The 50,706-nt window shown below is 31.2% G+C and overlaps 1 protein-coding gene and 1 long non-coding RNA gene across 2 annotated transcripts; one reads left to right on the top strand and one right to left on the bottom strand.

Annotated features, from left to right (window-relative positions):
• The first annotated feature begins 11,725 nt into the window (after nt 1–11,725).
• Nucleotides 11,726–12,922, top strand: LOC128282345 (uncharacterized). The gene is made up of 2 exons (XR_008272598.1): nt 11,726–11,825; nt 12,705–12,922. It is a non-coding gene; the product is annotated as an uncharacterized LOC128282345 (long non-coding RNA).
• Nucleotides 12,923–24,672: 11,750 nt separating this feature from the next.
• Nucleotides 24,673–38,718, bottom strand: LOC108488239 (uncharacterized). The gene is made up of 10 exons (XM_053020535.1): nt 38,031–38,718; nt 32,688–35,198; nt 31,957–32,328; nt 31,389–31,841; nt 29,503–30,291; nt 28,846–29,334; nt 26,299–26,787; nt 25,834–26,181; nt 24,882–25,643; nt 24,673–24,786 (listed from the first exon to the last, which is right to left on the bottom strand). Exons 2-10 carry the CDS (start codon nt 35,184–35,186, stop codon nt 24,730–24,732), a joined length of 6,258 nt encoding a protein of 2,085 aa, XP_052876495.1. The 5' UTR covers nt 35,187–35,198; nt 38,031–38,718; the 3' UTR covers nt 24,673–24,729.
• Nucleotides 38,719–50,706: the final 11,988 nt, after the last annotated feature.

Here is a 50,706-nt window from a genome sequence, read left to right as displayed (position 1 = left end):
CAACACTAACAATGTACCAAATAATTTTCTAATAATATTCAAAATCAAAATTTCAAAAAAATCATAAAAATTAAAAACTAATATGAAATACACATGAATTGCTATATGCATTTCAAAATTTAAAGTTTCCATTAAATAATAATAATTTGACTCTTTTTAAAGGTTGATGATCAAATTTAACTCCTTTTAAAAGATTTAAAGCTAAATTTAACTAAATAAAAATAAAAATTAAATTAATAAAATACTTAAATATTAAAGACCGAATTTTGTATTATGCAAATAATATATGTAACTCTCTTTATTTTCATGCCCTCTTTTCTAGCTCCTCGCTCCTTAGTACTTTTGTGCCTTAATAATTCAACTTTCTTTGGAGGCATAGGGGTATGGAGGAAAAAAATAATTGTGTGACGTAGTCAATTTTCTTTCACTTCACATGGAGGTGACCAAAATGTTGATCCAAATTGCAGAGCTATACCATTTTGCATATAAAAGACTTGCTAGCTTTGAATGGGTAAAAATAATGTGAGAGTAACTTTAAATAATCATATAAAACGTACTATTTTTTATTTCAATGATTTTTTTGAAATTTTCTTATTTATGAAATTAAAAAATAAAAAAACATCTTTTGATATTGAATAAATTGGTCAATTAAAGAATTTGCAAAATTTGTGGAAGTAATAATTAAAGAATAGAGTGGCATAGCTTCCCTTATAAAGTTCTTTAGAAGACAATTATGGTTAGGACATAGACATCCATACATGCTTGTTACTTCTCAATGAATTAAAAGACATAAACTAACAAGTAATGCATAAGACGAAAACTTTTAATAATATATTTGTATTAATTTGAAGTTTGAACTTGTGGAACTAAATTACGTTAATTCGACTATATTCTTTTTTATATAAAGATGTTCATGGATTTGGGCGGCTTAAGGATATTAAGATATTTTATGTTTGCTCAAGTCTGGTCCGACTTGAAATTTGGGTCTAAAATTTTGCTCAAACACTCATATTAATTTTTTAATTTTTTAAAAAATGTTTATATTATATTATATTATTTTAATATTTAATAATTTTATACATTTTTTATTTATTGAAAATTTTTATAGTCATTTTAGCATTATTTTAATGTTTACATTAGAGTAGTATTATATATTTACTATAGGTTTATTTTTTAATATGTTCTAAATTACATAATATATAAAAATAACATAATATAAAATATTATAAACTTAAAACAAGTCGAGCCTTGAATGTTCAAGCTCAAGCTTGACCCATATTTTAAAGGGGCCTAATATTTTTGCCCAAGCCTATTTTTTGGACTTAATATTTTTATCTGAACCCTCCTAAAATTTGGGTGGACCTTCAAACCTAAGCCGGGAGCTTGACCGATGAACAGGTCTATCCTAATGCAATTTGAAAATGTTAATTATTTTTTCCGTAGAAATTTGTTTTGCAATGATGGTAGGAAAATAAATGACAAAATTTGGATTCACCTCATTCACACGTTATAATTAATAAAGAATGGGATAAATATCAAAATTATATATAAATTTTGATTTAATGTATATTGTCATATATGAACTTTTTATTTATATATGTCATATGAATTTTGATTTTATATAATTTTATACATGAAATATTGATTTGATTCAATTTTCGAAATCACTAACAATATTATTGAATTAGCACAATTTTATGTTGATATATTCCATTTAGGCCCTTTAAAATTTTAAAATTTTAAATTAGTAAAGGTAAAATTGTATTTTGCCCCTAAAGATATAAAATTTGATTTAATTATTTAAAAATTATAAAGATATAGGCTATTAAAATGGTGAAATTACATTTTACTATCATAAAAATTACAATTTAATTTCGCCCCTAAAAGAATTTTCTGGTTTAGCCTTTATATAACCCAATATGAAAATAAATGTATGTATTCATTTTTTAAACGTATACATTCATTAAATGTATATAATTGAATCAAACTCAAAGTTTCATGTGCTCATATGAATCATGATTCAAGTTTTATATGTATAATTGTACAAAATCAAAGTTTGTATCAAATTGTACATTGAATCAAAAATCATATATAAATTGATGATTACCCTTTTATAAACAATAACTTTATAAAATGGCTAGAAATAAATACAAATTATACTCGAACAAAAAGAAATACATAATTAACATTTATAAAATACTTTTACCTCTCTTTGTCAATCATTTGAGCAATATGGTTGAAAAATGAGCTGGTTATGTCAATCAATTTCAAGAAAAAGGTAAAATAGGCAATTATTCCATTTATATTGTATTAGTGAAAAATGTTAAGGCAGTGTGTAATACCTCGAAAATTTTTACAGTAAAATATTATCCGTGATATAGTAAAATAAGGAAATAAAGTAACAAAAAGGGAAATTTTGTGTTATGTCAATATTGGGAAGTATATTATGATATATTAATTCAAGAAAGGACTAAATTGTAAAAGTGAGAAAAGTTTTGGTGCACAAGAGTAAATACTCAAAATTTGAGGGGTTAAAGTGTAAATATGAAAAAGTTGAAGGACCAATAGTGTAAATATTTTAAGGGTGGAATGATCTAGAAACTAAGGAAAATGGATGAATTAGGACCAAATTGAAGAGATGAAGAACTATGAGAGACTAAATTGTAATTTTACCAAATTAAATGATGACTCAATGATGGAATTTTAAAAGATAATGAAGGACAAAATGATCAATTGGAAGAGAGAGGAATCTAGAAAGTAATAATGATGCTAGAGATATTTTGATATTTTATAATTATTTATTTAGATAAATATTATTTAATTAATATTTTAATAAAATATTTTATTAGTATTTTATTAGTATATAAAGAAAGAAAGATGAGAAATTCTCATCCATATTTCCCATGCACTAACGTGAGAGAAAGAGAGAAAGAAAGAAAATTTTACTTCCTTTACAATTTGGTCCTTTTGCCAAAAATTCACCATTTTCACCAAAAAATCAAAAGAATTTCCATAGCAACCAAGAGAGAAAAATGTTAAGGGGACTATGGGAAGTTAGAATATCAAGTTGGATTCAAGAAATGGAAGCTGAAGGAGAGAGAAAATCAAGATGAAGATTGAAATCAATAGAACAAGGTAAGAACATTATGATTTCAATATATTTTTAAGTTTGATATTATTGAAAAAGTATGGGATTAATGTTAATGTAGAGTTTCCTTACATATGGTCCTATGTTCTTGATATGTTAGTAAAGAGAAAACATGTAACGTCCCCCTACCCGAGACCGTTGCCGGAGTCAAGCAGGAGACATTACAAAACTTATCTTAGCACTTAAACAGTTATCGTAGTAAACTATCCATCTGCGTCACGGTCGCTAAAAAAATCATATCTCAAGTTACGAAACTCGAAATCCAATTCCGTAAATTTTTCCTGAAACTAGACTCATATATCTACTTACTAATTTTTTTTTCTAGAATTTTTGGTCAGGCCAATTAGTACAGTTTATTAGAAAAATTCTCCCTTGTTTCAGGGTTCGGCTACTCTGACCCTTGTGCACTACGAATCAAATTTCTTCCTGTACAGAAATCCAATGACTATGCCATTTATTTCAATTAAAAATAGACTCAATAAGGAATCCATACAAATAAAGTTTGAGTCCTAATTCTTAATACACAATTTATGGTGAATTTCTAAAATCAGAACAGGGAATCCAGAAATTGTTCTAACCCTGTTTCACCAAAACGTAAATATATCATAAAATACAACTCTTTTACCTATTTTGTTTCTTCCATATAAAAATAGATTCATTAAGATTCAATTACATATTTTATTCATCATCTAATTCACTTTATACTATTTTTGGTATATTTTCAAAGTTGGACTACTGTTACTGTCCAAATCTGTTTTAGTATAAAATGTTGATAACTAAGTTTATAACATCATCATTTCTTCTCTCTACAACATTTACCAACAATTCCTCTTATTACTCTTCACTAACATATCAAAACATACCATACTTAAGGTTTTGGTAACATTTACAAAACATACCAAAATATCACTTAATAACTTAGATACTTTCAAAATGACCAAAAGACATCCTAGGTACAATGCCATTTTCCAAAAAAATAGAAACTTCACCAATTTGAGTTTGGGGATCGGCTTATATGCTGAGTCCTTATACTTTCGTACCTAGCTGCATGACGAAACAAACTGCATAATCGAGAATACTCTCAGTGGTATTTCTATAAACAATAGCTTAATCAACTTTAAAACATGGTAATTCAAACACATTATTGCTATTATTCAATATCAATCAAGACTTTAATAACCTCTACTTTATTTACCCTTATTAACATAACTCGGACATCGGCGAATACACGGATCCAACCCACACTCCGGGATAAGCACATAGTGCTTCATCGAACAAATTCGAACTTTAACATGAGTCGACACATAGTGTCTCATCGACTCAATGTCGGAATATCCCAATACTTCCAATTCCTATGACATGTCAACTATATCCGACTAGCCCGACACTGTTAATAGGGTATTCAAAATCACATTCATTTCAATATGGTAAAAATACTTACCTTATTCACATTTTCATACAATATAAATATCAAATATAGCAATAACGATTAAGCTCGGTTTATAGGAATACAAACCACTATTTATCGAATTTAATCGATATCTTCGTTCACTTTCTCTTTTCCCTTCTTTGATGATGTATCCGGTGCTACGTTTGCTACTAACAATCATACAATTAAAAATCATCAATATACTAATTCATAAAACACATTTTCACTTTCTATCAAACTTTTACAAAAATTCCAATTTCGTCCTTTTTCCATTACTAATCTTTTTTCTTTAACTTAAGCTTCATATTCTCTTTTAATCAACCCATTAACAATTTCTAACTCATAAAATTCATTATAAAACATAAATTTTGAGCTCTATTCAACTTAATCCCTATTTAAACTTAACTTAGAATTCTTTTAATAAATCACTCAATTTTCACTTCTAACTTCAATTTCTATCAATTTAACCCATAAAACCTCAATTTATTCAACTAAATCAATATCTAAGAATTTTCTATTTTCTTCATTTTAACCTCATACATGTAGAACTTTGAATTAGGCATCCATAAACATAAAATTATAAGAAAATAAGCTAAAACATCTTACCAATCAAGCTTTAGGGCCTTAATCCTCAAATTTCCTTTTCTATTTCTTTCTTTCTTTCTTTCTCACGTTTGCTCTCTGTAACTCTTTCAATCTTTCTTTCTTTTTTTAACTTACTCATAAATCTATATTCAATATAATAATATTAATAATATAATATTATTCTAATAAAATAACTTAATCTATAAGAAAAACTACTTTAACAATTTAATATCTTTACCAACTATTACACATGTTATATCATACATTCACACACATGGCACTTAGGGTCTAATTGCTGATTAGTCCCTTTACTAATCTTTAATCTATAATTAAACTTTTATACCGTATGCAATTTAGTCCTTTAAACTAAATTCAAGCTACTTCACTTAATTAAACACTAAATAACCATTCAACTATAATTCATAAATATTTCTAATAAATATTCATGAATAAATTTCACGGAAACAGTACTCAAGACTCAATTTACGATACCGTAACTTTTGGTTCATTACAAAACAAGAGAAAGTGATGAGAAATAGGGTAGAGAAAGAAAATAAGGGTGTTATAAATATGGTAAATAATATCTTGCACTAAAACAGTTTTGGACAGCAGCAGTAGTCTAATTTTGAAAAATCACCAAAAATTGTATAAATCGAATTATAGGATAAATAAAATATTAGATTAAAACTTATTGAGTCTAGTTTTTTATAGAAGAAATTATGTAAGCAATGGAATTGTAAATCATGAGGTATAATAAATTTTGTGAGACAAGGTCAGAATGATTTTAGGTTCCCCTGTTCTGACTTTGGAAAATCATCAAAAATTGGAGAAAAATAATTATGAGCTTAAATTTATATGTTTAGAATTCTGAATGAGTCTATTTTTAATATAAATAAACAAAAGCATCATTTGAATTCGGTACGAGGAGATAATTAATTTTTAATGAAGAAGGGTCAGAACTGTCAGACAGTAGAATAGGGGTAACTTTAAAGAATAAACTGTACTTATTGGCTAAACAAAAATTCTGAAAATTTTATGGTAAGAAGATATATGAGTCTAGTTTCATGGAAAATTAGCGGATATTAATTTGAAGTTCTATAGCTCCAGATATGAATAATTTATTGACTATGACACAGATGGTCAGCTTGAATATTCATAAAAGTAAATAATAAAAAAATATAGATAATGTTACTTACAAGTGTGTTATTTACATTAAGGATGTGGAATGGAGTGTAGTAGGAGGTAAACATATATGAATATTCATTTAGCATGGCTAATTTGCATATTTTAGGCTCAGGGACTAAATTGAATAAAAGTAAAAGTTTATGGGCAATTTTGTAAAAAAATGTCAGAAATGACCAAATTGCATGAAATGGATTAATTTTATTATTTAAATTACAAAATTGAATGAAATTATTAATTTAGTTCAAGATAGGGGGAAAACATGTTTTAGGGATTAAATTGAAAAGTGTTGAAATTATGGAAAATTCTGATATTTTATAGAATTCATGGATTGTTATCAATATGTATGAGAATAATAGCTGGAAATAAGGATTAAATTGCAAGAATTTTATTTTCCTGACCCTAAGGATGAAATCGTCATTAATTAAAAGTTTAGGGGCAAAAATGGTAATTTTTCCTAGAGCATTAATTAAATGCATTAGAGTATGAAATGAATGAAAATGATGATCAAATTTATTTATAAAGATCCGAAAGACTCAAATATGAGACTTGATCGTGGAAAAGAAAAGATATCAGATTAATGAAATTATAAACACAAACAAGCAATGATGTAAGTTTGTGTAACTTGAATTGTATTTTAAATAATTGAAATATGTGGTTATGTGATGAAAATATGATTTGAATGTTTAATTCATGATAATTGATGAAATATTGCTAATACTCGATATAAATTGAAAATAAATCCTGGTTGAATGAAAGGAAAATTCGATGGATCTCTGAAAAGGAATTGACGGTAAAAAGGATCTAGCCGGACGGATGATCCTATTCGATATAGCCCTCCGAAGAATATGTGTAAAATGGATTTAGCCGGATGGGTAATCCAAGTAGGGTCTGAATTTAGCTTTGACTGTAATTGCACCAAGCTCATTAGAATAATTGTCGTTGCAGGGGATTTAGCCTGGACTGGTAATCCCACTGTAAGGACGAGGTTCGCGGGAGTGTGCTATCTGATACGAAATGTGTAAGACCATGGTTGAAAGATACCATGGCAACCTGATATGAAACGTGTAAGACCATGGTTGAAAGATACTATGGCAACATGACAGAAAATGAGTAAGACCATAGTTGAAAGACACTATGGCATCATGTCAAAGATAAATAAGACCGTGGGTGGGAGACGCGATGACATCTATTGAACAATTTATATTCAGGTAATATGTATCAGATAACGAATGGTTATATGAAATGGTTGTGTAAAATTTTTTACAAGAACTGGTCATATAAAAATATATGTACAAAATAGTTGTATGAAATAATTATGAAGATAGATAAACGAAATAAGAATAAGTACATGGAATATAATTTATGTTAAGTTTGATATAAACTTTACGGAATAAATATACATAAAATATATGGAAATGGTGGAGCATGAAATACGATATAATGAAATGATTGATATCTACTTATGAAGAAACAAGAAGAGCATGATATTTACATATATGATTATCATTGATATGTTGATACAAGGAAATTATGTAAGTTGAGACTATTATTAAACTCAAGTGTGATATGTCGAGAAAATAAATATATCAATGTTGAATTTAGATGAAATATGTGCAAGTATAATAACAATGATGTTGTTTGACGCTTAGACAAGTGCCAAGCTATTGATTGAATGGTAACATGTTTAATTATAAGGAGCATTGAAATAGTAAGTACTTAGATGAAAATAAAATTTAAGATTTTGCGAAATTTTTTTTTATGATCCTGATTTAATTTCGGTTGGTTTCTAATGTATGTTTGGGGCTTCGAGGGCCCAATAGAGAGACGTTATGATTATTCTCAAAAAAATGAATAATAAATTATTCAGAATTATCTTAAAATATTCAGTAAACTCTGGTAATGCCTCGTACCCTATTCTGACAATGGATACGGGTAGGGGGTGTTACACAGTGGCTATCAACAAATATAGCACCCTACACCAAATTAGAAAACAATAAATAAATTCAATTTTCCTTTGCTTAATTTCCATTTTTAATCCCTTTTTCCATGTGATGATGTTAGACATTCAAACCATGTATCTATTACATTTAACCATTGAAATTAACACTCTTTTTAAGTCAATATATAGTTAAACATATTAAAAATCAATTTAATTGGTAAAAACAATTAAAATTATATATTTTCATAGTTTTCAAAATTTTTAACACGGACATGAATGAAAATTTTTAATATTGGTAAAAAATCGGTTAGGTCTTAATTTAGTTGGTATTGATATTGTTTTCAATGTAGGACTCGTTCGAGCGTTCTTAACTACATTTATCTTCTTATTTAAAAGTTGAAGAGGAGTTATGACTAGTTATAAGTATTGTATAAAAAATTGATAAATTAATCAAAATAGGAGCACCATACCATTTTGCATTTTCAACATTGATAAATTATTTTAATTTTTATTTAATATAAAATATTCAACAAAAAGTGTTGAATAAATAAGTAGTTACTTAATGTAAAAAATATTAAAAATTGAAATAAATTATTTTAAAAATAAATATTCAAATTAACTATTTATCTTTCATCTAAAATTATACAAAATAATATAAAAAATTATATTAATAAGATTAAAATTTAAAATTTATTAATTTAATAAAAATCAATATTTACTTTTATCAAACAATATAATTATATTCAATATTTATATTTACTAATTTACCAAACAATTTTTGATATAAATTCAGTGCTAATAACAATAAGAATTTAGTACTTAATTTTTCAGCACTTAACTAAAAATACCGACACCACTTAAATTTTCAATTTCCAATTTACCAAACACCCCTAGATTTAATTTGTTAATTAATTATATTATTTTCTATTTAAAACATATATTCCCTCAAAAGTGCCCACATAAGAAAATTTAATATGACAAATAACATTAAATAATTATATATAATTTTGATAATTGGAAAACAGAAATGGAGTTGTTTGGGATTAAATCTAAATTCATATGCATACAATATATGTGCCTAAAGAATACAACATTGTTGCGGATCGGCTAGCCAAACTTATCCTAACATGGAAGTCGAGCTTACAAGTCTTTAATGTGACCCCAATTGAGATCCTTGAAGTCTTATAACAAGATAAAGCGAGTGGTGCTTTTAGGCAAATAAATTGATGTAATTTGTAATTGTAACACCCCGAATCTGGCGATGTCACATGGTAGTGTTTTTGAAAACGCGTTGATACCTTAAAATCGTTCCAGTTATTATCTTTTACTTAGTTCGGGAAAACATGTACTAATTGATTTGCTTTAAACCATTTCTTTTACACAGAAGCTTTCGAAACCAAATAATTTCTGAAACTGTTTTTATTTACAGAAAATCTTAGTTTGTTTTAGAAAATTGTACTTTGTTGCGTTACAGTTTATAAATCCATTAAAATAGTTCAAAAATCCCAAATTAAAATTCAGAAACCCGTAATGACCATATTTACATCAAAATCTCCCCAAATAAGAAATTAAAATCGTAACGCATAAAACCGTAAGTTGTTTATCGCGAGGTAGAAGCAGTGATCACTGTCGAGTCCTCCGCTGCACCGATCCACCTACTGCTGGGGATTACTTGAACAGATTAAACAGAAAAGGGTGAGTATTCACAAACTCAGAGTGTAATCCCCACAGATATCACATAACAGGATACATATCAGATATCATAAATAAATAGTCCGAGCCAAAGCCCTTTATAGAATCAATTAGGGCCTTAGCCTAATCAGATACAGAATACAGATCAGAAAATCAGAATCCTACCCACCAGCCTCTACACACCCTCTCCGTCCAACCCTATACACCATGTAGGGATATAATCAACCCACCCATCCTTACACACCGTACTGTACCGAATGCGGAACATGAATAAAATTGTGACAGCCCTAATGTGACCCTAGTCGGAAAGTGGTTTCGGGACCACAAAACCGAGTCATAAAAATAATTACCCGTCATATTTGATGCTTATTATATGTATATATGCATGTGTGAAAATTTCATATTTGAATTTTATTAATTGTAAGTGAATTTTATTAAATAGGACTTGTGTGAGAAAATTTAGAAATGTGCTAGGCAAATGTTAAAGTGGCCTATTGATGCATGTTAGAAAATGCTTGTCCTTGCATGTCAAATTTCCATTTATAATGAGTAGTGGCCGGCCATGGTATGGGTCATTGATGATAATATGTATTTTCTATTAGCATTATTAGTTTACAAAATAAAATAAGGAATTAAGAATAATAAAACATGTGGTAAATGGGAGGAGAAACCAAAGTTTTCATCTTTGCTCCTCATTGCCGTGACTAGGAGAGAACAAGCTTGGAAAAATTCAGCTATGGTGGTTAGCTAAATCAAGGTAAGTTCAAGGATGATTCTTGGATTTCTAGCATTTTTTGAGTTAGTCATTAAGCTCCTTGCTTAGCCCATGTCCAAATTTTGAATCTTGTTGGTAACATGAGTAATCGGTTAAGAGAAAATGTTCAAGAAATGGTTGTTGTTCATGTTATTTGGATGAAAAGAAAAAAATTGGTAGTTAGGTGAAGTAGAGTCTAACAAATGAGCACATATGTGCATTAGTTGCTAGATGGAGAAGAATCGGCTAGCAAGTTGAGTACTAAGGCGAATATGATTTTGGATATTATTGGGCAATGTATGTGTTTTGAATTGATGGAATGGAGAGGATGCTTTAATTGTGTTATGAACAATTATATGTTAAATTAAGGTTTGCTAAGCTAGCTATTAAGGTGAAGTGCAAATGTTAGTATTTGATTGCTAGTGTATATATGTGTAATAGCCGAAATGAAGATGCTTGATGTCATGAATAAATGTTGTTTATATGTTTGGGAATTGAGTAAAAATTTGATGTTTAATCACTTAAGGATTCGGCATTGTTTGAGATAATTTACTTAAAATGTGATTTTGAATGTTATGAGTATTGGGATATAAGTATATGTGTGTGCTTGGTCATAGGAGTTTGCTATGAAATTTTGTTTGGTTGAGTGATGAATGGCCGAATGAACTATAGGCTAGGGTGGATAAATTTTTGTACATAAGTAGTGTGTGTGACTATTGGTTAATGAATATTCGGCATAATGGGGTTTATGAGTAAATGGCATAATATATATATATATATATATATATATGTGTGTGTGTGTGTGTGTGTGTGAATATGTGGTAGTGCATAAAACAAGAAATCGATTAAATTGGGATGGTCACACATAGGTATATTAAACTTGTAGTTTTATAAATGTGATATGAGTATTTTGTTTGTAAATGAGTAGTAAATATGTTAAGAATGGTTCTAAAATGTATATGGATGCCGTGTGATTGTGTTTGATTGGGAAGTAAATTGTTTGATTTAGCTCAAGAGCTTAGAGGATCAAAGTTGGATAAGGGAAAGGAAAAAGTGATCGAATAGCCGTTGAAATCGTTTGACAACATCCGAGGTAAGTTTTCGAGTAATGAAACTTAGTTTATGATTTGATTAAGTCATGACATGTAAGCATAACAAATAAATGGTGATATAATGATTCTACTTGAATTGTATATTGAGGTGATTAGTTTATACCTATGACGGGTAGCCGAATGTGTATAGAGATCATGTTATAAAGCAAATCAAAATCATGCTCTTTGTATGTGGCTATTGAGCCGAAAATGGTAATGGTTGATAAGCGTCTTGTGTTTGAATTCTAGTTATGATAATGAAATATGGATGTGTCATGATTTATTGGTATATGTGCTTGATTATTCGGATGATGTCCGGGCTAAGTCCCGAAGGCATTTGTGCGAGTAGTTACTATATCCGGGCTAAGTCCCGAAGGCATTTGTGCGAGTAGTTGCTATACCCGGGCTAAGTTCCGAAGGCATTTGTCCTAGTGACTATATCCGGGCTAAGTCTCGAAGGCATTCATGCTAGTGACTATATCCGGGCTAAGCCCCGAAGGCATTTGTGCGTGTTGCTATATCCGGCTAAATCCTGAAGACACTTGGGTTTGGAAGCGAGTGATCTTGCTGTAATAATTTCAATTAATACGCTCATAAAATACAAACGATAAGGTATGTTTCATATATGCATCGGAAAGGTTGATTCCTTTCAAATAGTACTCGCTCAATTGATTAACGAGCTTAGGCCTCTAGTTAGGTTTGATACCACTGTATGAATATATTGGTTGAAGCGTGAAGAAATTATGATTTTGAGAATGTGCATATATGAAATTATTCATTTAGTTATATGAACGCTATACTTTAGTCGTAAATAATTTCGTTACTCAAAACTTACTAAGCATTAAATGCTTATTCCGTTTCTTTAATTCTCTGTTCTATAGATTTTTGTTCGTCAGCTATCGGACTCGGGATTGTTGAAGTCAAAGTCGTCCACACTATCTAAGCCCTTTTGGTACTCTTTTAGTTAAACGTTGATAATGGCATGTATAGGACTAACCTTTGTTGTTAATCAAGTACCTTTGGTAATGTGTATATATTCGGATAGCCATGCGAAAATGGCTTAAATATTTTGAGCATAGTATTAAAATCATTTTGCATATATATGGTTATTAAGAGGTGTGGAAATGCTTGGCAATTATTAGCCATTGGAATGGTTAATCACGATCATATTTGGTGCTATGTATGTCCAATGGCTAGTTGAATTATGGAAACTATGAAATAGGTGAAATTTACCTTAAAATAGATGCTGACAGCAGCAGTGATGTGAGTTTGAAAATTCACTAAAAATAGTAGGAATGTAATTAAGTAATTAATAAATTATGTAATAGAACCTTGATGAGTCTATTTTCATATGAAAGAAGCAAAACGACCATATGAGCCGTATTTTATGAGATGTTTAAGTTTTCGTGAAATAGGGCCAGAAGGGTTACTGGATCCCCTGTTCTGAATTTGGAAATTTACCATAAATTAACCAGAAATAATTAGAAGTCATGCTTTATATTTACAGATTCCTTTTTGAGTCTAGTTTCATTAGAAACAAACGTCATATGTATTGAAGCCCTGTACAGGGAGATATCTAAGTCGTAATGCATGAAGGTCAGAGTAGTCAAACCCTGAAACAGGGGAGACTTTAACTAATAAACTGTACTAATTGGCCCAACCAAAAATTATAGAAAAAAATATGTAGATGGATATATGAGTCTAGTTTCAGGGAAAATTTACGGAATCAGTTTTTGAGTTCTAGAACTTGAGATATGATTTTTAGGGTGACAGTGATGCAGTTAGCCAGCTTGTCTGAAAATTTTAAAATGAACTGTGTAAATAAATGAATTAAGTTCGTTAACACCTCGTGTTCGACTCCGGCAACGGTCTCGGGTGCGGGGCGTTACAAAAATAATGCAGCTGAGCTGCCAAATAACAGGCTTAAAGCCTTTCAGACACTTCCTCTAATATAACAAAAACCCAACCTGATGCAATGCAACATACATAAATGACATGTAAAAATGTAATTTACCAGATCATTCAAACAGTTCCGATTCACATGCTAAATATCACATGCTTAAATCATACATCACATAATCAGATCATGAAATTAGGGTCTAGGTAATGCTTACTGACCCTACGACAGGTCACAGTCGTCTTAGGCAACCTGTGCAACCTTACAAAGTTTTCCAGAAAAATGGGCCGTACGCCCATGTGGCCTGCCCGTGTGTGCCCACACGGCCCAAATTCCCACACGCCCGTGTTGTTCACCTGTGTGGGCCCACACGACCTAATTGGCTGAGCCCGTGTCTCGCACACGGCTTACCAACCATCACATGGCCATGTCCGTCGTGCTCATATCGCGTGCGCACAGCCTGGTTCGTCGATCACACGGTCGTGTATCATCACACGGTCTCCACTCGAAAAATTCATATGCCCGTATGACGTCGACAGTTTGCTTCTCGACTTCCGTCGAATCTCGTTTCCTGCGCAATCGGGGTACACACCTGGTATGTTTTCGATGCCGAAGCACTCCCGAGCACTCCAGTACCTATACTTGGCCAATATTTCATTCGGTTAAACGCTTAACCCACGGAAAAAAACCAATCCCGCAACGAGATAACAACATTCGATCAACAAACTGTTACCTTTTATCGTTAACAGGATTTCCATGCCTTTAGAACAATGATAAATGACAAACAGCCCCTCGATAAACCCCTGATCACCATATGAATCCTTATTAACACTTATCCAAAACGCAAACAACATTTAAAAACTAGACTTACTGAAAAAAACGACAATAACGTTGTGCAGAAAAGTAGTAAGGAAAGGAAAATTCAGCAGCAGCAAAAAAGGAAAAAGAGAGAGGGGAACGGCAGAGGAAATTTGTGAGAAGGGAGGGAATGCCAACAATTTGGAAAAACAATCAGAATAGGCAATATTCTGATAACTATCCCCATTATCTCCCTAAATCTCTCACCCCTATCCCACTAACAACCCACTACTCAGAATCCCCTTTCAACACAACTCTAACCTAAATTTGGTGCAAAAGCAATATCCACGCTTGTGCAGGGATTCAAACATAAGACCACCAGCATAACAACACTCCACCTAACCACCAAGCCCATTTTAATATAAACTTATCATCAATTAAAAATAAGCCTGTTACACAAGGGTAAGGCTCTATTCAGAAAAAATATCAAAATTTGCCTAAGCCACAACTTGAACTTGTAACCTCTCACATATACCCAAAACACTTAACCACTGAAGCAGATACAGATTGTGTCATAAATTCACAAAAATAACAATGTAAATTTTGGGGCGTTACAGCAATTTCCTTTTCACAAAAAAATTTGTTAGCTTAAATAATTATATTAAACTTAATTTTTTTCCTTTTTCAATGATTTTCTTCTACATAACAAATTTTCTTGCCTATTAAATCTTTAAATAAAACCCATTCTCTCTCACTTCATTTCTCTATAATTTGGCTCTTTCTTCTTCAAACCCCTCAACTTTGTTTTCTTGCTTCTTCTCATTTGATTTCAAAATGACCATTTGTGGAGGTCTTCCACAATGATCTCTATACCATTTCTCAATCTAAGATTCGTCCCTCGTGTGTATGGAGAAGAATATATATATATATATATATATAGAGAGAGAGAGAGAGAGAGAGAGAGAAAACTCCTATTTTGATTTGTTGGGACTTTTGATTTCTTCTTCATTAAAAGCAGCATTTGCAACACCCCTACCGGCATCAACTCCACTTGTAATTTTTACAAGGTTTCTCTTTAATAGCCTTTATTAGCCTATAACTATAATCTGAGTTGTAGATCCCCAATCTTTAACAGGTTTATGATACAAGACATCTGGATACGAGATGCTAATGACAAACCAATGCCCCCTTATAATTCAAGCAAAGATTGATTAATCATAACGAGGTTTTGGTTTGTCACTTAGTATCTTGTGTCGAGATGTCGTGTATCGTTAATATGTTAAGGATTGGTGTTCTACAATTTAGATTACAGCTATAAGTTGATGAAGACCATTATAATGAAAGCTTGTAAAATTTTACAAGCGGAGTTAATGTTGGAGATACTGCAACAAGGTCAAATTAGTTGTACTAAGCCATCTAATGCTATGGGTTTCTTATTCTCAGCTCTTTGTGCAGTAAATTGGAAATTGTGCACTTAATCACTAATCATATAAAATAAGTTTGTTTGCTTGTTCTAAACCTTTAATCACTTCTTTTTCATTTCTTGCATTAGTATTTTTGGTCCTATAAAAGACTATGTTGTTCCATTAAACTGTTCCTACCTCGAACGAATTTTATCAAGATTATCTTCCTCTAAATTTATAGTAAAAAATATGGGATAATAGTTAAAAATGAAATATCAAATTATTTGAATAAAAAATAAAATTAAAATATATAAAAATATCAAAAGAAAGCTTTAGTTAAGTGATGAAGTAGAAGTTTTATTAATGAGTAATGGGATGGGTGGTGGATACTGGACAGAGTTGTGTTACTGTTTTTGTAGTGAATCTTCCTCCACGAATGCAATGGAGAGGTCTTTGGAAGATATTCGAGTATCACGGCATGGTTATGGATGTCTTCACAAAAAGGAGAAAGATTTGGTTTTGTGAGATTCACAAACTTTACTGATGCAAGAAGGGCGATGCTTCGTTTGAACGGTTCCATTTATTTGAACATAGAATATGGGTCAACTTTGCACGCTTCAAAGGTTCTGGAGGTATCAAAGGATTCCCTGGATACGAGTAGAACCCTCGGAGGTGAAAAAGTTATAAACAAGAATTGTTTCATGGAGGAGGTGGCTACAGGTAAGAAAGAGATAGAGTCAATTCCTATAGATGAGTCAATTCCTATAGATGGGGTTATTGAGGAAGTAAAACTTTCTAAGCTACAATCTTGTATTATGGGATAGTGTAGAGATTTATGTACTCAAGAGAACCTTGATATGCGGTTAGAAGAGGGTGGCCTCCAAGTTGCTAATGGAGTTTAACGGTGGAGAAGGTTATAAAAGAGTTTATTGAAATTTTGATGAGGTGGTTCACAAAAGTTGAGTCATGGTCTGAAAACATTTTGGTTAACTATAGAAAAACTTTCGGGGTTCCGATCCATGCTAGTCTGATCTCTACATTTAAAAACATCGCCAATCATTGGGGAAGTTTTATTAGTGTGGACTGTGGTACTACTCATCCTAAACCTTTTGTGAATAATTCAAATCCAAATCCAAAAATTTTACTTAAAATAATATAAGTATAATGATAAATTTAGCACTCAATATTTACATCTTTTGTCAATTTAATCATTATTATTTTTAAAGTTAAATTTGACCATTAATTTTTAAAAGAGTCAAATAGTTTTTTTAATAAAAATATTGATTAAAACATTAAATTTTAATAAAGTTGACATGGTAACCAATGGGGCCGTCCACATATACTTTATGCTGACATAGCATTATTTATCTTATATGTCACGTTAATAAATAATTTAAAAATTATAAAATTATTTTAAAAAATCAAAATTTCCCTAAAAAAGTTCATAAAAATCAAATAAAAATAAGCATGAAGTACATATAGATTACTATACGGATTGCCATGTGTTGTTTCAATAGGAATTGAAGCGTGTAAATTATTGTACTAAAAATCACACAAAGTTCAATTCCGGGGAAGAGAGGTGGATCACAAGGATCTCTTAAATACCAAGTCTTTCCTTAGTCGAATATCCCTTTTATAGTAATTTAATAGCACAATTAAATACTACTATTATACCTCAAATATTGAAAGAAAAATAGGACAAGAAAGAACACAAGAGTTTTAACGAGGTTCGGTAAATTATACCTACGTCCCCGCACTAACACCGATGATAACTTTACTATCTCCAAAATATTACAAACAAATAGAATTCCTTAAGAATTCTCAAATGGGAGAAGAGAGAAAACTAAGAGAGAAAGATTGGTTGGGATGGTTGAAATGAAAAATGAAAAGGCCTATTTATAGTTGAAGTTCAGGGACTAACTTGCAAATGGCCTAAAAAATTAGGGACCAAAATTGCAATTATCCCATTCAACTTTTCAACATTCGGTGCAACTTGCTTCACCTTTTTAACAAGTTGCTTCCTACCTTTGTTGACTTTTCAACAATCTCCACCTTGAAGATTTGATTAGGATAATCGCATCTTCACACACTTCCTTCAACTCCCCAAATTCGATAAAGTTATCTTTTGTAGTGCCTCCAAATGCGCTCTCGAGCGCCATACACCTGAAGGTGCTCAAATTCTCAGGATATTAATCAAGTTCAAACAATGATTAAACTTGATTGTTGTTACCACTTTGGTCATCATATCTGCAGGATTATCTGCTGTCGGAATCTTCAAGTAGAATTTTCCTTTTCAAAGACTTCCGCACAAAGTGATATCTTACGTCGATATGCTTGGTTCTTGAATGATAGACTTGATTTTTCGCTAAATGAATAGCGCTGATTGTCACAATATAGACTAATGTGACTTTGAACAACTCCCAAGTCTTTCAACAATCCATTAAGCCAAATAGCCTCCTTAATGACTTCTCAGAATCGCCATATATTACGCCTCTGTAGTAGACACACCACTCATGAGATCGCAAGGTAGACTTCCAACTCACTGGGCTTTAGCAAGAGTAAGCAGATACCCGTAGTTGAACGACGTTTATCTAAATCACCAGAAAGTCGGAATCAACATATCCAACTACAAACCCACCAAGTGTTTCATCCTGCTCAAAAACTAAACCAACATCTACGGTTTTTTGAAGATACCGCAGAATCCATTTCACAGCTTGCCAATGTCCCTTTCCAGGATCATGCATATACCTGCTCACAACTCCAACAGCTTGTGAAATGTCAGCCGCGTACACACCATCAAGATACATCAAACTCCCAACCTGCATTAGCATATGGGACTTTTGCCATATATTCTCTTTCTTCTTGGTTTTGGAGATAATCGAGCACTAAGTTTCAAATGAGAAGCAAGTGGGGTACTTACATGTTTTGTGTTTTCATTAACACCAAAACATTGTAATACATTTTTCAGATATTGCTTCTGATTCAAACAAAGCTTGCCTCTCTGTCTATCTCTACTTATCTCCATGCCGAGAATCTTCTTGGCCTCACCTAGATCTTTCATCTCGAACTCTTGATTCAAGCGAGCCTTCACTTATCTATCTCTTTTGGCTCTTTGAAGCGATTAACATATCATCAACATACAAGAGTAGATAAATGAAAGATCCGTCATGTAGCTTTTGCAAATACACACAATTGTCATATTTGCTTCTTGTGTATACGCCTTTTCATAAAGCTATCAAATCGCTTGTACCATCGCCTCGGGATTGCTTCAATCCATATAGCGATTTGTTCACTTACAAACCCAATTTCTACCACCAGCATCTTTGTATCCTTGAATTTGAGTCATATAGATCTCCTCTTCTAACTCACCATGCAAGAAAGCCGTTTTAACATCAAGTTGAGTTAGCTTCAAATTCAACTGTGCTACCAAGGCCAACAAAATTCTAATGGAGGAATGCTTCACAACAGGGGAAAAAACATCATTGTAGTCAATTCCCTCCTTCTGAGCGTAACCTTTAGCTACTAACCTTGCCTTGTAGCGAACATCTTTCTTGCTAGGAGATCCATCTTTCTTTGCGAATACCCACTTGCATCCGATTGCCCTTTTACCTTCCGGTAATTGCACCAACTCCCAAGTATTGTTCTTCAGGAGAGATTGCATTTCTTCATCCATGGCGCTTTTCCATTTATCACTTTCTAAGCTTTGCATTGCTTCTTGATAAGTGATAGGAATATCATCATCAACAACGGGAAGGCGTGAGGCCACCATATCGAGAATCGAGCGGGTTTACAATTTCTCTCCTTGGCCTTGCAATCGCAATCGGTTCAGTGTACTTAATGGTTCTTGGGTCGAACCTCTTCAACCTCTAATTCCTCCATTGTGGCTGGAGAATTAGACTTATTAATGGCAAATCCCCATCCGCTCAAACTCCACTGTTTTGGAGTACACTCCACCTTTGTGGAGTATCGCTTGTCTGAATATCTTCATCTCGCTACCTTTTTCAATGTGGCGATTCATCAAAGGTAACATCTCTCTACAGATCATTTTCTTTGTGCTTAAGCACCAAAGACGAAATCCCTTCACTCGTAAGTGATTCCCATAAAGAGAGCTTTCTTTGCCCTCGGATCTAACTTTGACTCCTTCACATGGTAATATGCGGTGGATCCAAACACATGTAAGGAATCATAATCAGAGCGGTTTTCCAGACCATACCTCCATAGGAGTTTTTCTTTCTAATGCAGATGATGGCAAACGATTAATAAGATGGCCGCGTATGTCACAAACCTCACCAAAATTGCTTGCCCAACCCAAAGATTGGACAACATACATCAAACTTTCTCCGGCAATGTTCGATTCATACGCTCGCCACTCCATTCTCATTGGTGTATCCCTAATCGTGAAGTGTCGAACAATACCATACTCTTGGCACACATCGAAGAACGGATCACTTCTATATTCCCCTCCATTGTCCGTCCTAAGCCGCTTGATTTTCTTGCCAGTCTGGTTTTCGATCATAGTTTTCCATTTAAGAAAAACTCCAAGCACTTCATCTTTAGTTTTCATGGTATACACCCAAACTCTTCTGGAAAAGTCATCAACAAAAGTAACAAAGTAGTGTTTTCCTCCCAACGAAAGTGTTTTGGAAGGCCCCCACACATCTGAGTGAACATATTCCAAAATACCTTTTGTATTATGGATAGCAGTGCCGAATTTCACTCTCTTTTGCTTTCCCAGAACACAATGCTCGCAAAATTTTAATTTGCAAGCCTTTGCACCTTTCAACAATCCTTGCTTTGCCAGAATTTGCAAGGATTTTTCACTGGCATGTCCCAACTTCATATGCCACAACCGCATTGAGTCCAATTCTTTGTTCTGGAAGCTGCAATGATCGCTCCAATAACTGCATACTACCTTGGTAGTAATACAAGTTATTTTTCCGATGCCCTTCAATATCACAAGTCGCGCGGATGTCACTTTCAAAACCCCATCTCTCATAGTAATAACTGAACCATTGGATTCCAAGGCTCCCAATGAGATGAGATTTTTCTTCAAAGCGGGCACGCATCAACATCGTTAGAACTCGGTTGATCCATCTTGATTCTTTAATTGGATTGAACCTATCCCAACAGTTTCTGAGCATTGTCATTGCCCATATAAACAACTCCTCCATTTAGTTCTACTAAATCGAGAACCACTCCGGTTAGGGACATATGATAGGTACAACCCGAATCCAATATCCACTCATCCGAATGGAGCGACGATGATGATGCAACCATGATAATTGAGTCATTGGTATCATGCTTTGCAACACAAGCATCTACAGACTTTTCCCTTATTCTTCACTTTGGACAATTTTTCTTCCAAGTGGCCTTTCTCATGACAAAAGGCACATTCATCTTTCCCGAGTCCGGACTTTGACTTTGATCTCCCTTTTGAGTTTTCTTCCGAGTGTATGAACGACCTCGGACTACTAAAGCTTCAGATCTCGATTGAGTTTTTCTGCTTGTCCTTCTTTCTCTGCTCATAAGCGTATAAGGCCGCATGAGACTTCGCTCAGAGATATATCACTCGCCATGAAGTAGAGTAGTTTCTAGGAACTCAAACTCCTCGAGAAGTGACCCTAACAAACATCAAAGCCAAATCTTCATCTTTGAATGTCTCATCCATATTCAGCAAATCGTTGACTAACGATTAAATTTGGTGATGTGATCATTCATTGTGGTACTTGGGACGTAAGTGAAGCGAAAGCAGTCTTTTCTTCAAGTGGAGCTTATTTTGACTGTTTTTCTTCAAAATTTTTCTTCAAGTGCCACCCACAACTTATTTGCGAAGTCTCCTTTGAAAAAGCATACCTCGCTCTCGAGAAAGGCATGATCGAATTGTGCCACATGCCAACCGATTGATCGCCTTCCAATCTTTCTCCGTACATCATCTGGTTTCTCTTCATCAATGGCAATGTCTAGACCTGCTGAAAAAGGGCATCTAGAACCTCACTTTGCCACATACCAAAATGGCCCGTGCCATCAAAGATCTCCACGGCCAATCTTGCATTTGCAATTGTCGGTCTTGTCCACATGGACGATGTTGAAGCTCCTACACCAACCGCTTTTCTCCATAATCTTTCAATATACCTAAGGAAATCTTTTTCGATGTGGAAGATCGGTTTAAAGCGCAACCACAGAGCATACTACGATTAACCTTGGCTCGATACCACTTGTTGTTTCAATAGGGTCGGAAGCGTGTAAATTATTGTACTAAAAATCACACAAAGTTCAATTCCGTGGAAGAGAGGTGGATCACAAGGATCTCTTAAATACCAAGTCTTTCCTTAGTCGAATATCCCTTTATAGTAATTTAATAGCACAATTAAATACTACTATTATACCCTCAAATATTGAAAGAAAAATAGGACAAGAAAGAACACAAGAGTTTTAACGAGGTTCGGTAAATTATACCTACGTCCCCTGCACTAACACCAGATGATAACTTTACTATCTCCAAAATATTACAAACAAATAGAATTCCTTAAGAATTCTCAAATGGGAGAAGAGAGAAAACTAAGAGAGAAAGATTGGTTGGGATGGTTGAAATGAAAATGAAAAGGCCTATTTATAGTTGAAGTTCAGGACTAACTTGCAAATGGCCTAAAAATTAGGGACCAAAATTGCAATTATCCCATTCAACTTTTCAACATTCGGTGCAACTTGCTTCACCTTTTTAACAAGTTGCTTCCTACCTTTGTTGACTTTTCAACACCATGTTTCGAATCGAAATGTAACATTTTAGTTAATATTTGTATTAAAAAATAATAATTCAACTTTTTTAAAGTAAATAATCAAATTAAACTCTTTTTAAAAAATTTAGGATCAAATTTAACAATAAAAAAAACAAATTGATAAAAGATATATCTCTATTTTCATGCTCTTCTTTTTCTAGCTTCTACTCCTAGGTACTTTTGTGGCTTAATAATTCAACTTCCTTCAGAGGCATAAGTGTATGGCAGAAAAAAAGATATGATTGTGTGATATTGTCAATTTTCCTTCACATCACATGGCGGGGACTAAAATGTTAACCCAATTTGAACAGCTATACTATTTTTTACATAAAAGACTTGTCAGCTTTGAATGGAAAAATAATAATGTGAGAGTAATTTTAAATAATTATATAAAACTTTTTTATTTCAATGATTTTTAAAAATATATATCTTTTTTTAAAATATTTATTTTTAATATTTTATTATACCCCTATAAGACATTTGTTAACTCATTAATTTTGTTTCTAGAGTTTAAAAATTACACTAACAATGTATCAAATAATTTTCTAATAATATTCAAAATTCAAAATTTCAAAAAAACTTATAAAAATTAAAAAAATAATATAAAATACACGTGAATGGTTATACGCCCCTCTTTTTCTAGCTTCTCGCTCCTTAGTACTTTTGTGCCTTAATAATTCAACTTTCTTTGGAGGCATAGGGGTATGGAGGGAAAAAAATTAATTGTGTGACGTTGTCAATTTCTTTCACTTCACATAGAGGTGACCAAAATGTTGATCCAAATTGCAGAGCTATACCATTTTGTACATAAAAGACTTTCTAGCTTTGAATGGGTAAAAATAATGTATTAATGTGAGAGTAACTTTAAATAATTATATAAAACGTACTATTTTTTTCCATGATTTTCTTTTTGAAATTTTCTTACTTATGAAATTAAAAAAATAAAAAAATCTTTTAGATATCGAATAAATTAATCACTCTAAAAGAAATAGAAGAATTTAATCTTTATTAATTTTGAAAGTAAGTACCCACGAACAATTAATCCAGGGCTAATTGTTTTGTTAATAATACATAATTTTGATTAATATAAAAATAAATTTAATCCTTGATGATTATATATTTTGCGTAAATGTTGATAGAAAATATTACGGGTTAAATATGTTAAATCATGATTAAATTGACGAAATGTGTAAATGTTATGGGTTAAATTTGTTAAATCAATACCAAATTAGTAGAATGTGTAAATTTTGAGGGCTAAATTTATTATTATACCAAAAAATTATGTATAATTGATGAAAAACATTAACGTTGTGATTAATTATTCTTAATTTCTCACTTTCAAAAATGAATATGATTGAATAACTCGATATTTTTAGAGATGCCAATTTGTTCAATATCGAAATTAAAAAGATTAGAGAAACGTGTTTTAATATATTTATCGAAATTGGGGCAATTGAAATCAATTGCCATTTCTTCATTTTAATATATTTCATTATTAGTTGCTTATGTTCTTTTTTTTTTTTTTAATCTTTTATGCATGCATTGTGTTTTTTTTTTTTCAGAATCAGCCTTATTATTAAGGGATAGCTGTCTACTTTTATCCCTTATTAAGGAATAATAAATATGTTATATATATTTGTAAAGATACTTGATAGCTTGAAGCTGACATTGATATGGTAACCATCAAAAGTTGGCAAATCCTTAAAACAGGGGTCAACCTTACTTGTAAAAGTTTACATGTTTGTAGCCCAATGCCATGCATGATGCACTTGAAGTTCAATTTTGAGGGTATAATGTGAAATGGAACAGTTCAAATAGTAGTTTTACAAAAACTGAAATAACCTTTCACATTTTACCAAAAGTTGCAGCCTCGTACTTCAGTAGAGCAACTCAACCTACAATGAAAAGGGCGTCCCTGTGGTCACTTTATAAAGCATTATTTAAGCCATGATGAAAATAGAAGAGTAAATTACCATTTGTTTTGAATTCAAACGAAATTGAGCTTTTCGCATAAGCACCCAAACATATTTCCTTATTCTAGCTTGGGCAACTGATCAATAACCTCCGTCACCTCAGAATTTTGCACATTCTGTGCATGATCATAACGAACCAAGAATTGTTCAATTAACTATGTATGTATGTATGTAAAAACACATGAATTTAAATCCTTTAAATGATTTGTACCATTTCATCGAACATATGTTTTATGGTAGTGTTAAGGTCGCCTTCCCACTGCAGTTCATCTTCCTCATCTCTTGTTAAGTGCATTTGTTCCAGCCTTGGTGTGCTTAAATCTCCTTGGCAGAAATTCCTCATTTGGGGGCACTTTGTCACCACCACCATTAGCAAGACTGGGAATTCCAACGAGTGATGGGCCAAGGAAAAGCTTGCTAGACATGGCAGACAATTTAGTTTCAAATACTTCAGTTTGGGAAATACAATGCCGCCTTGTATTTCTTCAGCCTCACACGCTATGATTTCCTCTATCATCTCACAATCATCTATGCTCAATCTTTCCAGTAGCGTCAGGCACTTAGCTGTTGAGCATGCGATTAAATTGATGAATCCATGGCATCTTGAAACTTCCAGTGTTGTTAGATTTTTGAAAGACAGCAAAGATGGTTCAAAAGTCTTTAACGTCAACTCTGGAAGTTGAGACAAACTTAATTCCTTTAGCTGATAGAATGCTGATGTATGCCTTTCCTCGTCGCTGAGTCCTTCAGATTGTACTATTTGACAAATGGAAGCATTGTCTATAACAAGCTTATGAAGCATTGGTAGTGACCGAATGAAGGAATACGGAAGAGTCGTGGATGTCTGAGGAAAGAATTGGAGGTTAAGATGCTTAAGGTTTTGGAAACACTGCAATGAGAGTTGTCCATCACATATCCCCTTCACCATATCATTCGTCTTCAGTGTTAGTTCGTCTAATAAAGGGAAAGTGTCCTGGATGGCAACGAGTACATTAAACATCGATCAAAGAGTTTTCAATTAGTAAGAGCTACAAAATGAATATAATTTCCATTTTCTTTCTCATAAATTTAAAAGGAAGGTGAGAATATTAGTTATTTCAAAATGCATTTTATAGGTAATCTCAAGTAATGAACATAGAGTATGAAACTGTTAGTGAGCTCACCTCATTGACGCAAAACAAGGGTTGTTGGTTTGAGATTCCAACCTGACTCTCAGGACATTGTGGAGTAAATATCTGTACTTTGGGAAATTCAATAATGTCCATTTGTTTCAATGAAGGCCACTGGGTGGTATGCATCCTAGAGTAGAAACTTTTCAATCTCGGCACCTTATCCAATTCGAGGTTTGTTAGTTTGGGAAATACAAACTTGGTCGTCACTGTTTCAGCCATAGTAGATTGAGCAGCTGATGTTGACTGTGACTCATCAGCAATGACTCCTTGCAGCTCAATAATTTGTTCTAACGAATCACAATTCTGAATCCGCAACTTCTCCAAACTAGGGAAAACAACCTGCTAAATCATTTCATTAGGTTAATAACTGAAATATGCATGGAAAAGAAAGAACTTGAAATGAATAAGATCAATCAAAGTAACATAAATTAAAAGGAGAACCCGTAAAGAAATGACCTTTTCATTGAGGAGAGATGAGTTTTGAACCTCCAAGTTACTTGCTTGTACATGTTGGCCAATTTCAGGTTCATCTCCGGGTACACATTTAGAGTTGAATGTTTTTAGCGATGGACAATTTGTTAGTATTAAATACGCCAAAGAGTGGAATTCAAAGTAATTTTCAAAGCACAAACTTGTGAGTTTGGGAAGGTCTTTTAGCAACAGAAATTCTAGTTCAGAGAAAAACATCTGATTCCTCCCTTGATGTTCCTCAACCAATCCATCCGTGAATATTACTTGTTCCATCATATTACAGTCCAAAATTTCAAGGAGTCGGAGTTGCACAAGATCTTTTACAAAGAAAGACGGGAACAGGTATTTCAAATTGTGACACCTCTTCACTTGCAAGGAATATAGGCAACTGACAGATGGGGAAGATGGGTGGTGCCATATCTTATGAATGTTAATGGAGGACAAATCCAGTTGCTCCAAACGAGGAATGACAACCTGTTGACATAAATTTCATTATAAGATAATATCACTCTTCCTTCTGTACTTGTAAATATAATCAAAAATGAGTAGATGAGTATAAAGATTTATAAACTGATAAGTCAGGTTAATATTCAAACATCGACTCACTTGACAGTTAAAGTGATAAATATAGCTAGCAGACGTTAACCGTTTTTATTAGATGAAATTTTCAGCAGCATAAATCTAACCTAAAGCAAAATTTGTTTTTTTTTTAAATAAAAAAGCCTTTTTCTATAAAACCTCGAGCTTTCATATTTGCTATAATGATTGTTGAATGATTATTATTAATGCAATTAGACAGGGAATATGCTTGTTTTTAATTAAGTTGGACTCACATAGTTTCCATTAATAATTTACATTAATTACTTAAAATAAGTTATTTAATGAGTTAATTTAAAAATATTAAGCATAATCACTTATTTAACCCTTTAATTTTATATAAAATATTTTTATTTCTTTTATTTTTGAATTTGTATTATTTATCAAATCATTCTAAATGGATAAAAAATTAACATTTGTTAATATTACTGACATGGTATGCATTGGAATGCTACATAGATACTATGTCAACAATTTCTTTTAATTTTGAAAAATTTTAAAACGTATTAAAAATATATAAAATATTTTAATTTTTTAAAATTAATTATTTATTAACTTGGCATACAAATATATTGTTATGTCACAAAAATGAAAATTTAAGGCCCGAAAGAGGTGAAAATTTAAATAGAGAGTTTTTTTTTTTTTTTGTAAAGTTGGAGAGTCATTATGCTAAAATGTTATTGGAAGAGGGATGAGCATTACAGGTCATTGTTTGCTATGTCAAGGGAACCAAGAAACCAGAGATCATCTTTTTGCAGATTGTATGACTGCCAAAACTGTATGGGGCAGCGTTTTACGGCTTTGTAATATTCAAAGAGAAGTTGGGGGATGGAATCATGAGATCGGGTGGCTTTGCACAAGACTTAAAGGCAAAGCTCTATATTGTTTAAATTCTGAAGCTAGCATGGAATGTTTTCATTAACTTGGTCTGGCGAGAAAGAAATAGAAGACAGTTTAATGGTTTGAGTAGTAGTGAGCAGAACATTTTTAGAAGTACTAAGGATAAGTGGCGGAGCCAGGATATTAATTTTGGGGGGCCAAGCTAAAATTAGAAGTGCTATGTATCAGTCGATTTAAACATATAAATAATTAATTTTAAAGAAGCAGTATTCTAACAATTAAGACGAAATAGCTATCATTTGACTTGATTAACCATTTTTTATTCCGTTTTCACTGGAATGCTCACTGCTTATTCACAAGCTATCAGTTGACATAATTTTAAACAAAGTGACCAAGGTTTTCTTCCTCCCCTTCACTCTGGCTGAAACTTACTATAAAATATATGGAGAACTTGAAAATAAATACTAATAAATTTATTAAAACATAAATAAACACTAACGGTAGCTATTACAAATAAATATTTATAACTTTCAAATTTAGGATCTTGGGTTTAGTGGTTTAGGGTCTTAGATTTATGGTTTATAATTTTAGCATTTATTTATTATTTAATAATGTTTAGATAAATTTATTACTATTTATTTATAAACACTTCACTATTTTTGTATTATTATTTATTCATTGATGGTATATGAAATTTATGCACCAACAATACATTAATTATTCTCTCCAATTAAAATAGAAGAATACTAGTTTTTTTATTTCTTATATTATTTTTATTTCTATTATTATTTTATTATTTATTGTCTATTAGTATTTAATTTAAAATTTCTCTTAAATTCTTATTGTTTATTAGTATTTCACTTTAAGTTTTTCCTTCAATTCTTATTTTATATATTTATTTATACTTTAAATACTAATTTTTAAATATATTATCTTATTTATTAATATTTTTATGGATTTTATTATATTAAAATTTGACAACATACATGACATTAATACTAGTATATGTATATATAGACCAGACACACTTATATTGATCAAATAAAAGAAAATGTGAAATAAGTTGTGCAGATAAATATTGAATACCAAACTTACCTTATTGCTGAAAAAAGCTGCATTGTTATCATAGATGCCCCCTTCGCCAAACACGTTTTCACTTGCATCACCACTCTCTCTTGAAGTTGAGGAAGAAAATATAGTCATTTTTGGACACTCAACTATTGTGATTCTAAATAACTTTGGAAATTCAAGAGCTTGACTTCCCAAATGGAAATTTGTCAAGTTGGGACACGATTCAATTGTTATGGAGAGTAGCGCAAGAAATGTAAATTTATGTGTCATTGCTTCCTCCTCCTCCCTAACCACTTGTTCCATTGAATTGCATTCTTTTACTTCTAGCCTAAGTAGTTGATTGAGGCTCAAAAGCATAGACGGAGTAAATATGTACTTCAAGCTGCTACATTTATAATAATGCATTGAACGAAGGTTTCTGCCCAAAATTTCTTGAGGGTTCCTAATCCATATTTCTATTGACTTGGGAAATGTGTCAGAGATGTTCAAATTTTGTCCGTCGTAGAATCCATCCTAAAAAAAATATGATATTATTCCACTAGATAGTAAGCATAAATAGAAAATGCAAACAATAACAAAATAACGATAAATGCTCTTCAATGATTATTGAAGTAGTAATAAAATTAATTGTATTAGGACAGGAAGAAGCTAGCTAGTTTTATGAACTTATTAACTTTGTACCTTTTCTGTGTAGAGCTGTTGTATGGTGGTATTAAGGTCACTTGTCCAACTCCATTTCTCAGGGTAATGCGACTGTTTTATTCTCTGTAATTGTGGGGTGCTTAAAACTCCCTCTGAAAAGATCTTTAACCTAGGACACCGTTGCACAACTAATTCTTCCAAACAAGGAAAGTTGAAGGTGTAACTCCCTGGACAAAAGCATGTGAGGCTCTGTAAATTGCTTAGTTCTAAACATTTCAATTTACTCACAACTATTGTCTGATGGTAGTCTCCCTCGTTTCCCACTATTTCTGTCATTTTAGTGCACCCGCTTACCCTCATTGTAGTTAATTGCACAAAATTCTTAATTACTGAGGGTGTAACTAAGTTTGTCATCATTTTGCAAAAATACACATTCAAAGTTGTGAGATTTTGTAAAGATGATGAGGAGGCTCTAATATTTATCAAATCATCACACTCCGAAACTGTGAGTGTTTGGAGATTAGAAAGAATATGGTCAAGCTCCGAATCTTTCCTCCATATATGCTTAAGATTTATGGCACTACCCAATTCCAAATTTCTAATTTTTGAGAGAGTCCCAGCATCTCCTTTACAAGGGACTACGTATTTGAAATCAAAATCAAAAAGCTTAAAACTATCCAGGTTGCAGAATCTTCGGACGAAAGGAAATATAGAAGATCGAGTGCCACCTCTCGCTACAAAAACTTTAATATCTTGAAACAAAGCTGGTGGAAACCGGTCCATATCACCAAAATCTAATAACTCAAGCTCCTCTAATTTGGGAATCACCTTGGAAAGCAATTAAACATAAACAAGTTAGGCACAATTTTGATCTATATGCTTAAAAAGAACATAAGATCTACAATTTTGATGTTTGATTTTGATGATTAAGTCCCAACAAAATCAATGTTAAAGCAAACGAATCAAAATAGATAAATTTTTTGTTTTAAGAAAACACAATACCTTAAAAATAAAAACCGATAAAAATAAGCTGAAAGAAGAGCAGCAAATCGAACTTAAAATGGATAAACAACCACCGTTTCAGATAAAACATATATATATTTTTATGATAAAAATATATGCAGAAGAATGTAGTTAAAAACATTAAGATTTTAAAATATTTATATTGGTCTAATTTAATGGTTAAATTAATAATTTTAGTAAGAGAAAAACTTTATCGATATAATCTCAATAGTTTAAGGGTGTAATTAGAATGTTTTAAAATTTGGTAATTAATTTAAAATGAATGTTATAATTTGGGATATCTAGCATAATTAACTCTTAAAATTTTGACTTTTTATTGAATGGTTATTTTTCTTTGGAGTGAATGAAGGGTTGGGATTTATTTTCTACCCATTACTTAAATGTAGGGTAAATTGCATCAATACTCATTCAAGTAATACAATATATTTATTTTGATTACTTGAAAACAAATAAAACCTCAATTTAACCACTATTGTTAGAGAAGTTTAATATTTTACTCGCTAAGCTGCTAAGTCCCTAACAGGATGCTAAGGATGCTAATGTAGTATTTTTCTTTTCTTTTTTTGGGCATAATAACAAATTCAATCCTCTAAACTTAAAGTATCTATTAGTTTAAACTTAATTCTAAAATATCAAGATTAGCCATCAATATTTACTAGTTACGTCTATTCAGTCTCGCTTTTAAAAATTAAAAAAAAATATATGTAAGAAAAGTTTGAAAAATATCAAAAATTAAAAATACATAAAAACTTTAAAAAAAAATTTATATCAAATTGAGATGCATATCACCGTGATTTATATTATAATAATTAGAAATATATGATCGTGACATATATCAACCTGAGATACATGTGACGGGGCTTAAATCATGAAAAGAAATATAGTTGTAATGATATGCATACCTCTTCAACCAACAAATCTGGTTGCTCTTTTCCTTGGATTAATCTAAGATGTTCCGAAGCTACTATCTTTAGCAATGCAGAACTATCTGTTTTCAATTCTTTCAACACCGGCCAGACTATTGTATGTTGCCCTTCATAGAAATATTTGAGGTTTTTTAGGGACGTAACCTCAAGGGAAGACACTTGCGGAAACTCAAACCTCACAGGCTGCTCCTCCACTCCTTCCCCTTTCGATACAATCTCCTCCACTCCACAATCAGTGATGCATAAATCTTCAAGTTGTAGAAGATCTTTGGCTATTGACACTGGAAATAGATTTTTCAGACTCCTACATCTCTCAACTCTTATTTTTCGTAGATTTTGTAAGGAACCTGGTGCTAGGTCATTATGAAATATCATCTTCACATTTGTCAAGATGTCAATTTTCATCCTTTCCAACCTAGGAAATGCAGCCTATACAATATATAATTCATGCCCATACAAAAGTTAGCTCATATAATGCAGACAAAACAACGAGGACAAAATCAGCTGAAATTTTTAGAGTGTTAAGAGTAATGAAATAAATCACCTTCTCATTAAAAAGAGTATGACTGATGGACTGCGTACTAGTTTGACTAATGAATTCTCTTAATTTTGGGCAACCCTCAATCTTTAGCTTTTTCAACAATGGGAACTTGATATTATAATTTCCTGAGCAAAAGAAAATGAGGTTTCGAAGTTCCACTATATGCAGGGAGTTTAACCGAGGGAAACAAATCACATCTTTCCTTTCTTCTTCAATTTCCTCTGTAAGTATTATGTCCCTTAATCCCTCGCAATCCTCTATCTTAAAGCATTGGAGCTGCACAAGACTTCTAGCGAGAGAAGGTGATAACAGATGCTCCAACTTACCACATCCTGTGATGATCAAGCTCCTCAAATTCGTAATCCAACGACATACCTGGTTGTGCCATATTGCAAGCTTTCCAAGTGATGAAAAACAAATTGCACATATTTAAACACAATTCTTTTTATTCTTAAAAATCTAAAAGGAGAGGAAAGGGAAAGATAGAATGTAACAGGAAATATGATTTTAAAGACAATTTTAGTTGGAATTGTTGGTTCCAATTTCATTTTCAGAATTAAAAAAAAAATTGTTTTGCAATCAGTTTGGATTAGAAATTAAATTTCCATTTGTTTTGAGTTTGAAATTTATTTTTGAACCCTGAAAACCATTATACAATATTATTTATTTTTATTACTAGAAGTATTACTAATTAAAAGTTGTATAAGAAATTATGAATAAAGGCAAACAAATACCTGTTTATTGAAAAGTGGTAAGGGCTCAGAAACAGTGAAACACCTTTCGTCTTGAGAGCAAAAGCTAATGAGTTGCGGTAGATTTTCAAGTGTGATGGAGCATAATTCAGAAACCCCAATTTCATTCATTGTAATATACTGGACATGCATACCATTTTTGACGTGAAGTCTCTTTAAATGTGGAAGATCTTTCCCATTATTTAACTCCACAAGTACATTCTTGACGCCTTCAAGTCCTTCTAGGTACAAAGCTTCAGTCTTTATCAGCAACATTTTCAACCCATTGTCCAAATGAATGTTTGTACATAACTTGAGCCTCAATGTTCTCAGACATTCATGATTTTGGTACCATACAAAGCTATTATAATCACCTATACAAATAACGTATTTGTCCAATGTTTCAACGAATCGATGCTTTGGAATCATTTGGGCATCAAGGATATGAACATATAAAGTAGTTAGACAAGGCAAATTGTTTAATTCGTCAAGGCTTGCATTTTTCTTCTCTTTTGCAGCTACTCCTCCCTTTTCCCATTCAACAAAGCTTTCACCCATATATAATTCTTCTAATTTAGACAAACCTGATAAGACATTCGGTGGGATGATTTTGAGTTCTCTACACCAACTCAAATCTAACAACCTTAATTGAGTCAATTGTGCCATCTCCTTAGGTAGTTCTTTGATACCTAAGTGAGAAAGGTTGAGTACTTCTAAACTCTTGAGCTCTCCAAGGATAGTTATGTTATCAACTGCACATCCTTTTAGACACAACATGCGAAGGTCTGCAAGGTGAATAATTGATTCAGGGAGGGATGGAAACTGCATTCCGACCAAATCTAAGACTTTGAGGCCTTTGGTTTGTTTGAAAAAATTGGGAGGAATTTTAACTGTGCCGGCCATATAGAAGAAGGAAAGACCTGAACACTCCATCTCCTTAGGAAGGTTAGCTATAATCTGACGACAACTTAAGCTGATCACACTCCAGCTATTTATTTTCTCCTTATCGGACCACTCCTTTGGAACATGATCTCTCAAAACAAGCATACGATAGTCCTTCAATGCAATAGCTAAAGCAGCATCACAAACAACATCATGGATATCAAAGCGGTCATCATTATAACTATCAAGCAACAAGGCAGATGCTTTGAGATTAGCCACAACCGTCAATACTTTATTTCTAGCTTCTTCCGTAGTGTAGACACCGTCAAATAAACCCAAACCTAGAGTATATCTTACCAAGTCCTCAACGAGACCATTATGGCCCATTACACTGCAAAGCAAGAAAGTCAGCTTAACTTCCTCGCTTTCTAAATAATTAAAACTCCACTCTATTGCTGAATATGCAGCATTTATCCCCGTGAAGTTGCTTAACGAAGGCCTCTCCAGTTCTCGTAAAGCATTCTTCCATTCAAACAATCTTTTGTTTCTCAAAGCTCCGGAAACTGTCGCAATGGCTATCGGCAATCCTGCACATTTTTTGGCTACCTCCATAGCTATAGGTTTCAAATCGCAACTTTCAACATAGTCGCCAGCCATCTTCTTGAACAGGTCCCAGGCTTCCTTTTCATTTAAAACCCCGATGGGAAAATTTTTCTGAGCATCCATCCCATTTAATAAAACATTGAGTTCTCTAGAAGTTAACAGCAACTTGCATCCCTTGTGTTCATCTCCCAAAGGAATCCCAGCTTCCTCAATATCTAACTTTTCCCAAATATCATCCAACACAACCAGAATCCTCTTCTCCTTCATTCTTTCTCGTAGTCGAAATGCCTTTCCAACCATACTCTGTTCCTCAAATTTCAAGCCCAAGAAGTCTGCAATTTGGTTCTGAATCTTCTCAATATCGATGGCTTGAGTTACGGTTGCTATGACAACCGAATCAAACAACTTGCCCTTGACCTTTCTAGCGATTTCTTTGACCAGCGTTGTTTTTCCAATCCCACCCATACCATGCACCCCAATAACGCTGATGCTATCATCTTTTAGTGCCTCCATTATTCCGTTCAAAATCGACATTCTTGACTCGAATTCCTCATAACCTTTAACTGGTGCAACCACGATACCTTGCGGAGCCGCACGATAGGAAACCCTTTCAAACTTGCCATGTTCAAGTAGCTCGGCGACAGCCTTTGCCTCCTCTTCAGCTTTCAGGCTAAGCTTGTAACGAGTCCTGAAATTAGGACACAAACCAAAGAAACACTTTTTCTTTGCTTTTTCTTCATCTTGCATCACTTCCTCTACTTGTTCAAGGATCTTTTTGTCGACTGCAGACAGCCATTTGTCAACATCACCTTCGATTTCTTCACCGTTTCGTTTAGCTGTATCAACAGAATGCTGCACTCCGTCCCTTGCATCTTTCAGCCTCTTAGCTCGGTTCTTGAGGGTCTGAACATTTTGGTGATGATTGGAAAGGTATTTGACATGGTTTTTGATAGGAGAGATAGTATACTCTACAGCTTTAGCGACAACAGAGCCAACGATGGCAATAACAAACTCCATTGAGAGAGCAGACTGAATAACCACAGCGACAACAAAGACCAAAACTTGAATTATCTTACATTTTTTTAAAAAGAACTCATTTGCATAATCTTAATTAGCATTGAAGAGGTAGAAGTTTAAAATTATAAATATGAGATTAATGCTTTACTTTTATGACAATTAAAGTAATTTTGTTAATAGATAACTTTTTATTAATATAGACATATATCTAATGATATTTTCTAATAATTATCTTTTTTTAAGGAATATTTTTTCTAAGCATTGAAGGAATAAATTGTCTTGTTACACTTTGAATATTTTTACAGCCCATCTTTTAAACAATTGTTTTTAATCATTATTTAAATTTTAAATCTTTCTAATTATTTTGAAATTTAATTTTTATCATTAAATTAAATTTCTTTTAAATTAATTTAAACTAATTCAAAATTATAGCCATTTCTTATATTTTGATTAAAGCAATAAGTTATGGGTGATTATTTAGTATACTAGCAGTATATTTTTTTATTCCACAAGCCACTTTAAAAATTTATTTCTTTTCTTAAAATATTTAATTTGTTGATACTTTGTTGTACTTCTATATGACACTTGTTAATCTCTTGACCCTACTTATAGAGTCTAAAAACATTAATAATAAATTATGGGAAATAATTTAGTACACTAATAATAGAGTTTTTAGACTCTACAAGTAGAGTCAGGAGGCTGACAAATGTCTTACAAGAGTATAGTAACATATTTAAAAAAAGAAATATATGCCAATTTTTAAGGTTACTGTGAAATAAAAAAGTATATTGTGAGTGTACCCAATACTCATCCTATTTATATATTTATATTTTTGTTTTATTTATTTTTAATATTAATTCATATTTTAAATATTGTGTTATAACAAAATTAAAATTTATTAACATTAAGGAGACGAATCCACTTATACGTGTAAAAACTAAAGGAGTTTTACACACTTCTATAACTATTTATATAATTAATATTTTAATAATTCAACTGTTATATCTTATGGTCTATTCATGTAGATTATACATGTCAAATTTGATGTAAATTTAAAACTTCTAACTATTTTTTTGTAAAAAAATTTTCAACTATTGATTATATATTAGTATATAGAGTATTTTAGATCGATATGATAGAGATATCGAATTAGTTTAAAATTTACATGCATTACAAGCACAATTATATTGAGAAATTCAACAATTGAATCGTTAAAATATTAATCATATAAATAGTTACGGAAGTCTATAAAACTGTTTTAGTTTTTACACTATATAAATGAGTCCCTCCCATAATATTAATAATGTACTTTTGTTATACTAAAATTTCTACTAAAAATTTTACAATATAAGAAAATTTTGGTTTTAGCTTTAGTTTAAAGCATTTTAATTACAATTTTAATAAACTATAATTTGTTTATATAGAAATTAATCATTTAGTATTAATTTTTAATAATTTTTGAAATCGACATTTTATAATACTTTAGAAATAGGCAATAACAAAATGTTTTTCTTGAATAAATACTTTTTATAATATTTTTATTTGGAATATAAGTTCCGTAATAATTTTAAATAAACATATTTTCATATTTTAAATATTTTAAAATTTAGATTGAAAATATTAATAATATATTGCAAATTCTATTTTAAATTTATCATTTGTAAATTTTATATATGCTAATTTTTTGTTTATTAATGTTCCTTTTTTAGTTTGCTGCACATGTTTTAAATTAGTTAATTTTTAAATATTGAAATATCAGATTTTAAAATATTATAATAATTATAAAAGCAATTTTAAATAATATATAAACAAACACTTTTAAATAGGTATCTAAATATAATAAAAAAACACTTCTAAATGATTATTATTTTACAATAACTATGAAATATTGTTTAAAATGGTCAAATATCAAAAACAAATTTTGATTATTATTTAAAATATTGTAAGGTAAAAATATTTTTAAAATACAAGCTAAGATAAGAAAAAAATTTCAAATGATTTTTGTTGCCTCATATGTTTTGAAATGTTTATATAAACAACAAAATTTAAAATCATTTTAAATAGAAAATAATAAAGTATAAAAATCATTTTTAAAAAATAAAAAAATCGTTTTAAAAAATAGAAAATAATAAAACATATAAAATGTTTCAATAATGTAATAAGGTCAATATGTAACAAATTGGATTCAAACAAGTATTTTGTTAATTTTTTTAGAGGAAACTAAGATATTCACCTCTGACTAATTTTTTTCGTTACAAATTTCTAAATACTATCATAGTATTTTGTCAATTTTAATTCAAATAAATTACATATAATATATATATATATATATAATTTGATTTTTAAATGATTTTTCATATAATTTTAGTGGGCTATCAAACCATCTTTCCAACCATATATAATTTTGAATGGAAATAAAGCATTGAATATAAAAATAGGAGATCTAAGAATTTTAAAGAGCTTTTTCCACAATTTTTTAAGGATTTTACTTTAAATATGTTTTCTTTTTATTTTTTCCTGAATTTTTATGTAATTTTAAACAGTAAGGATCAAATTAAGGCTAAAAACTTTATTTTATGTTTTTATATTTATCAGGTCAACGACACTAATGATGATTTTGAATGGAAAGATGAAGATTTTAATCGAGAAATTACAGGACTTAAAATCTTAAAATTAAAGTAAAGGACTAAATTTTAAGAGAGTATAAAGATTTTTTTCGAGACTTAAACCATAAAAGAAGTCCATTTTCATGGTTAAAACTGCCTGCCTAAGCTTATTTATATCGACAAGTATTTCAAAAGAGTAAGAGCAAAGCAGGGAAAAGAAAAGCAGATCATGGCATACCTTTTAGAAGCGGGTGGCAGGGAATGGGAATGAAAGCACTCCTGTGATAGCAAAGTATAGAGATTACTTAGAGCTAGGGGCAGGCCATCTATTCCTGCTTGACTTTCTTCAAAGATGCCTTAGATCTCTTTCTCGTTCGAGGTGGGAGTAGGCAGTTCTCTATGAACTGGATGTTGAATTCTCAAAAAGATGATAGGAATAAAAACCTGCTACTAGTCGAGCAAGGGAATCTGATCTCAAGACGAGGCTTTTTAAAAAGGGGCATGGCAGTGACTATAGCTGGGAACTTATCCCTCCTCTTAGAGGTGTGTGGGCCAAAACTCATTGAAATGGTCAATAACCGATAGTTTTCCCGGCCCTTTCTGTTTTTTTCTTCTCCTTCTTCTTAACAGAGCAAAGCCAGAAAGTAATAAATTGAGAAAGACGACTTCTTACTTACTTTAAAGTAGGAAAGGAAGTTTCGATAGCATTTCATGGAAACAGCTCAGAAATGACTACCCAAAATGTCTTATAAATAAATGAATGATTAGGTATCCATGTATTACAGAAACAAGGTTTTTCCTTTTCTCCTCTTAAAGGTTGAGTGAATGAGTTATCCAATTACATGAGTATTTTCATGTAAAGTCATCTTCCAAATTAATTTCCTTTTATTATTATTATTTTTGCTTTCTCTTTTTTCAACCACCTATTCCTCAAATAATATATGTTTTTGGATGACTTATTTAATGGAGTGGTTAGAATCAAACAAAGCACATCACAACCAAAGTAGAAAAAGACAAGAAATAAGGAAGAATGTTTTCAAGGTTTAGATATCATCTTTTAGAGATGATGCTATTGATTAATTTATATGTATCGATTGCATTTCGTGGAAACAAGTCATAAATGACATGCCAACAGTCCCAAAATGTCTTCTACCAAAATATATTTTATTTATTTTTGACAAAATGATAATTAACAAAAACACACTTTTGACTCTGACCAGTGAACTTATCACGTTTAGAATGTTGATTATGAACGAAACATAAGCAATCAAAGACACAAAAATCATCAATTAAAGGAATTCTACCAAACAACATTTCATAGGGTGTTTTATGATGAAAAAGAGGTGAAAGAGTTCAATTGATAAGATGAAAAGTAGTCAAAACACACTCCCCAAAAACAATATAGACAAATTTCCTTTAAGATGCGCAAGCCACATTTAAAATATGTTGATGTTTTTCTCTCCACTCTCCTATTTTATTGAGTAGTACCAACACAATATGTTTGAAAAATAATGTCATTTCTAAGAAAATAATCTTGGAGGCAATTAAATCCAGTATCATTATCACTTTTAACAAACTTTATCTATTGAGAAATTTGACGATTAATCATAGTAATAAAATACATGAAAATCCTAGCCCCTTTAAAATGGAAAATTATTCATTTAGGCTCTTTAAAAATTTTAAAATTTAAATTAGTAAATATAAAATTATACTTTAGTCCCCCTAAAAATGATAAGATTTGATTTAATCCTTTAAAAATTATAAAGATATAGACTATTAAAAATTACAATTTAATTTTGACCCCCTAGAAAAATTTTCTACCTTCACCCCTGCTTGAAAACCTCATTCTTATTAACCAATAGATATACCCAAATAGCACGAGAGAAATCATCAACCAATATAAAAAAATAATGAGATCCACAATATGATAGAGTATCATAAAACCCCCATAAATCACAATAAACTAACTCAAAAATACAAGTGGCTTTCTGTTCACTAATTGAAAACTATTTCTAGTTTGTTTAGCATGATGACAAATTTTGCATGCTTTATTCAAATTATCTCTAGAGTTACTAACATAGGGAAGTAACTTTACTAGTTTCTTGGAAGGGTGAGTCAATCTTCTATGCCAAAGTTCCAAACAGGATAAAGCTTTAATCGAAACCACTTTGACTGTTGATACTTGCCGGAAGTAATAAAATCCATCTCGTCTCTCACCCGCTTCAATCAACTCCCTTGAATGAAGGTCCATTCAACCGATTGGTAGTGGATTGTGTATTACCAAACACCACCAGAAAAAATTGTCATTGCTCCGCGGTAAAACCAAGAAGTGTCACCCTCCCCCTGATGATTGTATTGCCCCTGGTGGTGGACAAGTAGAATCGCTACCAGCCATTGGAAACGATTAATTTTTTTTTGTGTGTGTTAAAAACCAAGCTTAGATACCATGACAAGAATAGGATAATCCCTTTCAATCTTATTGACAAGCTTCAAGAATATACATAATATTTATATAACAGTAGTTATGTAGGAATAGGAAAGATATATAATTAGATATTACTAAAAGATAATATCTCATGATAATATTCTAACAATGTACCAAATACTAGCCATTTTTTAAATTGGATTTGTTTGTTACAAGTATCAAACTATTACAGTGCGAATTATATAAGGAATCACGAAATAGAATCAAATCATTAGAGCACAATTAGAATAAAAGTCGGTATAATTAAAACTAAAGGCAACAAATTAGATTAACTGGATTAAAACTCACATATGACAATTGCATATTATGGGAATATGGACTATGCAAAGTTGGTTTTCTTTTTTTCTTTTTTAATTTTGAGAGAGAGAGAAAAATAGATTAAGTTTAATTATATGAATAGTAAATGACAATTACATCATTATTAACTTCATGGTTTTCTTAAGAGTTTATTGAAATTTTGATGAGGTGGTTCACAAAAGTTAAGTCATTGTCTGAAAACGTTTTGGTTAATTGTAGAAGAACTTTCGGGGTTCCGATCCATGCTTGTCCGATCTCTACATTTAAAAACATCGCCAACCATTGGGGAAGTTTTATTAGTGTGGACGATGGTACTGCTAATCCTAAATCTTTTGTGAAGGGAAACATTTCATTTGACTGTGTAAAATTGATGAGATGGTGATCTTAAGAGTTGGGAATGTTCAATATCCCATTAGAGTTGTTGAAATTGATCATATTGCAGTTCCCAGAACTCAGTGTTGGTGCGAAGGCTTTCACGAATCTTTGGTTTCACAATCAGATACAAGCTTAAAAAGGTGAGACCGATGATACCAATCAAGCTAGTAGTGAAAGGAAAGAAATTTCAAGTTTCTCAACTTCAATGGAAGGGATGAACAAGAAATTTTGAGTTGGCTAGGAGATTTTTTTTGCTTTACTTGGCTGGTCAAATGTTTTAGTTTTTCTTGTGTTTTACTTCACAGTTGCCTGCATTTTTTATCATTGTGGTTCCTTGTTTATGTTAAGATGCTACCTGTTTATCGTTCTTAAGTTTTTTACACTTCTGGTTTTTCTTTCTTGGGAGGTTATGTTTGAGTCCCATGAGTCATGGAGGAAAAGGGATAGTATTTGGATGTGGTGATGTCGTGCTTGTGCCGCCCTTTTGGGCATCTTTTGGTCTTCGGCTGCTTGATGTGGGTTCAAATTTATGGACTTGGGTTTCTCTCCAATGGAGAACTTGTTGCCGTGTTGGACTTAATGGCAGTAGGTTTTGAGTTTTTTCACTGCATGTTGGGTTTTTCTTTGATGGACCTTTGTTCATTATGATGACCAATGTTGCTCCTATTTCAACAAATTTGCCAGCGAAAAGGACTTGAACTCAAAAGAGCTGACCTTAAGGAAAAGTCCCAACAAATTTTTCATTAAGACTTATAGTTTTCTTGGCCATGGCTCCTCTGGCAGGGACTGATGGGCAGAGCTTGTTATGGGCATGGGACCTTTTATCTGCAGCAAGTCTTTTTGGGGTTCATCCGTCTATGCTCTTATTATTTGCAAGGGGGTTAAGTTATGATATTTGAATGTTGCTTGGTGAGCTGTTCAGGAATTTCTTGGCCTTATTTTGGTGTTATTTAATTTTGATTGTTGGGTTTGATACGTGCCTTTCTAATAATAAAAACAAAATTAAAATTTAATAAGGATTTTGATGTATATTGAAAAGTTAAATAAATATTTTAAAATTATTATTTCAATCAAGAGATTTAACCTAAACTCCCATGCGTCAACACAAATACTAATGCCTCAATCACTTTTAGTAATTAATTTGTAATTCAAACTTATATAGATAAACAGATAAATGATATATATTATTTTATAATTGTAATTTTGACTTGCTAATTTTCACTTGAAATGTTTTGAGCTCAAAACTATTTAAATTTTTCAAAATATTCGAGTTTGAATTGACTTGAACTCAACATAGTCTAAAGTTGAAATAATTCAAATTCAAATCCAAACATTTTCCTTAAGATAATTTAAGTATAATGATAAATTCAGCTCTTAATATTTACATCTTCTGTTAATTTGATCATTATTATTTTTAAGTTAAATTTGACCATTAACCTTTAAAAAAGAGTCAAATCGTGTTTTTTAATAAAAATATTAACTAAAACATTAATTTTTAACAAAGTTGGCATGGCAATTGGGAGAGTATGGACAGCAATTTTTATTGAAATGCTGATTGTTTGGAGAGTTAGTGGAAATTGCATTGGATTTTAGACTTGTTATATGGGCAGGTTCTGTGCCGTCGAGATGGGAGACAAGGAATGTCTTGTCATCGCTGTTTTGGAATGTTTCGTGGTGTGGCACTGGTCATAGTGATGATGGTTTCACAAGGCTTCTTTGATTGCATAACTTGAAAAAGGAAGTGTGCGATTGTCTTCAAGAAAATGAGGTTTTTGTGCTGTTGAGTGGGAGGATTGTTTTTTTAAGAAAACAGATTGTTATGATGATATGATATGTTTGCAGGTGATGTTTGGTGGAATTGGCCGATCTAGAGTTGGTTTAATTCTATGTAATTTCATTCAGATGCAACTTTTGGTTGGTATTATCCATATGGTTGTTTGTATGTGGGATTGCAAAGGAGAAATGAGTTTGGTAGTGGTTTTTCCGGTTTTGCTGCATCAAATGTTTATGTTATGATTGAGAGTAGCGCGGTGAAGGTTTTTTTGGAGTTATTGTTTAAAGTTTGGTGTTCAAATGAAGATAAAAATGTCCGTGGTTGCTACACCATTCTTCAAGAGAATTGAAATTAGGATGTCCGGAGATGGATCTGTCTCTGTTTAGAAAGCTGATATGCTCGGTTACATGATGGACTTTGTGATTACGGTTACAGGTTTGAAAAGGACTGGTTTGTTTAAGGCAAGGTGGTGATTTTTGGAAGGGAATTTGGTGTGTTGATGATGTGTTTCCTCAGGGAGTTGGTAAGCTTTTATGTGGAGCTAGGAGGTTTTTATGCTGGTTTTGTTTTTTGTGTTGAGCTTTGTTTAACAGATGGGGATATTGGGGTTGTGGTGGGAGATAGTTTGCTGTTATCATGTTGTGTTTGGGTTTTGGATTTTGGGAAAGGGTCATTCCGTTGGGGGAATGTTTTCATTTTGTTAGTATGTCAGCATTCTTGCAAATGTTAGATTTTTGTTATTTCTTGATCGAGCAAAAAAAAAAAAAAACTCATGTGGCAATCCACATGTACTTTATGTTGACATAGCATTATTTATCTTATATGTCACGTTAATAAAAAATTTAAAAATATTAAAAATATTAAAAAAATAAAAATTTCCCACAAAAATAGTTCATAAAAAATCAAATAAAAACAAGCATGAATTACAAGTGGATTGTTATACAGTTGCCATGATTAAATTCAACTCTTTTAAAGGATTTAAAATTAAATTTAACTATAAAATTTAAATTAATAAAAAATTAAATATTTGATGCCAGTAATATATGTATCTCTCTTTATTTTCATGCTCCTCTTTTGGTAGCTTCTACTCATTGGTACTTTTGTGCCTTAATAATTCAACTTTCTTCGGAGGCGTAAGGGTATGGCAGAAAAAAAGGATTTGATTGTGTGATGTTGTCAATTTTCCTTCACATCACATGGCGGGGACCAAAATGTTAACCCAAATTGAAGAGCTATACCATTTTTTACAAGACTTTCAACTTTGAATGGGAAAAATAATAATGTGAGAGTGACTTTAAATAATTATATACGACTTACTTTTTTTTATTTCAATAAATTTTCTTACCAATTAAATTAAAAAAGTAAAATAATCTGTATGATTTCTTTCAATTTTGATATTAAGTAAATCAGTCTTTTAAAAAATCAAAACAATTTAATTCTTCTCAATTTTGAAAGTGAGTAACTACGGACAATTAATTATAGCGTTAATGTTTTCCATCGATTATACATAATTTTGATTGGTATAATAATAAATTTAGCCATTGATGTTTATATATTCCGCGTAACTGTTGACAAAATGTGTAAATATTGTGGGCTAAATTTCTTAAATCAGGACCAAATTGATGAAATGTGAAAATGTTATGAGTTATATTTGTTATATCAAGATCAAAGTGACAAAATGTGTAAACTTTGAAGGTTATATTTTTTATTATACTAAGAAAAAATTGCAAAATTGATGAAAAATATTAACGTTGTGATTAATTATACTTAGTTGCTCACTTTCAAAATTAACGATGAACAAATTTCTCTAATTTTTTTAGAAAGGGGCCAATTTGCTCAACATAAAAATTGAGAGGGACATATATTTTTACCAAAAAAGAAACATTTAATCTTTATAAACCCATCCCCTCACTCACTTAATTTTTCATTTATATATTTGGCTCTTTCTTCAAACCCCTCACCTTTGTTTTTCTTGTTCTTCTCCTTTGATCTCAAATGACCTTTGTGAAGTTCTAAGTTTTCTTTCTTTTTTTTTGCAATAATGTGCAGCATGGAGAAGAGTATATACTTAAATATATATATATATATATATAGAGAGAGAGAGAGAGAGAGAGAGAGAGAGAGTACTCCTCTTGTTCTTCTCTTTTCATTTTGAGCAGCATTTGCAGCACCCCTACCGGCATCAACTTCGCTTGTAATTTTGGTAAGCTTTTTCTTCAATGGCCTTTATTAGCCTATAGCTCTAATCTAAGTTGTAGACCACCAATCCTTAATGAGTTCATGATTCATGGTATATGGACACATAATGCTAAGAACAAACCAATGCTCCCTTATGATTCAAACAATCCTTGCACCTATCCACCGGTGTATGGATTACTTGAATCATAACGAGACATTGATTTGTCATTAGCATTATGAGCCCACAATCCGTGGATTGTGAATTCGCTATCAATTGGTTTTCTACAATTTAGATTAGAGCTGTAAGTTGATGAACACCATTGAAGTGACAGCTTATAGAAGTTTAGAAGCAAAGTTGATGCCAGAGAGGTACTGCAATACGGTCTAATTAATTGTACCAAGCCACCTGATGTGATAGCTTTCTCATTCTCAGCTCTTGTACAGTGAATCTAAAATTGTGCGCTTAATATTTGATTGCTTGTTTATCATATTCTAAAATTTTAATGGTGGATCATATAAAATAAGTTTGATTGCTTGTTCTAGACTTTCGATTCATTGTTTTAAGTTTCTTGCATTAATGTTTTTGATCCTACAAAATAATATGTTGTTGGCTAAAATATTTTTTTTCCCTTAAATTCCTTTTTCGAATTTAATATTTTAGTAAAAATATCATTTTATGTATGAATTTAATAAAAAAAATACATCTATCTTAAGAAAAAAGAAACGGTAATTTATATTTTAGCTGTAACATTTCTCACCGATCCGATAACAAATTTAAGTAAGAGATGCTACATTTAACACTAAAGTCATCACTTCGATTTATTCTTATCTCATTGTAATTGAGGTACTTTGTAACACAAAAACATTATCTTTCGCACATAATTTACATTATTACTAATAAGCTTAAGTACATGCCAAACTAAGGTCCAAAATTTATTTACCAAAGAGCTCGAACTTGAAGCTTGAAGAATGAAGTGGTCCAAATTTAAGTAGAAATCTTCAAACCTTTATTGTTTTTGCTTTCCACAAACGCGATAGCAAGTATCTAACTAAATTTGGTAGCTTACAAATTAACAAACTACTTATACTATGAAATAACATAATCTTATTTATTTAATGCAACCTACTATTGAACTTACAAAGTATTTAGCTAATTTCATTATGCATTTCTACTATTTGGTCATACAATTTTTTCCTTCTCATTTAGATACCACATATCAATCATGAACATTCTCTTACATAATTCATGTATTTCACTTTTCAATTTTACAGACCATTAAACTAAATTAATTATTTTTGTCTTTCATATAACCATACAATTTCTTACATTTTCACTTAATTTATGGCTTATCATACCATAAAAATTTTCATTTACGTATCACATGTACTCGTATCATTTACAGATCATGATTATAATTAGAATATCGATAACAGAACTTCTAGAGTCTCAGGTCAAAACAAAACTCTCGACCTTCAAATGAAACTCTGATAAGAGAACTCAGGTATCCTACCTGTAGACAATATTCGAAGAACAAAATCATGAACATATCATAAACTGAACTCTAGTATTGACTGTAACCCCTGTTTCACCAATCCTAAGAGTAATTTTTTTTATATCTCAAACTCAATTGAGAAATTGAAAATTGAAAATTTCAGACAAATTTTACAGAGTACACAAAGAATAAAAATTCATAATAAAATGCATAAATTTAAAAATTAAAATTAAACTTTCGTATTTTGCTATGTCTTCTTTTTAAGAAAATTTTAATATTCAATATCAAATTTCTCAATTTGCAATCCATTCATTTTACTAACCTTTTTTATTTTTAAATCTTAATTAAAATGTAAGTATTTGGTACGCCGATAATATATTACTTTTATTACACAAGTAACATTAAAAATTGACATATATATCTTTTTCTTTTTTAAATATTTATTTTTAATATTTTATTATACTCCTATAAAACACTTGTTAATCCATTGATTTTGTTTGTGGAGTTTAAAACTCCACTAACAATGTACCAAATAATTTTCTAATAATATTCAAAAATCAAAATTTCAAAAAAATCATAAAATTAAAAATAATATGAAATACACATGGATTGCTATATGTATTTCAAAATTTAAAGTTTTCGTTAAATGATAATTTGACTCTTTTAAAGGTTGATGATCAAATTTAACTCTTTTTAAAGGATTTAAAGCTAAATTTAACTAAATAAAATAAAAAATCAAATTAATAAAATATGTAAATTGTAATGGCCTAAATTCAAGGTTATCGGAATAGTGGTTTCATAACCACAAATTCGATTTAAAGATAAATTTATTTCAATATTTTTGCATGAAAATTGATATGATAGGAAAATCGTATGAAAATATTGATAGAAAAATTTTACCAATTTAGTGGTTAGTTAGAAAAAGAAATTATTAAAGAAATTGGATAAAAACAAGGTATCGAGACCTTTATCTCGTAAAACAGAGTCGAAAATAATTTTATAAATATTTATGAAATGTTAGTAATGTGGTCTTAAAATTTCGTTAGGAAATTTTAATGTTTGGATAGTTAATTAAATGAAAAGGACTAAATTGTAAAAGGTATAAAAGTGGATGGGATGATTAAATAGCTTAAGTGTCTAATGAGAGAGGATTTAAGAGGAAATTAGACCCAAACTTTATTTGGGCTGGACGGCAAGGGCATCAAATAAGCAGGAAAATTGATAAATTAAGGGTAAAATTGGAATATTGCAAAATTAACTACATAAAGCTAGGACTAAATAGGAAATATCTAGATTTCTCTTCATTTCTCTTCAATTCCAGCAGCTAAAAACGCCATAGGAGGGTTCTCTAGCTGGTATTTCTTAATTTTTTCACCAAGTGAGTTAATCCTTGCCTTTTTCTTGTAATTTTTGTGTTTCTAAGACTTTTACAGCTAAGTCCTACTATTAAATTCATTAGTTTTTGATTTCATGGATGAAATTGAAAGTTTCCATGGTTTAGTGCTGTAAGTTTATGATGAAATAGAATGAAATTAAAGCTTTAATTTGTTTATGAGATGATTTTATTAGGTAATTTCAATAGAAATTGATTTTTAGGACCTAATTGTGAAAATGTTTAGAATTAAAGTCTATTGCTGAAATTATGATTTCTAAATGTTGTAAACTAGTTTAAGGTGATAGAATAAAATGTTAATTGAGAAAAATAAGCTCAATTGAGAGGCTAATTGAGTAGGGACGAAATTGTTATTTATTAAAAGCTTAGGGGAAAATGGTAATAAACAGCTTGCACTAAAACAATATTGGACAGCAGCAGTAGACTAACTTTGAAAAATCACCATAAATTGTAGAATCGAATTAGAAGATGAAAAAAATATGAAATTAAAGCTTATTGAGTCTAGTTTCTCATAGAATAAACGGTGTAAGCAATGAATTTGTAAATTTTGAGTCTAGTTTCTCAATTAAAGCTTATTGAGTCTAGTTTCTCATAGAACAAGGTCAGAATGAATTCTAGTTCCCTGTTTTGACTTTTAAAAATCATAAAAAATTTAATAAAAATAATTATGGGATTAAATTTATATGTATAGAATCCTGAATAAGTCTATTTTCAATAAAAAGAAATGGAAACATCATCCGAATCCTATATGAAGAGATAATTAATTTTTAGTGAAGAAGGGTCAGAACTGTCAGACAGCAGAACAGGGGTGACTTTAAAGAATAAACTATACTTATTAGCTAAACCAAAAATTCTGAAAATTTTATGGTAAGAAGATATATGAGTTTAGTTTTAGTGAAAATTAACGTATCTTAATTTGGAGTTCCGTAGCTCGAGTTATAAATAATTTAGTGACTATGACTCAAATAGACAACTTTAAATAAACTATAAATAATAATAATGAAATTATAGAAATTGTTGCATATGAACATGAAATGTATTAAATTGATAATTAAATTTATTTATTTAGATCCGAAGATTCAAATACAAAGCTAGATCGAGGAAAGGAAAAAGTTCAGATTAGTAGATTTTGTGTACGAACAAGTATCAAGGTAAGTTCGTGTAACTTGAATTATATTCTTAAATGCTTGAAATGTATGTTATTGATGTGAATATGATTTGAATGTTCATTGTATGAAAATTTATGAAACATTGACATATTTGATAAAAGGGAAGAAATCCGGTTGAATGAAAGGAAAATTCGATGGATCTCGAAAAGGAATTGACGGTAAAAGGATCTAGCAGGACGGGTGATCCTATCTGATAGAGCCCTCCGAAGAATATGTGTAAAACGGATTTAGCCCGAACGAGTAATCCAATTAAGGTCCAATTTAGCCTAGACTAGTAATTCAGATCCAAGCTCATTAGAGTAATTGTCGTTGTGAGGATTTAGCCGGGTGGTAATCCCGACAATACTCTATGAGTTTATATTACAGGGGATTTAGCCTGGACTGGTAATCCCGCTGCAAGGTTCGCGGGAGTGTGCTCTCTAAAATGGAAATGTGCGCAAATGAATATGAATTGACGGACCCGAAATTGTACACTAAAAGTGTACCTCTGAAAATCCATCGAAATTCCGATAAATTCAATGGGATAAATATGGAAAAATAACAAGGAAATGAAAATCATGGTATTGACAAGCTCATCAATCATGGTATATATTATTGGTACATGGAAATTATTGTACTAACTTGAATGTTGAATTTGTGCATATTAGGGTAATAATGCATTGAATGGATATATGAATGTTAATTGTATTGTATTGAAAATATTAGGTAAGTATAATTCTTGTTACATGAGCTTACTAAGCACAAATTGCTTACCCTGTTTCATTTTCCCCTGTTTTGTAATGTTAAGAGCTCGGAGGTCGGATTTGGTCGGAGACACATCACACTATCAACCTCAGGATTTTGGTATATAAAGAAACTTTATTTTGGAAATCAATGGCATGTATAAGCTAATAAAGTAAATGTTAACATGAAATGAATGTAAAGTTAGCCATTAGTATGGTTAACAAATCTGGTTTTGGGTATGTGATGATGTTATCTTATAAATATGCGTGAATCTATATGCGTTAATCTATCTTGAAAATATGTTGAATTGGATTGGTTGATGTGGATTGTTTTTGGTTTAAAATTGCAGGGAAGGGTAGATATCTATAAAGGGGTTATATTGAGTTAAAAAAAAATTTTAATTTGTAAACTCCGGTAATACCTCGTACCCTATTCCTGCAATGAATACGGTAGGGGATATTACATAAATATTAAAGATTAATTTTGTATTATGCAAATAATATATGTAACTCTCTTTATTTTCATGCCCCTCTTTTTCTAGCTCCTATTCCTTAGTACTTTTGTGCCTTAATAATTCAACTTTCTTTCACTTCACATGGAGGTGACCAAAATGTTGATCCAAATTGCAGAGTTATACCATTTTGTACATAAAAGACTTGCGAGCTTTGAATGGGTAAAAAATAATGTGAGAGTAACTTTAAATAATTATATAAAACATACTATTTTTTTTATTTCAATGATTTTCTTTTTTGAAATTTTCTTACCTATGAAATTAAAAAAAATAAAAAAACATCGTTTTGATATCGAACAAATTGGTCACTCTAAAAGAAATAGCGTAATTTAATCTTTATCAATTTTGAAAGTAAGTAACCACGAACAATTAATCAAGCGCTAATAGTTTCTATCAATTATACATAATTTTGATTAGTATAAAACAAATTTAATCCTTGATGATTATATATTTTGCGTAAATGTCGATAGAATATGTAAATATTACAAGTTAAATATGTTAAATCATGATCAAATT

The sequence above is a fragment of the Gossypium arboreum genome, chromosome 10 (assembly GCF_025698485.1).
Source record: "Gossypium arboreum isolate Shixiya-1 chromosome 10, ASM2569848v2, whole genome shotgun sequence".
Lineage (NCBI taxonomy): Eukaryota > Viridiplantae > Streptophyta > Magnoliopsida > Malvales > Malvaceae > Gossypium > Gossypium arboreum.
Note: the sequence above shows the minus strand (reverse complement) of the source record. Positions and strands in the feature narration are given on the sequence as shown.

Coding starts and splice junctions, on each gene's coding strand:
- LOC108488239 (XM_053020535.1), bottom strand. CDS start 35,186: ATGGAGTTTGTTATTGCCATCGTTGGCTCTGTTGTCGCTAAAGCTGTA. Junction 32,329..32,687: donor TACCACTTTTCAATAAACAG/GTATTTGTTTGC, acceptor TGGCACAACCAG/GTATGTCGTTGGATTACGAA. Junction 29,335..29,502: donor AACAGCTCTACACAGAAAAG/GTACAAAGTTAA, acceptor TATTTTTTTTAG/GATGGATTCTACGACGGACA.